General features: G+C 35.0%; 1 protein-coding gene and 1 long non-coding RNA gene across 3 annotated transcripts in view; both read right to left on the reverse strand.

The window, feature by feature from the left end:
* LOC148210209 (uncharacterized) overlaps positions 1-824 on the reverse strand; it is a 4,577-nt gene extending 3,753 nt beyond the window's left edge. Inside the window, exons 1-2 of the long non-coding RNA XR_015792393.1 lie at positions 161-824; positions 34-73 (exon numbers count right to left, since the gene is read on the reverse strand). This is a non-coding gene — a long non-coding RNA (uncharacterized LOC148210209). The remainder of the gene's footprint in view (positions 1-33; positions 74-160) is intronic.
* A 26,620-nt stretch (positions 825-27,444) lies between these two features.
* Positions 27,445-47,305, reverse strand: CRK3 (CDPK-related kinase 3). 2 transcript variants are annotated; one of them, XM_022302024.2, is made up of 11 exons: positions 46,313-47,302; positions 43,352-43,482; positions 40,307-40,348; positions 40,118-40,226; positions 39,494-39,572; positions 30,066-30,362; positions 29,328-29,437; positions 28,574-28,681; positions 28,422-28,484; positions 27,896-28,063; positions 27,445-27,806 (listed from the first exon to the last, which is right to left on the reverse strand). In XM_022302024.2, the coding sequence occupies exons 1-11, from the start codon at positions 46,898-46,900 to the stop codon at positions 27,672-27,674; spliced, it is 1,830 nt and encodes a 609-aa protein (XP_022157716.1). In that variant the 5' UTR covers positions 46,901-47,302; the 3' UTR covers positions 27,445-27,671. The 2 variants fall into 2 exon arrangements, with proteins under 2 accessions (XP_022157716.1, XP_087982563.1); XM_088126437.1 differs by lacking the exon at positions 28,574-28,681 and having other exon boundaries at positions 46,313-47,305.
* Between the last annotated feature and the right edge of the window lie 24,784 nt (positions 47,306-72,089).

Here is a 72,089-nt window from a genome sequence, read left to right on the forward strand (position 1 = left end):
ATCACTCACACACCTGCCTCTAGTACTACTTACCCACGCCTACAAGCTCCTAGCCTTTGCGTTGGCTCGAAACCTAGACACATAAAGAAAATTTAGCAAGTTACAACTTAGTTTCGGCTAATCAAATTGAATCTAAAAGGGTGTTCAAATAGGCTGTTACCCATTGAACCTCGGTGAAAGATAGCGAACATGTTGGGTAAGCGCCGAATAGATGTTGGAGGAGGTGGACACCATGAAATCAACTTCGTTCAAGCGTGGGTCACCGCTAAAAGTCGTCGAAACGAAGAAATCTTCGCAAATCCACTTCGTTCACGAGGGGGGGTTGTTGCGGGGTTCCGAGTGCCACTGCTCGTCGAAATGAGTTCTGGCCGCCGTGGGTTCGACAGATCTGTCGAAGACGCCGCTGGTAGGACGCGGTTGAGGCTGCAGCACCGTCGAATCTGTGGTCGCCGTCTCGGACTTCTACAATCGACGCTAAAAATCACGCCTGAACAAGGTTGCGCCACCGCCGAAGATCGACACTGCTGCTGTTCGAGGAACGCCGGCGTGGTCTGCTTCATTTCCGGTGGGTATTGGGCGTTGGTGCTATAGATTTCGTCGGAGGAATCCATCGCAACTGCTGTAGACGCTCAAGCTGGTGAGTTGTTGTGGATCGAAGAATCCTGTCGTAGATCTGCAGCTTCGTGTTGTCGTTCGGTTGCTGTTAGAGGAGCGCCGGCTGCAGGAAAAACTGGGTTGGGTGGGGGGCGGCTGGGAGTGTTAGGGAAGAAGGAGGAGAAGAATAAGATGGAAGCTGGGGTTTTTTTATTTGTTTTCCTTTCTTTTCTTTTCTTTTTTTTTTCCTACAAACAAAATAATCCAAAAATAAACCAACAAAATAGGCTAAAGTAAAGGGGGATTTTCCTAATTCTTTTCCAAAAAGAAAACTCATTTAAAATGTTTTGGAAAATTTATTTAAAAGATTAACTTAATTTTTAAAACCCGAGAATAAAAATCTAAAATGGAAAAATTAAATTTCCAAAACTTTGAATTCAGATTTAAATAACATTTTCTCTCAAAAATTCGAAAACTTAATTTATCTTAATCCAATGAAAATAAACTTAATTCTAATTTACCCAAAATTAGGACTCCAAAATAGGAAATCCAAGAATTTAAATGATCAGCTTCGGGGAAAAATCTAAAGACCCAATTGACATCTTAAAATAAACAAGCCAGAGAACGTGGGGCGTTACATATACAGTGTGCATATGTTACTTAAGTGATTATCATTTGGCAATAGTGAATTCTATACTAATCGCATTTCTATATGATGGTAGTTGAGACCAAAACAAATCACTCAGACCACGACTTTTAAGGTGTTTGAGATCAATGATGTGAAAGCATGAAAATTTGTTTTATTATCTGTAATTTCCTACACATTAGGTCTTGTCATGATTGCAAAAGCTCTTTGGTATCTACTACCTTTGGCTTGGGCGTGAACTGGGGTTAGTCTTATTCAATTTTCTTCTTGTTTGCTTTTCTCTTAGTCTTATTCAATTTTCTTTCTGTTTGCTTCTCTCTCTCCCCTTCTCATTCTTGTTGGAGTTTGCAACTTAGCCCCTGAATTTACATTCCCCCTCTTTTCCCCTTAAGTTCATTATTATAGGTCACGATTGTGCTCAAAAATCATAGGAACAAGTTAGTTGTGGAAGACATTATAGGTATTTCCTTTGTAGCTACCAACATTTATCCCAAAATGAAAATGCAACACTAGTACAGATCACTGTAGATATTGACATTGACCTCAAAATGGAAGTGCGACACCCAATGCAAACCACTATAGATGCCGACATTGACCCCATATTCAGAGCATGTCCGACACGCGTCTGACATGGATACTTTGCCTAATATAAAGTGTCTGTGCTTTATAGCAAGTAAGTATTTGGGAAGGATTAAGCCATGACTTGACCAAAATCATTCCAAAATAAGCCTTTGAATGAAAGGACACTTTGCTGTCATAAATGGAAGATATTTTGCTATGATTTGCGATGACATTTGCTGAGAATGAGGCTCATAAATGTTAATATTTATTGAGACTGAGGCTCATAAATGTTCAGATATTTGACTGAGATGGAGGTTAACAACAGACACTTCTTTGTTTAATAACAAACCACGGTGGCAATGTTACTGTGACAGTGGAATGAGATAAGCATCAACTAAACGGGCCCTCACCAATGACAAGGACTTTTTGGTCTTTTCAGTTTCTTCAATCTACCCCTACCCTTGATGTATATCCACAAACTATTTGAATTCTATAAATTACTGCGACCATGGGCTTAATTCAACGATAATTGACACCTACTCATTAGTTGAGAGGTTAAACCCCCATACTCCCAATTTATTGTACTAAAAAAAATTGTAAAATCTTAGTCTTTCCTAAAAGTATATCTTGCAGTGCCCCAACGAGTCCACAAGTATAAGAATTTATCCCTAGTACTTCCTTTATCCACTCTCACACTTTTAAATAAACATCTTTCGACCAAAACTTTACATGTTCTTCTTTTCTTTTAATTATATGTTTCTAGTTTAACTAAAACTATCTGGAAATTTAACAAAAACATAGGAGTTGTGATATTAAGCCTTAGTTGTGCTGAAATGAACATGCAATGAGTTATGAATTGTTTATGAAATAATTAAGGGTAGTATGCAATAGACAATTTGAGATAAAGGTTTTGTTGAGAACCACAAAAATTAAATGGGAGGAAACATATTGATATGTATATGTGTTGGATTTTTAAAGAGTGAAACAAAGTGAAATTTTAAATATTCATAAACAATTTAATATCCGGAAATTAAATTTGTAACTTTTAATTTACATATACGTTGTGAATTTTGTTTCATTTTGTTTATCAATTGTTTATTTATTTCTTTAGTTGTTATGTTTCTTCATTTTACTAAAGATGAAGTTATCTTTTAAATAAGAAGTTTTTTCCTTTATTTGGTTAAAGTTACAAAGTTGCACAATCGTAACTTTATATGTGTTTAAGTTTATTGGGAGAGATGTTACACATTTAGATCACAACTATATATAGTTGTTGTTTTCAATCATTTTGAGATATCCAAGCATTTCTCATTTTGAGTTCTTCCTCCTTTCTCAAGAGTTCTCTCTTCTTTTGAGTTGTTCTTCTGCTTTATGTTGAGAGTAACTGTCTAAGAGTTCTGCCAGATCCATGTAGTTCGAGGTTGCAGTTCTACCGGAGTTAGTCGTTGTATCCTACTGAGACGATCGCGGTAGTCTGCTAGGAACTTGTGCAGAGCGAATAATTGTCTTCAGGTCAGCGCTATTGAAGCGTGCCTCGACTATTTTTATCAAGTTTTGGTGTTCATAAAGTTGTTCACTTTTGTATCGTTTGTAGCCAGTTACGTTGTACATTGTTGCTAGTATTATTCAGTTTACATATACAGAGTATATTTACCCAACAATCTGAAGACAATTATCTGATGCCTACAAACACTTCCACCAAAGCTTCTTCGATGATGGGATCGACCATTGTCAAATCTCATGCTGAAAAACCAGAGAAGTTCAAGGGAGAAAACTTCAAAAGATGGCAAGAGAAGATGATCTTCTACCTCACCACCTTGAATCTTGCTCACATCTTAAAAGAGGTATGCCCAACTACTCCCCTAGAAGCAATCACTCCTGAAACTGAAGTTGTCAAGCAAGCATGGTTGCATTCAGACTTTATATGTCGCAACTACATCCTAAGTTGCTTGGATGATACCTTGTATAATGTCTACTACAATGTCTTTGATACTTCAAGGCAATTGTGAGAGGCATTAGATAAGAAGTATAAGCTGGAAGATGCTGGTACAAAGAAATTCCTTGTTGAAAAATTCTTAGATTATAAAATGGTGGATACCAAGTTGGTAGTCAACCAGTTGGAAGAATTGCAAATTATCATCAGTGATGTGCAAAGTGAATGATTGGTTATTAATGAACCATTCCAAGTTGCTGCTGTGATTGAGAAATTGCCTCCTGCTTGGAGAGAATTCGAATGTTATCTCAAACACAAGCGAAAGGAGTTGTCCATGGAGAATCTTACTGTGAAACTCTGCATTGAAGAAGACAACAAAAAAGGAGACAAGGAGCCACGTAAAGTTGAAGCTAATGACCATATTCCTGAAGCTTCAAGGCATCGTCCCAAGAAGAATCAATCCAAGACAAAGAATGTGAATCTGGGGCTAAGGAATGACGCTATCAAACGCATTCATTCAACTTGCTGGGTTTGTGGCATAGTGGCCATATAGCTACAAACTATAGACACAAGAAGGAAAAAAGCTCCAACAACCAGGCCAACACTATGGAAGATGACAATTTAATTGCTGTCATCTTTGAGGTAAATATGGCCTCTGACACAAAAGGCTGGTGGATTGATACTGGTACTACTAGGCACGTTTGTGGGGACAAATCATTGTTCACCACTTATGAGAAGCTAGATGGTAGTGATAAACTGTACATGGGAAATGCTTCAACAGCCTCACTGGAAGGCAGAGGAAAAGTCTTGTTGAAATGGACTTCTGGAAAAATACTTACTCTCCCTGATGTGTGGCATGTGCCAAAGATTCGAAAGAATCTTGTGTCAGGAACCCTACTAAACAAAAATGGGTTCAAATTTGTATTTGAGTCAGATAAGTTTATACCGACTAAAAGGGGTATGTATGTGGGAAAGGGCTATCTGAATGATGGCATGTTCAAATTGAATGTACTGGCACAAGTGCCCAAGAACAATAATAATAATAACAACTCTTCTGCTTATATTGTTGGGTTGTGTGATGTATGGTATTCTAGGTTGGGGCATGTCAATTATCATTCTTTACAAAGAATGGTAAGTTTAGGACTATTGCCTAATTTTAGCATTTATAATAGACACAAATGTGAAGTTTGTGTTGAATCAAAGTTTTCTGGAAAGTCATTTTCATCTGTGGAAAGAAGTAATGAGTTACTTGATTTAATCTACAGTGATGTATGTGACTTGAGAAGTACTCCCACAATGGGTGGTAAGAGATACTTTGTCACATTCATTGATGATTATAAGTAAATATTGTTATGTATATTTATTACATAGTAAAGATGAGATCTTAGATGTTTTCAAAACATATAAGGCAGAAGTTGAAAATCAACTTGAGAAGAAAATAAAAGTGCTTAGATCAGATAGAGGTGGTGAATATGAATCGTCATCACTTTCTAAATTTTGTGAAGTTAATGGTATAATCCATCAAACTACGACACCTTATACACCACAACAAAATGATGTAGCTAAAAGAAAGAACCAAACTTTGAATGACATGGTCAATTGCATGTTAAATAGTTCAAGTTTACCCCATAATTTGTGGGGGGAGGCTTTGCTTACAGTAAATTTTATCTTAAATAAAATTCTACATAAGAAGACTAATAAGTCGCCTTATAAAGTGTGGAAAAAGAAGTTACCCTCATATAAAATATTGAAAGTGTGGGGCTGTTTGGCAGACAAGTTCCTTTACCAAAAAGGACAAAACTTGGACCTAAGACAATTGATTGTGTCTTTATAGGCTATGCTATGCATAGTGCTGCTTATAGATTCTTGGTGATTAAATCAGAAATACATGATATTAATCATAATACTGTCATGGAATCTATTGAAGCTGAATTCTTTGAGGATATATTTCCTTTTAAAGAAGAAAGACCGAAAGGTAATGGTACCAAAAAGAATCATGAGGCTGGATATTCGAAAGGTCAAAACGATCAGGAAACTGAGATAGAACCTAGAAGAAGCAAAAGAGCTCAGAAAGTTACTTCCTTTGGACCTGATTTCATAACTTATATGATAGATGGGGAGCCTAAAAATTTTCAAGAAGCTGGGTCTCCTCCGGATGCACCTTATTGGAGAGAAGCTATCAATCGTGAGATAGAATCCATTTTGCATAACAATACCTGGGTATTGGTTGATTTACCTCCTGGAAGTAAACCAATTAGAAGTAAATGGATTTTCAAAAGAAAGCTAAAAGCTTATGGCAATATTGATAAATATAAAGCCCGTTTAGTAGCTAAAGGCTATCGTCAGAAAGAAAGACTAGATTTCTTTGATACCTATTCTCTAGTGATGAGGATTACATCTATGAGGATTTTAATTGTTATAGCAGCTTTACAAAATTTGGAAATACACCAAATGGATGTAAAAACTGCATTTTTAAATGGAGATTTATATGAAGAAATCTATATAGAATAACCTGAAGGGTTTGTTGTAAAAGGACTTAAAAATAAAGTTTGTAAACTTGTCAAGTCTCTTTATGGGTTGAAACAAGCACCCAAACAATGGCATGAGAAGTTTGATCACACTATGTTATCTAATCGATTTAAGATAAATGAGTGTGACAAATGTGTCTATGTTAAAACCATAGATAAAGATTGCGTCATTGTTTGTTTATATGTGGATGATATATTGATAATGAGCACAACTAGAAGTGTTATTGATTCAACTAAAAGGATGTTGAATTTCAACTTTGATATGAAAGATCTTGGTCTTGCTAATGTTATCCTTTGAATCAAAATAACAAGAAATTCAAGTGGATATATACTTTCTCAATCTCATTACATAGAGAAAGTCTTGAGAAAATTTGATCATTTTGAGAATAAGCCAGTAGTTACTCCGTTTGATCCAAATTATAAGTTGAAGAAGAATAATGGTGAAGGTGTATCTTCTCTAGAATACTGTAACGACCCAGAATTTCCCACACAATTCTAGGTCACGTTAACTACCCAACTAATTCAACTTAACCCCTAAATACGTCATGCCAACTCCGTATACAAACAAATATATAAAATCAAGTTCCAGCTCTCATCAATTTAACGATAAATCAATCTCATAGTATATCATTCAACAACATTCGTGGACCATCTCACGAGGCAAGTTTATTATTATTCAAACTAGGCAAAACTCAATGCATGGAATCAAACTAACATAGGCACCTATCCCGAAATGAAACTAACAACAAGGGGGAATATCCCAATTATTCAAACACGAACAAATAGTTTATTGACTCTAACATAAGGTCTTAACTAATCACTTAAGCTAAGCAAGAGTGCCTAAGCAGCCTACGGTCCTCGCTCGTCATGTCTCCTTCGTCCCATCACCATGGTCGCCCACGAGTCCTTCACCTGAAACAATCATTGTAGAGGGGGGGGGTGAGTATATAAAATATACTCCGTAAGTAGCCCTCACCAACACACACACACATCATGCTCAACAATATCAAGAAACATTCGTAGTCATGCTTTTCAATACATTAGGCATTCAAACATAAACACATTCCATAAAATTTTAGTGACAACCACAACTAGGAAGCACGTTAACAACCAACCTCTAGTCTCCCTAACATCACAAGTACCTCTATGCTTATCACAGATATCCTACTCTTCCATAGTTATCTCATTCAAGTAGAGTCGGCCCCTGACCATTTATACCCAGAGCCCCGACACTGCTGCATCGGCCCTCGACCATTTATACCCGAGGCCCCGATGACTTCACCATCTATTGGCCCTTGATCATTTATACCCAAGGCCCCAACAGACTTCCTTCCAAAGGACTCCTCGTATCGACCCTCGACCATTTATACCCGAGGCCTCGATACTCCATTAGTGACGTATCAGCCCCCGACCCTTTATACCCGAGGCCCTGACACCCACTTCTTCATTCCCTTCAAGAATCCAACACTTACCAGAGTCTCACCATAAACTTTCTGATACCACCAACCCTGCATCTTTCAACTCACAAGTACAATTCAACATGTTTCACAACTCAGACGACTTTTAAAAACGAGATAATAACCTAATCACGCTCGATATCCAACATCATTATTTAACAAGTATTACTACGGATAATAGCTCACAAAACACGCTGAACTAAACATGCATATCCAGGCAACCAACATTTCCACAACAATACTCAACAGTTTAACAAGCAGAAATCTCACTATTTTCATCGACAAACAGCCAATACAACTCCAAGTATATCGACTAACACAACAAGAATTAATTAGCACAAAGACGTGAAAGAATTTGCATAAATCGCTTCAAAATCAGCACGTTAGAGAACATTTCGCATACATTAACACAAGCACACGCCTCTTGTCTACTTACACACAATCGCGCCCTTAAGTTTTGCGTCGACCTCACACCTAAGCACACCAAAACAGAAAATACAGCACGTTACATACGCTATTTAGCCTTCGAAATCAACTCTAAAAGGGTCGAATGACGCATTACCACCAAAACCGACTTCGTATAGATGTGGGTCACCTAGATCTAGCTCGCCAAGGTGTGGGTAGCCTAAATCGAGCTTCGAACGAATGTAGGTCACCGCCAACGTCCTAAACACTGCTGTAATGTACAAATCCCGCCGCTGGAGTTGTTGTTCGTCGGATCGTAGCAGCAAGTCGCCGTCGTTTCGCCTCTGTACCACCCGTTCGCCGTGCGCCGCCGCGACGAGGAGGCCGCGCTGGTTCGTTGCAGACCGCCAGGACGCGCCGCCGCTGCTGCAGACCGTTGGAACGTCGGGGAGTCGCGCCGCCGGTCCGCCGCTGTAACAGTCCGCCGTGTGCCGCTGCGAGGAGGAGGTCGCGCCGCCTCTGGATCGGGACGTCGCTGCTACTGTTCGAAGGAGCGCCGCTGCTCGATCCGAAGGGCGCCACCGCCGCTGCTGTTTGATCTGGAGAAGCGCCGCCGGAACGCCGCTGCACCTCGCCGGAAAATGAGAGAGGGGGGCGGCGGGGTTGGAAGATGAAGAAGAAATCGGGGGGGGGGGGGCGGCTAGGGTAGAAAGAAGAAGAAGAAAGAAAAAGGGGTTGGCTAGGGTTTTCTTTTTCTTTTGTTTTGTTTTAAAACCAAATTACCTCAATGGAGGCCCAACCATCCAAGCCCAAGAGAAAAGAAGTCCATTCCCCTTAAAACAAGACTCAACATACGGAGTCCGGTAATTATTAATTTAAATTGGAGTTTAGAGCCCGATAATAAAGATAAATTTAATTAACAATCAATTTAAAATTAAATGAAAAAATCTCCTGATCCGAGACTAACTAACTTGGGGGACTCGGGACGTTACAAATACTATAGAGTTGTGGATAGTTTAATGTACATAATTAATTGTACAAGAAAGTGAAATTTGAAATATTGATAAACAATTTAATATTCATAAATTAAATTTGTAACTTTTAATTCACATATACGTTGTGAATTTTGTTTCATTTTGTTTATCAATTGTTTATTTATTTCTTTAGTTGTTATGTTTCTTCATTTTACTAAAGATGAAGTTATCATTTAAATAAGAAGTTTTTTCCTTTATTTGGTTAAAGTTACAAAGTTGCACAATTGTAACTTTATATGTGTTTAAGTTTCTTGGGAGATATTACACATTTAGACAACTATATATAGTCGTTGTTTTCCTTCATTTTGAGATATCCAAACATTTCTCATTTTGAGTTCTTCCTCCTCTCCCAAGATTTCTCTCTTCTTTTGAGTTGTTCTTCTACTTTATGTTGAGAGTAACTGTCTAAGAGTTCTTCCAGATCCGAGTAGTTTGAAGTTGCAGTTTTACTGGAGTTAGTCATTGTATCCTATTGAGACGATCGTTGTAGTCTGCTAGCAACTTGTGTAGAGCGAATAATTGTCTTCAAGTCAGCGCTATTGAAGTGTGCCTCGACTATTTTTATAAAATTTTGGTGTTCATCAAGTTGTTCGATTTTGTATCTTTTGTAGCCAGTTACGTTGTAAATTGTTACTAGTATTATTCAGTTTACATATACAGCATATATTTACCCAACAATATGGACATGTTCATGATATGCTATTTGGACATGTTCATGATATGCTATTGGCTGTCCCCCAAATTGGCCTTCACAACTTTAGGTTGTCCCAACTATTTATTCTAATTAACTTTCAATTTTTGTTGCATTTTCATCTGTTTTTTGTATTCAATTTTAAATTCATAATGGACTGATTTTTGGCAGTTGAATTATCTGTATGAACATTAAAATTCTTCTAGTTGGGAAGGGTATAACTATTTTGTGAATTTAAAATAATTCAAAATTTAAAATATGGATAAACTAGAAACATTGAAGATCAAATAGGAACTAAATTTAAACTTTAAGGACTAAAAGGATATTTTACTCTTAAAATATAAATGGTTCAGAAATTGTAAACCTCACACGCTCGTATATATTTATATAGATAGATTCGTGATATGTTTAAAATTTTTGGCTACTTGAAACTTAAAAGACTAAATATAAATATTTCGTGCCAAAATGAGTATAGTTAGTTGTAATTGATATTTACTTCTTCTTTTGGAGTCGGAGGTTCAAATCCACGTACCTCCAATTTGTTATACTAAAAAAATTATAGAAATAGAGATTTCAAATATATTTTATGTAATTATTTTTGTTACTTTGAAACTTAAAAGACCAAATAGAATTAAAATTTAAACTTCAAGCACTAAGAGTAATGATTTTCTAAGTTCAAAGACTAAATAGAATCAAAATTCCAACGTCCTAAAAAATGATTATTAGGAAATTTATATAATTATAAACTTCCTAAATTTACGTGATTATTATCTAAAACTGCTGATCACATCTAAAATTTGAGACATCTCACTAATATTAACTTTCATAATGAAAAATAAACTAACATTATTTTTTCAAGGGTAGAAAACTCAACGTTAATTAAATATTCAAGCTAGAAGAAGGAAAATCTCAATTTAACCCTGGCCCATGGCAGACATGATCTATTTTCCAAATATGGAGAAAATTAAGATGGTACAATTTAGTTTTTTCTTAAATTCTGGTTTTTTGAAATAAAATTCGAAATTTAAAAAATGGGGATATTAGTGGGAAGGGAATTCAAAATTAAAAAAAAAAACAAAACAAAAGAAACAAAGGGATATTAGGGGGAAGTCGCAACCACATTTCAGATATGCTCAAATAGATGTGTTGTATCTAGGTGGCACCACGTCAAGGAGAAGTCGCAGCCAACGATAGCAACTTTAGTGAAATCGCGGTCACCACCTCTTAATCAGAAACATGTGTTAGTTTTCGTTGAGCTAAGCTCATGTTGCAAATGGTCTATTGTATAATATTACTATTAAATGGGACAATTGTCTAATTATAATATATCATCATTTCAACTAGATTAATTAAACATCCAACATGTGCTTAGTTTAATGGTAATTGGTACTTGTCCCTGACCAAAAGAGGTTATATGTTTGAATTCACCCTCCCAACTTATTGTCGTTCAAAAAAAAAAATTAGATCAATTAAACCAACCTGAATTTAACACCACCTAAACAATAAGGAAAACATAGAGATGTAAATATTTTATATCACAGGAATAAATATTTGATCTCTCATGCCACTTGATGGGAAAAATCTCCTACTCTACCCGCATGAATAATTATAAAAAATAATAAAATAAAGAAACACAATAATTAACATGGAAAACTCCAAACCGAGGAAAAAGTACGGCTCACAAGAGAAAATAATGCGAAAATTATTACAATCACATAGATTTCTCTCTCCGATCTCAATTACACAAAACACTCCCTCAAAGCAAATACGACTCAGTTAACTAAGTATTTTAATTGAAATGATTAAAACTCAATGTCATGATTTCATTGTATGTTTCCGATATGGAACCAATTTCTATTCTAATATCTTGGCAAAACCCAACAAAGATAACTACTCTCTCCCTATCCCTGTATATAAGGGTGTTCTTTGTGGATAGTTTAGGAATTAATTATAGCAATAGAGGCATGGGAAACGCAGGAACTTCTCCACACATACATACAATCCTGATGCCCTGTAAGTGTAAACCCTTGAGTGTGCTAGTTCTGTAATTTGCAATAATCGTGTGGGGGGATTTTGTAATTTTGCAAAACAAAATGGGTAACTTGCAGTTGCAGGACGTGCCGAAGGGGTGTTTGGCAATCACGGTGGGATGAATATGTTTATATTAATTATTAATAATAAATTAGAATTGATAGAAAACGAAGGAAAAAGCAAAAACGCAACATAGAATAAATAAATTAGTTTCAGAATATTATTCATCTTGTTTTTATAGTGCAAGATTTAGGATGAATATTCAAACTCACAACCTCTTAATCAGATATAAGTATCTTAACTCATTGAGCTATACTTATACTCGTTGAGCTATATTCAAGTTGAAATAACATTATTAAGCTTCCTAAAGAAATGTTCGCTATTAAAAAAGAAAAAAACATCACAGGTAAAATATTCTCTCTCCAATAATCCCTACTTATCTGTTTTTTAGCAAGAGAAAGGATTTGGATCAATTTAAAAAATAATTCATAAAGAGTTTAAACTTAAAACTAAATTCCTATGGAGCATATTTGGATAGGAGGTTTTGTTTCATATTTGACATATGAGGCTCTGTTTGATAATTATTTTGTTCGTGTAGGGAAATATACATCTAAGCAATCAAGTTTATCCATTCTACAAGTGAGATGACATGCAAGACAAAAGTAAGCTCTCTGATACCTAAGTTAGTATTGGTCGAAGAATATGTATAGTATATTTAGAATGGATTCGAACATACCCAGATAATGAATTATCAACTTCTCTTATAGGTGAGCAAAATGTGAAACAGTTAATATTCAGATATAAGTATCATTAACTCGTTGAGTTATGTTCTTGAAATAACATTATTAAGCTTCCTAAAGAAATGTTCGATATTAAAAAAAATACAAACATCATAGGTAAAATATTTTCTCTCCAATAATCCCTACTTATCTCTTTTTCTTTTTCTAGTAAGAAAAAAGATTTGGATCAATTTAAAAAATAATTCATAAAGAGCTTGAACTTAAAACTAAATTCCTAATGAGCAAATTTGGATATGGAGGTTTTATTTCATATTTGACATATGAGGCTCTGTTTGATAATTAGTTTGTTCGTAGGGAAATATTCATCCAAGCAATCAAGTTTATCCATTCTACAAGTCAGATGACCTGCAAGACAAAAGTGAGTACTCTGATGCCTAAGCTAGTATTGGTCGACGAATATGTGTAGTATATTATAATGGATTCGAACATACCCAGGAAATGAATTATCAATTTCTCTCATCGGTGAGCAAAAGGTGAATCTTTTAATAAGTAAGACTAAGATTCTCTACACAAATCTCGCTGGCCACACTCAGTAAAGTGCGTCCTTCCCACGCGCTAATGAAGGTAACGGCTGGACAAGGTCGACCTGGTTCATGTTTCCTGACGTCACTAGGTCTACCTACCTTGCTTGGCTGCTCGACCTAGCTCATGCTTCCTGACGTCACTAGGTCGACGTACCTTGCTTGGCTGCTTAACATGTTGCAGTCCACTTTTTCACCCTCATATTGTATTAGCCCTACCATCCTCCATAGCCCTCGTGGTTTGAGATTCTTTGCTAGTGTGATCTCTATCTTGCGACCATTAAATGCGAGTGCCAATTTAGATCCTCTGCCGACTAATCTTTTGTCATAATTGATGGAAGTCATCATCGAGAGATCCTTCCTTAATGGGGATGTCGATTTGTGATTTGCCATGATTATCATCTTTAATTGTTGCTTGGCTTGGAAGACACGCGTTGATGTCTTGTGTACCATTCTTCGGTTTCTGAGACGAGTTGCCGATTCGTCTCCCCACCTTAGCCTATTTGTAGGCACTATAGTCTCCTACCTTTCCTCATTTTCGCCTGGAGAAATATGCCTAAGAGAAGTCGATGCCCTTCGCACCCTGCCCTTAACTTATCTTCCGTTTCCAAGAACTAGGTGGAGTTTGCACCGGCTTTTTGGCTCCTGGGTCGGAGGCCTCTAACCCTAGCTCGATGGAGTCGAGTGAACTACTGCTCCCCTCGAGTCCTCTAGACTAGAGTCGTCATAGATGGGACTGTTTAATCCCCTACTGCTTACTTGCAAGTCGATGCGCCAAATGATCTGCAAGGCGCATTGTTACCTGGGAAAATTCTTCAACGCTACTCTGAGGGGGATAAATAGAGGAGGTTAGAGAGATGAAGAGGGAGAATGTTGTTATTAGGTATATAGTATACCCTAGTTCATTATAATACCTGTACATTTCACTCGCTTTAAGACAAGTGGGAGATTGTTGGGTTTTTCCTTAGCTCGTGAGTTTGTAAATAATAAACAATTTATTTATTCAATAAAGAGTTATTTTATTATTTCTTTGCATTACTCGTATTCCAATAAACTAAGATCCAAGGTTATTTAATGTAACTGGAACAGTATATATTTGATACAAAGTATATATTTTTAATATACAATGTATATATTTGATATACAATATATATACAGTATATATTCGATATAAAACTGGATAATGTTTCAGTAATAACCTAAATGATCTATAATACATGGATAAGGTTGGGTACCTTATCCTAGTAACAGTATGGATACGACCCGCTTTGTAATAGTTACAAACGAATCTATCCAAGTCGTTCATGTGGAGACATGTAAGTGGGAGTATCCTATACAATGGGTTTGTATAAGACAGGACCGCAAAATAATTAATATTTAGTTATAACCCCATAAACTAACTAGATTTATATTTCATCGGATGACCAGGTAACTCGATCTTAATCCTAAGCGAGTTATGGAATCCTGACTATAAGGGATTGTCCTTTGATTTGTATGGGTGATAGTGACCCGGATTACCGACTCAATAATCCTACCATTTTGTGGACGAGACGGAGTAAAGAGTTGGAAACTTCGGACTTGAACAAGGGGCCACACCCTCTCATTTATTCGAAAGGGACTTCTGTTTAATGGTCGAACCATAAACAGGTTGTTCATTAGAGGAGCAGTGATATTTAAGGTGCAAAATGGAACTCAGGAGTAAAACGGTAATTTGACCCAGTTGACGTTACAAACACTTATGAAGGATTGACTTGCTGTCAATGATCAATTTGGGTGGATACGAAATATTCTGCAGTGAGAAGAGTGCAGTTGTGGATCTTTAGTGGAATGATCTGTAGTTAACGAATGTTGGTTGATGAGTTTAATCAATTACCCTTGTATCGTTGGAGCTTCTGATCTGTAGGTCCATTAGGTCGCCTTGCTAACTCACAACGGGTAAAACGATGATCAAAGTTTTGAAAGATTTTGTTCAAAATAGGAAATGTATATAATGTATTATTGATATATTATATAAATATATATTAATTTTGGATAAAAGTTCGAAATTAATACTATATATTATGAAAAAAATATTTGAATAAGATTCAAAGAATGATAATTATGAATTGGATTCATATTAAAACTATGGGTTAAAATTAATGTGCATATGATATATATTAAATCTATAGGTTATACAAGAGAGGTTCATTTGAATATTATTCAAATATATATGTTTTAATTAAATATGTAATATTTGCCAAAGCGAGCATAGCTCAATGGTAATTGGCATATACCTACAATCAAGAGGTTGTAAGTTCGAATCCCCTCCCAACATGTTACAAAGAACAAAATGAATGTTTTAAAGTACATACACGATCAAAATAGACATTTTAAAAATACAAGACTAAAATAAACAAGAAATTATAGGAACTAAGATATAGTATTTTAACCAATTTTGTAAACTCTATCCCAAAAAGAAATAACAATAATAATAATGAAATAAGTGTTAAAACTTCAAAGATATATCTTTAATTGAACTTGCAGTACACATATACAGCATTCAAATCTCACATCGAGAAAGTTGGAAAACAGTACAACTTGTTTTATTTTTCACTTGAGAAAAGTAAATGAAGGGAAAAAAATTGCTGAAAATATTTTATTTTATCTTAAGTGTTTTTTTTCCTTTAATGCCCTTTAAAATATTCTTTTTTTTCCCTTGAATCGGAGTTTGAACATTCGATTTTTTTTCCCCTGAAGGACGACTATCTTTCTATTCATTGAATTATGCTCACATTTGATAAAAAGATAATATCAAAACGCATTAATAATTCCAATGTATTTTTCCAAATGTGTGGTTTCAAACAAAATATATATCTATATAATATATATACATGTGTATATATATATATATATTTTTTTTTTTCTAAACTATTAAATAGCTAGGACTTTTGTTTTCCGATAACATTAACAAATTTTTATTCTTCTAAAGGTAATTAGAAATATAGTATTTAAACTTTAAAAACCTATAATCAATATATACTTATTTTATGTGATAGTTTATTAAAAAAAAAACATTGATAATTACTCTCGATATCAATTAATTATAATCATAATATATATATTTAGTACAACATGTGGGGTGCAGGTCGAATTCACAGCCTCTTGGACATAACAATATTGATTAACTAATGAAATATACACAATAATTCATAATAGTTGATGGGTCATTTAAATTAGGGATAGTTGCAAATATATAAAATATTGAGCAAATTAGCAACCACATTTAGTTTTTTCAAATATAGCACTTTAAAAAAATGGAGATCCAATTTTAAAATGACAACTTTACCCAAATGATATACATCTATAATATATCTGTAATATATCTGTAATATATGACTATCGATATATGTATGTGATATATATATTATATACTACTGAATGTCTGATATACTTGTAATACGTATGTTATATACATATGATATACTACAAAAATGAGTGTATGTGCAATATATATGTGATATACATATAATATATTATTGATATGAGTGTCTAATATACTACTGATATACTGCTTATATAAGTCAAAATTATTGCTATATTTGAAAATTTAAAAAACAAGTGACATTATTTTGAAATACAAAAAAAAAAATTGCTATCCAATGCAATTTCCCTTTAAATTAATCCTTTATTAGCATATTTGAATACACGAACAGATATCACTCAACAAGTATTTCGATACATGAAATCCAACCTATCCATCTCAAAATTTTATCTAGCCATCAATAAAATCTATATATATATATATATATATTTTACAAGTGAAACATCAATGTAGCAAAATATGTCAATAAAACAGTATGTTAACCCTGGTCCAATTTAAAATTTTCAATTCAATTTTAAAAGATTATGGTCCGTTTAGGAACATTTTTTGTTTCTTGTTTCTGTTTCTTTATTTTTAATGAAGAAAAATGTATTGCACGGTTCTAACCTCCAAAGAGTTCAAGTATGATAAAACAATATTTTTCTATTTATTTATGTTTTGGAACCAATTAGAAACTAGAACAAGTTAAGAAAGGAGAAACTTGTTTTGGTTGTTTCTGAAAATTGTCTACAAATTGTGAACATGTAAAAAAAAAAGTAGAAACCAGAAACCAAGTTAGTTGTAAAATATTTTAAGAAAATCGGAAAGAAAGAAACAAAAAATAATGGAAGAGCGGAGTGGTTGAGACAGCAAAGCAAAGAAAGGGGTAAAGAAAAAGGAAAATGGATGTTGATTTATTGTATGAGCACCACGTTTTAAGTTTGTTTTGTTGGATTGGCATTCATGGTCATGCTTACAGCGCACTAGTAATTTCAGGCCATGGCGGTTTCAAGTGAGTATTTTACATGCAATGTTTCTTCGCTGGCACCACTCCCTTCTCTTCTGCCACCATTATGGGCGTTTGTTTTCCAAGCGGCCGGTACGTAACATGTAACTTTATCTCATTTTTCATGTTTTTTCTTTTAATTTTCCGAATGGATGGGTGTTGGGTGTGGTTCCTTGTAATCAGGTTCGTTGTTTGAACTGAACAACTCAGTGACTAGTACAAGATTTGATCTCAGTGCAGGATTCAGAATTTTTGTTTCAGCGACTCCATTTAAAAATAATTTACAAGCAAGTAATCCAAAAATCATAAAAGTTTTATATTATTGTCCAAATTTTTATATATTTAAAACAACTTCAAATACTCTAATTAATGGTATAGAGGATATAAAATTAATAAAAATGTATATTAAATAATTGATCCCCAAATTATTTAAATTATGGTTTAAATGTCACTCCAATTAATATATTTTCTTATTTTTCTTTTTTCTTAAAAGTTGACACATTTGCATAGAAAATTTGTACTTTTTATTTGTTTAAAAAAACTGACCTAATTTTATGATTGTTTTCCAACTTTAAATAATCATGAAAATATTTTATTTTTTCCTCCATACAACTTACATAACAACTAAATAGGAAAAAAAAAAAGTAAAATATACTTTTAGTCCCCGAGTGTGTGAATAGTGTCTATTTGGTTCCTAAATTTCAAAAAGTTATAGTTTATTCCTGATGTTTAGAAAATGGTTCTAAATAGTCTGAGTTTATTTGACCCTTAATTGACTAACGGAAAAATGACCTGCCAGATGTGGCAATATTAAATACTTTTATATTATTTTGATATTTACATTCGCATTTTTTTTCTCTTTCCCTCTCTTCCCTTCTCTTCCCTTCTCTTTCTCTCTCTTCCTCAACTTCTTCTTCCTCAATTTAACTCTTCCATCTTCCTTTCATTTTCGCCCATCACCAGGAACAATGTATAACTTTCAAGATAGAAACAAATTTTGTAAAGTGAGAAATTGAAAAACTAAACAAAACAGAAAATGACTAGAATTGTTAGTGTTGACGGCGACTTTTGGTAGAGGGCTACGTGGTACATGGACGAGCAGTCCGACCTTGGCTCCATTGGACCTGAAACCAAAGAACTCGACGCCGATGTGGTATCCCGTCTAATACACTCCAACGACCAAGTTAGTAATCGGAATATCAGTAGGAAAAGATACATCTTAGTGACAGGTTTTTCACTTACTTAGTGAGGATTGTGGTCCTTCCTTTTATAGCCTCGGAGGGCTAACCAGGAAAGATGACGATTGGAGGTGACAGGAACGTCACACACTGTACAACTGGATAAAAGGGAACGCGGTCCCGATAGCAGTAGGGTGGCTCCGCCATCTGTGCCTTCTAGGCATGCTGCCCAGGGCCCCAAGATACGCCGATCGTATCGACAACGTGCGTTGCCAGCTGTGGTCGTGTACGGGGCGTAACCGTTTACAGTCTTTCGTCCCCTCCCACGCGAATGCATTTCCTGCTCGACGACACCCTCTTTGAGAAGGTGATTTTCAGTGGGCCCGTGTTCATGGAGGGATAGACACGTGTCTTGTTTGAATGCTTCCCATAACAATTAGCCCTCTTTTGGGGCTGGATCACTTTGTCAATTAGTGGGTTGGGCCTAAAAGCGTTTGTATTCGGACAGGGCGCGTCGGCATTCTGTTCGAATCTCTACGGATCGGTTAACGGGACCATGAGTTTTGTGACTACGTCGGGTAGTCGTCAGCTCATACGGCCACTTCGATGGGGGACACATGCTTGTAGGTGTTTCGTAGGTGATCACATCCCTCGCGTGATACTCGAAGTGACGGAGTCAGCGGTTGCAATTTTCTATACCGTTGGGATCTAAAGTGGCGCCTAGATATCTTTTTAAATCAGTGTACAAGGGGGATGGTGATTACTCTTTCTTTGCACCTTTACTCCTTTGCTTCCTTTCTGGGTTGACTACATCCATGACTCGCCACCCGTTCGTCAATCACGTTCTATCACTGGCCACTAAACAAGACCTTTCGGAGCTTCACACCATTTACCTCATCCTCGACTATGTCCTCGTGCACCTCCCATCTGCGGACGAAAGGATAGATACCCCTCTGTTTGGCCAGGTAAGTTTCTACCTGCAGATGTTCTAGAATGGGGTCAAGCTTCCTCTCTCCCTTTTCACCCAAGTGCTCCTGGTTTTTGTCGGCGTAGCTCCAGCACAACCAGCTCCCAACGCGTGGGGAGCTTTGATAGCACTGGCTATCCTTTGGCCGAAATTGAGAGGAGGTGAAGAGATGACTCCCTCATTGCTGTTTACCATAACCTTGATGAAGTCTATCAAAGGCTTTCCCAGATTTTATAGCTTGAATTCACGTTGAAGGACGTTTTTCAACGCTTCGATCTCAAATAAAGAATAGAAGGATTACTAGTTCCTCGTCTGAGGGTAGTGGTTAGTTGGCGACAGCTTGATGGTCGAATGTGAGTTCAGTTGCTTCAGGGAGCACGATATGTTTTTAACGATTTTTTTCTTCGGTCGGTACGGCCTTTTGAACTTCTGGTTTTCCTTGGCAGTACTCCTGGGTGGAGCCCCTCCCGTCGCCTCTCAGACGAACAACGTTTTGAAGAAGATCCTCGCCATCCCTGGGCACAAACAGTCCCTACGCTTATTACGACGGACGAGAGGTTGGCCGAACATCGTTTGACCGGGAATCAAAATGAGCCGACCAGAGGCAATGATGAATGTCCGGCCCCTCGTGTGGCTTCGATAGGTAAGGGCACCAGTTTCCTTCTTCTTTTTGTTGTTTTGTGGTTCAGCTATGGTTACACGTCGGTTTTTTGGTACAGGTCTCGCGAGGCCACTGTCCGTTTCACCCACAATATGCAAACTCGTGATTCAGCCCCTCCTTCAGATTGGTTAAGCTTCTCCAGGTGGTATAGTCAGCAGTAGGAGTGTTGCTTCGACTAATGTCGTGGCTCTTATTTCTCCAAGCATATCTACCATGGTTGATAGAAGGAGCCTTTAGTAGAGATACTTCTTCGACCCGAGGACTCGGTTCCCCCACTCAAACGCTATCGTTTGGTGAGGTTGGGCGATGTTTCGCCTTCATTTGACCCTCCACTAGTGGAGGAACCAGTCTTTCGGATTTCAGAGATTATTGAACTCAGTTCGAGTGATGTGACTTCTCTAGAGCCCTCTGCCGACCATGAGTTAACGCTGACGGTGAGGGACGTCTTAAGTCTGAGCAAAAGAACGGTGGGCTGTGAGGACACGGTGCCGGATGGAGATGAGACCTTCGACAGTCCCTCCTTTGAGAACCACGGATTAGTGGTTCCTTCTCCTCTACCGACCAGGAGTTAACCCTCCACTCGTGGAGGAACCAGTCTTTCAGATTTCGGAGATTATTGAACCCAATTCGAGTGATGTGGCTTCTCTGAAGCCTTCTGCCGACCAGGAGTTAACGCTGATGGTGAGGGACGTCCTAGGTCTGAGCAGAAAAGCAACAGGCTCTGTGGATGCGGTGCTGGATGGAGATGAGGCCTTCGACGGTCCCTCCTTTGAGAACCACTGATCAGTGGTTCCTTCTCCTCTGCGTGAGGAGGAGGTCTTATGGGCCCGCTTCAACACCCCGAATGAAGTCATCCCTTTGAACCCCTATCGACTCGTGGGTGATATCCGAGTCTCCATTCAAGAGATGGCTCATCGCCTTCAACCACGGGTTCATTCCTCGGCCTTTCCATGTCGTGCGGGAGTGTTGGGATAGGGCTTTTGATGGAGTCGAAGTGAGATAGTTTTTTCTTCCTTTTTTTCCTAAATTATTCATGTTTCCCACCTGACGTCCTTTCTAGGTTATTTCTACAAGCTAGCTGGTCGCTTTCATACCCTATCCCTGGCCCTACGAGATGAGCTGGCAGCCACGGGGCTTCGGGAGCAGGAGCATCAAGCGGAGGTACAGCGCCTTCAATCGTTGCTGAGTGCCGCTAACTTATCCACCCTTACTCATGCTGAGGCTGAGCAAATTCAGTTGGAGAAGCGCATTGCCAGGGAGGATGCGTCGCGGGCAGAGGAAAAGGCTACTCGCCTGTGTATTCTTCATAGAATTGGAGGAACTTGTTTTTGGCTTCACTTCTTGCTCTTGGTTTGGTCACGAAAGACCAGGTCGGGAATTTTCCTTTTCCTAAAATTGATTCACATTTTGTTGTGCTTGATTCCCCTAAATTCCTCCCCAACTGATATTAGCATGTTGCCTCCACCCTAGATTATAAGTAGGGGTTTTTTCTATTTTCATTAGGATTCCCTAAATAGAAAACTGAGGTCGGTTTTCCTGGATAAGAATTAAAATGATGCTCACCCACACAGTAAGAGCATGAAATAGCCTGTACAGTGTTAGCAGGTAATGCTCCAGCAACAACCATGTTTTTCACCATGTTGGTCAAATATGAAATCTGGCAATAATTGATGTTAGTGTGTCATTCTCATATATTCCTTTCAAGTTCTTTCCTGCTAAACCTCTTGAATCTAACCATTGATGATTGTTGGAAGAAATTCTCTCAAGAATATCAAATGCCTCATTGTATGATTTAGCTAATAAAGCCTCATTTATCGATGCATCTACTACCAATCTTGTAGCTTCATTTAGCCTATTGTAAAAGGTCTCAATCTGGATACACCTAAGCAGACCATGGTGTGGCCACTTTTTTAGCAGCTCTTTGAACCTCTCCCAAGATTCACTCACACATTCTCCTGGCCTCTGTTGGAAGTTATTGATTTCACCGCTATAATTTGCATACTTGGGGGAAAATACTTCATCGAGAATTTTTCAGTAAGATCATTTCAAGAAGTTAATTGATTCAGCTGGTATAGATTTGAACCAGTTTCTAGCCCTATCTCTCAGCGAGTAAGGAAACAACTTCAACCTCAGTGCTTCTTTAGATACTCCTAGCATTTTAAATGAATCACCTACTTCTAAAAAGTACCTCAAGTGTAAGCAGGGGTCCTCAGACGCATGCTCATGAAATTGTCCAACAGTTTGGAGCATTTGGAACATGACAAGTTTCAACTCAAGCCTTTCAGCCTCTATTTCTGGTTATGTTATAACCAGATGAAAACCATGAAATGCAGGAGCAACATCGGCTTCTAACTGCCTTTTCTCCATCATTAGCCAACAAAAATGGCATTAAGAGGAGGAATAGCTGGTACAACCACCTCTCCTCTATCAATTCCTTCAACTTTTGGATAAGGAACCACAGGGTTAGGAGTTCTCGGTAGTTGATCCTGAAAGGGATGTAAATCCCGTAGTGGAAACGATGAACGTGTTCTTAAATTTTTGAAGAACAAAAACCCACAACATAAAAAATGAAATATAAGGGAAAATAACTTACTTTTTGAAGAACATTTCTTCAAATATTCTCCAATGAATCTGTTAGTACCACCGATCTTCCTTGCTATGTCTTCGGTGATGATGTGCTTGTGGGAGCAACAATTTGGAAGCAAAAGGAATTGATTGAGAGAGAGATTTTTTTTTTCAAGAGAAATGTTGGGAGAGATGTTTCCTTGGACCACAGTTCTGTTTTTGCACAACATTTCTGCCCAAAACAAAACTGCCCTACGTCATGTAGCTTCTGTTTTTGCACAGTTCTGTTCTGTTCTTGCAATTTTGCAGCGGAGTTTTTATTTTAATTATCTAATTAAATTAATATTAATAATTAATAATATATAAATAATTAATTTTAATTATTAATCTAATTAACAATTAGTTAATTAAATATATATATTAATAAACAATTAACATTTAATTATTTATTACCAAAATAAAATCATACCCTAAAGCATTTCTCTTGTATAACTTATAGTTGTAATGTACGTCTTATGCACATTATTTTTAACCTATAGTTTTAATATGAATCCTATTCATATTAATTTTTATTTGAATCTCATTCAAATAATTTCTCTCATAATTAATTTTGAATCATTATCCAAAATTAATATATATTTACATATAACGTATCAATATACATTATATACATTCCCTTATGTAATTTGAACATTTCAAATTATTTCATAATTCTTTATACTCGTTTTACTTGTTGTGAGCTAGCAAGGGGACCTATAAATCAGAAGCTCCAGCGATACGAGATTAATCAGTCAAACTCATTAATCGAGTTAATCAATATTCGTTAACTATGGGAAACTCCACTAAAGACCCGCAACTGCACTCTTCTCACTGCAGAATATTTTCGTGTCCATGGATATATAACCATTAATGACAAGTTAATCCTTCACGAGTGCTCATACGGGGTCAAATCACCATTTTACCCCTGAGTTACATCTTACTACTTAAATACAACTACTCCTCTAATGAACAACCCGATTATGGTTTGACCAATAACTAGAAGTCTCTCTTGGGCTAATGAGAGGGTGGGGCCCCTTGTTCAAGTCCCTGAGTCAGCATTTAAGATAACACTCATCTACTCCCCTAAGGTCGGTGAAGAGTGAATTCTATCTTGTGAAGTTACGTTCCCAGCTCCCCACTCGGCCTCGTCCCTAAAATGGTAGGAATATTGAGTCGGCATCTTGGGCACTCTCACCCATACGGGCAAGAGTCCATAACTCACTCAGAATTGAGAATGAGTTTCTTGATCATCCTATGAAATTCACTATTTCGTGGTTCGGTCTTATACAAACTCATTGTATAGGATACCCCCATTCGTATGTCTCCACACGAACTACCTGGATCGGGTTGTCTGTAACATTTACAAAGTGGGCCGTATCCATAATGTTGTCAGGATAAAGTACCCAGCATTATCCATATAATATAGAGCCTTCAAGTTATTCTGGGGACATTGTCCACTTGTATATCGAGGATATATCAAATATATACCTAGTATATATATTGTCCTGGTTACATGATAATAACCTTGGATGTTTAGTTTATTGGATTTGGGCAATGCATTGCTATGAATTCAACAACAAATTGATTGAATAAAACTTTATTGAATATAAATTTGTTTTTTCATAAATACAAACTATGAGTTTAAGGCAGCACACCCAACAGATCCATATAGCCAACTTCTACTTGTTGTGCTCTTCTTCTGCAATGAAAAGTACGATCTATCTTGTTGTCAAGTAGATATTCCAATCCTTGTAGATCATGTGTTCACCTTCCAGATTCACCAAACTGTAGTTAAAAGAAACTTTTGTAGCACAGTTTTTCTTAAGCAAAAATATAAAGTGTAAAGTAAAATCAATCCTCGGCAACGGTGCCAAAAACTTATTGTACGATTTAGAACCCTTATGTGCAAGTGTACACAACTGTTGTAGTAAGTGATAAAAAGGTCATATCCACAGGGATTGAACTAAACACTTCAATATTTTACTTAAAAAAACAAACAACTTAACTAAAATATGTTTAATAAGGTGGCCTATGAAACTAAAACGAAATAGTGCAAAAAACATTCACTAAGTAAGAAAACAAGTCAATAGAACAAGTAAAATCGCTCTGGTTATAGAGCAAAATGAGCTTAATGGGGGTTAACTACTAATGTAACAAGTGTAAGGGGGAAGAGTTTATGTGACTTCTTCTGGGCTCACGTAAACAATACTGACATTAACAATGTAATATACTAGCCAAACAAACATGGAATCTTCCCAGATTTCCCAGATTTTCTGCTATTACATTTTAAGGTAAACATGATAGCATATCAGCACAGTTTATAACCTTACTAGGTGAGCCTTATTCCTAAGTACCACGTTGTAAACTCAAGTAGATCTAGCATGAGTTAAAGTCAAACACTCCTTATTACAATTTTCCAAGAGCAAATAAAGAGGTATTTCAATATGTTGGCCAAGCACATTGAAAATCAAACGTTAAAAATAACTTCAACTCAGTATATATATCATCATCAAAGCCAAAGCAGCCCAAAATAAGTTCACAACATCCTCCCCTTACAGTAGGAACTTAGCTATGCAATGTCATACAAAAAAGGGAAGGAGAAAATACAAAACTCGTGCACTAAAGAGTACAAAAGAATAAGGAAATGAAGAAAAACCAACAGTCCTTCACTGTATCAGCTCCCTTTGTTGTCTTCTTCGGGTTCCTCTCCAAGTGTCTTTCCTCCTCTCTTGTCTTGTTATCTCTAAGGTTTGATGAAGAATTAATGGATGCAACTTTGAATGCAAGCGTTTATACCCCTCCTCAATTTTAGGGCAACCAAAATGAATAAAACGGGCCCCTACTCAATTTAAGATGAATCTGCGTTTTATTGCAGTACATTCTCGAGTAAAAAATTTGTCACTGTCAGCTCTGTCTTTTCTGCATTTTTTATTTTAATGCTACAGCATCAACTGAACAATGCTGCATCAAAACATTCAAAATTAGGTTATTCTTCATATCTCTCAGCATTATCAGCAAAAAATAAGGAGGATAGTGAATTTATAACATTCTTTGCACAAAATCAGTGTAGATTGGGTGTTAGTGACGCTATCCTTAGCTGATTTATATGAAATTCTTACGCAACTAACTTTCTGTTGGAGAGTTATCATTACACAATCCATAATTACATTTGTTAGATTAGTCGGTATGCCTATCATAGCAAGAGTTTCCTCCAAAAAAAATTCAAAGAAATCCTATCATAGGCTTTCTCTAGATCTACTTTAGCCAGCATAAATTTCTTTGCCCTTTTTAAGTCTGTCCATAGTATGGATTAGTTTTTGTCCAATGATAATATTATCTTCAATATGACGGACAGGGACAAAGCTGGCTTGATTGGGGGAGACTATCTTCCCTATGAACTCACGTAATCTAAGTAAGATAACCTTTGTGATGATTTTATAAGATACATTGCATAGGCTAATGGGACTAAACTGTAATATAGATTTGGGATTTTCAACCTTAATAGATTCGCCTTTGTCAATGATATTCTTTACACAAGCCAAAATCGATGGGGCAACAGTGGTCCAGTTATGTTGATAAAAAACAGCCTGAAACTCATCTGGTCCCGACCATTTGAAGGCTCCCATCAAGAATATAGCCTTTCGGACCTCCTCTAATGACACCTCACTAGTTTAACTTAGAAATTGCTTCTGCTGGTAAAAGAGAAAATGTAACCTTGGTACTTAAATTCTTACCCACATCTAAACTTCCATACAAATTCTGGAAGTGATTCAAAGCCAAAGCTTTCAAAGAATCCTCATCAGTTATCCACTGATCAGCTTAATTTCTCCTTTCGGATGCCAAATAGCAATTAACCTTCGAAGGAGGAATTGGTACCCAAATTGCTTACCAAGAACCTTGATTATTAAGGTCGATCTTCTATAACCATATCCCGATAAGAAAAATTTCCATTTACCTCCTTCTGAAATGCCCCCAGAACTTCCTATGAGTGAGTCTCCCTGAGCTTCATCACCTCTACGAGGGCGGATACGCACTTTTCTAACTTTCTTCATACTGAGATTTCTCATCCATCTTTTTAGAGTTACGTACTTGACTGTAGTTATTGCATTTAAAATAATATTTTTAATGTCAATATTCTAGTTTCAAAATTTTATAGAGTCAAAAAGAATTAGTTAAACGATAATAATTCTAAATTTCAAAACATATAACTTCTTGTAGTTTAAGAGTGGTCTGTGCACTTTGCAGTCCATCACTAACCATGTTGAATTTAATTCAAAAATTTTACAAGTTTGAGGAGATGATTGATCAACTTGAAAATTCATGAGTTCGACGGTCCTTATAGATTACGACTGGTTTATATAATTCTTCAAAAAATAAAATAAAATAAAAAATACTGAATATCAAATTTATTACAAAAGAATGACAATTATATCAGAGGCCTTCATTACTCATAAAATGTGCTCACGAAAGAGAATAGAGCTAAGGAATTGTGGAGCAACGGTAGCTTTTGATGATATATTATATGTGGACTCAACAATCCCTTCCAAACTGCCTTCACTAAAACATTCAATTTTATACACATTTCCACCCCCACAAAGGAGGCAAAAAAGAAAAAAAGAAAAAAAAAATCTGCAGTGCCCCTAAAATGTATAAGAACTCACCAATTTTCAACTGAATATATAATGAAGACTGCAAAAAAAGGGGGAAAAAAAGACTAATGGTGTCTCGTATTTGAGCTACGAAGTGTGACACCATGTAAGAACTTTGTATACCCAAGAAAACTAAGCTTTCCATCTCCTCGAATCCAATCTTTAAGGATAGAATATGCTGAAGAACCAAGGTTCAATTCCTGTAATCACACACACAGACATTTCAGTAAGAGAACCATTTGAGTTTGAGAAAATATTGTTCAGATCAAATTTATTCATGTATACGAACCCTCGCTAATTCTTCTACGGATATCACACGGTTGCCCTCGTGCTCGAAATGCTCAAAGGCCACGCAGGCTATCTGCTCCCACCGGTCAAGAGCTTCCAATTGATGAGTGCTGATTGCAGCAGCACAGAACTCCTCAAAGTCCATTCTTCTGAAGGCAAGAGGCTCCAGCTGAAAAAAAGTTTACAAATTTTTTTGGTAGATATTAACAAATTTCAAATTTAAGTTTTAATCCTACCTTATTACATGAACTTTCATACTTATTCCATCCTTAACCCACATATTTCAAAAGGTTCGGTTTTGATCCTTGGATTAGTTTTTGCAATGGTCTCAAATGTTTGTTAAATGCAAAATAATAACTTGAGAGAAATTGAAATAGATCAATCAAAACAAAAAGTATGGAAAGAATTTAAACTAATGGGATATGCATGCACTTCTGACTCAAAATCATAAGTTATTTATCTACTAAAGAGAAGTAATTAGTGGCGTATCTAGCATGAAGAGAAGTAGCCAGTGAAAAGAACCGTACCAGATTTACGATTTCATGAACCCTCGACTCCCTCATAGCATCTGTTGCGTTCCGCATTAGAGCCTATAGTAAAGAGTTTAGAAATCATACCAAATATAGCAAGGAAGGGATGACTCTACAAAAACAAAAGCAAGGTCAGGAGAAACACTGACAATTTTGAAGTTATCAAGACCAACACGCCCATCTTTATTTGGTTCCAATAACGCAAACTGAGCTCTAAGATAAAAGAGTTCGTTCTCTGTCAAAGCTTTTGAGAGAGCCTGAAATGGAAGGATGTCATGTTCATGATTGAAGGATTTTAAATTATCGCTCAAGAGTATCACTTCCAACTCATTAACTTACTGAAAATAAATCTTTCAAAACCCATACAATAAGATTGCAAATACGACTTACTACATAGACAAGCCAGGATGAAATTCAATTAAGGAAATAAGATTATTATTTAGAAGTTGAATTGGAAATTTGATCCCTATGGTTTTAAAATTTTCAATTTAGTCCTTATGGTTTAACTTAGTTTCAATTTGATCCTTATATTTTTAAATGTTTCAATTTTATGGTTTATTCAAATCTCACAAAGCATTTACGTCATCTAAAATATTGACACATCTTTATTACGTGGCTATGAGCTGATGTTTTCAATTTGACTATATTAGAGTTTAGGCTGAGTAAAAAATAAAAGGACATTGGTGGATTTTCTAGGTGAATAAAAGATAGTTTAGGGACTAATTGTAAGGCTTAAACAAACCATAGAGACCAAATCAAAGCTATGAAAACCAAATTGAAACCAAGCGCTAATTATAAAGACTAAGTTGAAACTTAATTTAACCTAATTTTTGTGCATAGGAACCAAATTTGTCGAAAGAGAGACTGAGAGAGAGAACGAAATAAGGAAGAAGAATCTTTTACCTTCAATGCTGCACGTTTGAAAGGAGTAGCATGTAGGTATGACTTCACCAACTTATAGATCAATATATCTAAAGGAATAGGACGACTATCGTCCCGCAACCATGGATGCACTGCAAAGAGAGTATATTCAACGCTTCCAAAGCTTGAAAGAGTAAACTATAAAAATATATCTAATTACATCATCTTGGCCAAAATAAAAAGAGTTTGAAACAATAAATGACGTTTGTTTAAGTACTTTTTTTTCATTTTGATAGATACAAGGATGAAACAATTGAAGTAAAATGACTCCTTTGAATATGTTCCTCAAACAAAAGGAAGGTAAAAACAATAATAGAAAATTCAAGGTTATAAATCACAATTTTAGTCCGAACATTAAAAGTATTTAATAAGTTCATGCACTTTCAATCTGGTATCTACTAGGTATCTAACCTATTCAACATATTTCGAAATTCCTAGACATAAGACACAAATTTAATTTTTTGTCAAACAGGACCTTGACCTTTCAATTTCATGTCAAATAGGTTAAAACAATTGAAAGTCCAACAACCTATTAGATATTATTTTTAGTTCCAAAACCTATTAAGACATAAGCCAAGCTAAACATGTAATCTTAGCTAAAATTTAAAAATAAAAATAAATAATTAAAAAAAAACAGATAATAAGCAAATTCCAGACCCGTTAGTTTATAATGTAATGGCTTCAGAGAGAAAGCAAGGACATAAAAAGGAAAAAACGTACTGAGAGCCTGGACTGCAGTCATTCTCTTTCTGTAATCTTTGTTGAGGAGCCTTTTCACAAAGTCTTTCGCCTCGGGAGACACCGAAGGCCATGGTATATCATCAAAATTAGGATCTGCTCTTAGAACTGCACGGAAAATTCCTGATTCCGTTCTTGCCCAGAATGGCCGACTTCCACATAATAAAATATAGGTGATGACCCCAATGCTCCATATGTCTGCTTCCAGAGTGTAAGATCTATGAAGCACTTCAGGAGCAACATAATAAGCACTTCCGACGATATCATTAAGTCTCTCATCTGCATTCAGATAAATAATGGAAAGAAGTGAGCTATTCAGTAGACAATGATAAGTAACAGTAACATAATATCAGTCTAATGATGTAATGACTGGAGTGGTATGTGCCTGTGTAACACATTTTTTCTATATAAAAATTCTTATTTTTCATATGCATTCATTGCTGGTGCAGGGCAAAGATTAGGAACCAATCACAATAATGTATTGATTTCTAACATGCACTATTCTATTTATTGAACTTACGGTATAAAATTTGTTTAAATATCTGGAGTTTCAGTGTGTATCGATAAAAAGTACAAACATGTGAATAGTAAAATTATAAGTATGTCGGTCTTCTAATAATTTATAGCGACAGTTGAAAATCTTGGTGCAGTGCATGTTAAAAATTGAGATAGAAATTCAGTTTTACAAATATATTAATGTCCCACAAAATAAATTAGAACAGCTATTCAACAAAAGATTTTGTCCAGATTTGAGCATATACAAGTTAATTGAAGCTGGATGTACTCTAAGATAATTCAGAAGAATTTTTGGTTTAATCTTGCTAATGAGTTCAAGGATGTGAATCGAGGGTGGTAGCCTGCTTGATTTGGAACACATCATTTCTGCGTTTCATTTTGCATCAAGCACCAATTAGAATAATTACAAACATCATGTTCAAGTAAATCTAATCTAACACCAGCTAATTACATGCCTTCTCAAGACGTGGAGCTGATGGGAACCTGAACTCGCCAGCCTACAATTAATTTATATCCAGAAGAAGAAAAGCAAAAAAGAGAATGAGGGACGTGATAGTTTTTCTGTGAGAGTGCATGCATAGAGTTGGCCCCGAATTTTGTAATAATAGGTGGTCGTGACACTAGCTCGTGAGGAAGGGATATTTAAGAGGGTGAGTAACCACTAGGGAAATTTTATCGGATTAGTCTTGTGTTAAGGCCGCCTTAGAGAGACTTCTTTGAGGAAGGAGAGTGCTCATCTCGAAGAGCTAAGAAATATTGTTCATTTTGAGTTCTTCCTGCGTTTTTAATTAAATTGTGAACAAGTAGGCCAACTGGGGCCTATCAGGAGCATATTTGGAAAAAACATTTACAGGTAAAGTTCAAGCTTGTTCTCCTCGATTTGTTCCCGTTATTGCAGGAGGGGAGATCTTACAAGTGTCTATTTGCCTTCCGATAAGCGGAGACATGTGATCTTACAAGTGTTTATTTGCCTTCCGATAGGATAGAGACATGAAAATATTGAAATACGTTTGTGACAATGGCTGTGCCAGTGTCATTGGTTGGACGCACTGGCAGGAAACTTCAAGAATGGGTTGAATACAGATATAGGATGAGCTGAGAATATATAAGCCAATGGATTTGGAGGTAACAGATAACAATGGAGGTGGGTGTAGCTAGTAGAAGACCAAAAGTAATTATTGAAATAGGAAAAGGGCCGACCAAGCAAAACATGGGCCAATTCACTGAATATTCACCAACCCAAACATCTATCACACGAATCACACGATAGACTGAGTATGTGGCTACACATCAGGCAAGAGATTGATGGATGCAAAGCTACAAAGTCGAGAGGAAAAGGAAAAGGGGCTCTATTTTCATTGTGAGAAGTATTCAATGGGGCACAGGTGTAAGAATAAGAAGCTTAAGATCATTCTACTTCAAGAGGAAGGTGAAGATGGGACTTGTACACAAAGGGTAACTGAGAAGCTATCTACCAATTTGGTGGTGGGTATGCCAGATTAGTTTCTTGATAGCTTATGGATTAATAAGAGCCTTCATATTCACAGTGTCTTTGACTAGATTGTCACCATCGACACTTGCTGAGCTCACCTACTGCTACTGATGACCCAACCTAATCAATGCAGGCACCAGATAGGCATAACAAATTATGTTACGTTACATGATCACCACTTGTAGTAGTGAAAAATTGATTTTGCGCACATTTTCTTCACCCTTCTTCGACAAAATTTTCGAGAGTCAGTGAGGAATTTCTGGAGACTTTGGGGGTGTGTGAATTGTATCAAAGTGAAAAGGTGAGAGCCAAGGGTGAGTGCTCTAGTTTAATCTTTATTGTTCAGATCGATTGAGAGATAGTTTATTCTCTGTATTGTTGTAACTTGCTGGTCAATTCATTTTACTAATAGTGACTGAAACTGGAGGTAGATCCTTTAAGGATTGTACCACTATAATCCTACCCCCAGATGTTACTCATCTTCCTTGTCTATTTTATCTTTGATTTATAGTTCATAATTCTTTCTTACTGAGCTTGTTATTTTGCTTATCACATTTCTTCTTTTGTCTATCGATTTAAGTGTGTTGATTACATTGATTTTGCGTACATATCATATCTTCTCTACGCATGATTAAGCTTAAGAAACTAGGGGCACACAATAGAACCGATGAAATGACAAAACCGAACCAAACTGATTTCTTCAGTTTAGTCAATTAGTGGTTCGATTCAGTTTGGTTCAATAACTTTCTGACATTGAAATATTCAGTTCGCTTTGATTTGGTGTTAGAATATATATTACTTGTTTTTTGAATGGTTATATTTTACTTTACCTTCTTATCTTCCTCGTGTAAGCCTCAATGTGCGTGCCAGCATGATTCACGTGAATTTATTTAATATATTTTATAATAACATTATCAACCACCCTTTTTCATCCGTTTTTCTTTTCTTTCATGATGTTAGTTTTAGTTTATAGTTTCAGTAAGCTATTGTAGCACTCCCAACTACACCGCGGTCGCCCAGCCGCAGTCATTTCCACTTTGCAGTCTGCCAGTACGGTCGATGCAAGTCCATACTTTTATTTCCATGGCTTCCCTCTCCTTCCCTCTCTACCCTCTCTCTCCATAAAACCCCCAAATGGCCTCCCTCTCTTTTCTCTCTTTTTTCCTATCCCTCTCCTTAAGTACATGCCAACACCACTCAATGCGTTTTGCCAAGCCACCCCCAACAACAACAACGCCCCTGCCACAGATCCCTCACTCTACGATGGTGATCTTCCAACCTGCCCGCCCTCTAACCAAATTGAACTGATCGAAAGTTAAATTTGGCACAATTTTCATCCTTGTTCCAATTTGTTTCAGTTAAATCTGTATTTTAAAGAATGTGGTTTGTTTTGGTTCAACTCCAATGTCTGGCGACTCAACTCCAAATCAAGCTTAAACGAACTGTGAACAACCCTAAAAGGAACAATGAGTTACAAGAGTGTGGTAGTGATGGTTGGCTAGAGCTACCCCCAAACTCAACATCTACTGCCCTACCATGACTAAAGTCATACCTCAAAAACTCAAACTATTGGCAACTGGTAAGACCAAGTCTTGGCCACTATGGATTCCATGGACAAAATATTGGTATAATACCTCCCTATCACGTTCCCAACCAACACGATAGACTTTCTTGTTTTATGGCCACCCACCCCTCCTGTTTTGGTTTTTCAATTTCGACCAAGCTGTAGTTGATAGTCAAGGTTGTGTAATTAATACCTGGGCTGATATTATTAACCATACTAATCTTGGTATGGAAGTTATGCATGAACGAGCTGCTGTGGAAGTTCTATCTATCCATGAATAAGACTTATACAAGTTCTTGAAAGTAAAGGAGCTCTAATATGGTCAATCATCTTCTACTATTTCTACAATTAACCAAATATGCAGAAGCCAAAACGAGCACTGTTACATACTCACTTCCCCAGCTCTACTAGTGGAGATTGCCAATAATTTAAGTGAGGCATCAGATATTATAACCTAAATCTGTTTAGGAGGTACGCTTGGCAAACGAATCCCCCAGTCCAAAATGCTACCCAAAGTATACCTCCCTTGCTTCAACAGAGCATTAAAGATTCTGATCCTAACTGTTAGAGTATAGATATTAGTATATTTTATATTCTTGTATTAATATTAATTTGTCCTTTACCTTCTCCTTATAGGATTAGGTCAACCTTGTATATTTGTCTATATATATAGACTTTAATAATGAGAATACAAAACATTGGATTCTCTCCAACCTTAGTCTCTTAGTCTCTACATGGTATCAGAGCTCTAGGTTTCTTCTAAAATTTTTGTGCCCATTAGGGTTTTGTGCCTTAGGGTTTTGTTCATTGCTATCCAACACAACTCACCGCTGACCGCCGCCGCCGACCATTGCTGCCGCCGCTGACCGCTGACGTTTGCTGATTCACCAGCACTGCTGTTTTCTGATTGCTGTTCATGGATTTCGTCTCACCGCCAATCGCCATCGCCACACGTCACCTTCGCCCCTCTGGTTCTCGTGGGGTAGCGCTTAGGGTTTCTGGGTTCAGAAAACACCTAATTCGGTTTGGTTCCAGGAATTTGATTCATCTGTTTTGTTTGGTTCGGGTGGTTTGGTCTGGTTTTGTCGTTTTGTTCAAATAAGTTCGTTTGTTTGTTATGGCTGAGAAGAAATAAATCTAAACTTCTGAGGTCATCCCAATGATATCAAAAATCATAGAACACAAGTTGAATGGAGCACGAATAGATTATTTGTCTAACAATTTGGGCATGATTAACACATATGCACCAACTTGAGGGGGAGTGTTAGAGTATAGATATTAGTATATTTTATATTCTTGTATTAATATTAATTTGTCCTTTACCTTCTCCTTATAGGATTAGGTCAACCTTGTATATTTGTCTATATATATAGACTTTAATAATGAGAATACAGAACATTAGATTCTCTCCAACCTTAGTCTCTACACTAACCAAGTGGACACTTCCATTATGTCTACAAGGCAACACACGAGCTCTACCTTCGCCTCAGTCTTTAGACTGTTGACAAGGTTCCCTTCTAGAGCAAAGTCAAGAGTATGTAGCAGAGGTGTAGCGCAAGACTTCAAACAATCAGATATGTTCTCATACACTTCCTTCTTGCTGAAGTGCTAAATGCTCTTACATCAATCCCTCATTAATCAACTCAAATCAAAATATTAAAGCCCGCTTGGTCTCATCTCAATTATATACAGATCATTGTCCCTCCATCCAAAGAAAGCATGCCAATGCCTCACCTGTCATGCACAGCACAATTGCTTACATCTTAGCATCTTAGCCTGGATAAGTGATTCACCTATAACAGTTGTTCCACTTGGAAAATCCATTCATGGGGATTGCTCATTGAAAAAATGGCATCTCAAGCCTCACATATACTTTGAAGTCTTTTTTTTTAGGTACCGAGCTTTTATTGAGATAACAATGAAAGAAAATAAAGGGCATACAAAAAGACAGCCCTAGCAAGAGGAGCCAAGCTAAACAATAAATGGGCTCCAATCTAACAAAACAGGACCTAATGGGTAATTACACAAGTAGTCAACCACCAAGACCCAAAAAGAAACATAAAATCTACCAAACAAACCTCCTCCCAAGATCTCGCCACCCCTCTCAAAATTATATTGTTTTTCTCCATCCACAAACCCCACAAAATAACACAAACCCCAGCAAGCCAAAGAAAACGTCCTTTCTCACAAAAGGGCAAAAATGAGAGCAACTCCTCCACTAGCACACTACCATCTCTAAGATGAGCAAGGCTAAAACCAAACAACATAAAAAAAACTATTCCATACCAAGCACGCAAAATGGCATCTCTAAAGGAGAAGATCAAGATCCTCCAGTCCCCTGACAAAGGATACTACACTGCAGTCCTAATCAACAAAGACAACTTTCTCATAACCCAATCCAAAGTATTAACTCTACAATGAAGGACGTGCCACACAAAAAATTTAACCTTTGTAGAAGCAACAAGGAGAAGACAAAGAATCATTTTTGGGAGCATCTAAAAAGGTAAATGCTCTATTTTGCTCTTCCCTTTCCTCTCAAGTTCATCAGATCCAACAACCCTTTTGAAGACGGTTCGTGCTTAAAGTTTTGTTCGTGTTTAAAGTTTGCTCCGTCAAGATTATTGGTGTGGTGAAAGTTCAATCTTTTTGTTTATTCATCATGGAAATTAATAGTTGTTGCATAGGAAATAGCTATTGTTGTTTACGGTCTGAAAACAACTCGTTTTTTGTGGAAGATATGAACTGCAAGGTTAAATTGCCAATGAAACTTTCTTAGGTGACTTGGTTTGAAGGCCGAATGGTTAAGCTACCTACGCAAGTTCCTTTTTCTAATCAGACAAGAGGGGTTTGTGGTACATCATACGTGTAGAGTACGAAAGCTTTTTTTATGGCTCAAGAATTCAAGTCGAACTCGTAGTATGACCCCTCTCTGAATAAATAAGGATTCGTTGTCGATGTTGGTAAAGAGGCTGTGAGTTCGATCCCCCACCCCCACATATTGTACTAAAAAAAAAGAAAAAGGAAGGTGGATTTTTTAGGGGTAGAGGAAGTTTCATTTCCTAAGAAGTCTCATGCTGAAGCAATCAAAGAGGATCAAATCATGAGAGAAAGTTCAAAAGACAGTGTTATCCTTTGAAGGGCAATGGCTTCTTCACCAAAGATAGAGTATCTGAAATAAGGAAAAGATCTTTTTGGATCAAAAAAGAAACAGAGGTTTTGGAGGTAGATTGGAGCAGCTGTTATCTCTAAATGTTGTGCTCACGATGCCTTGAAGTCAATTTCGAAAGCTTTGAAAAGAGAACTCTCTCAACATTGCTTGATTAACCCTTTTATGAATGCCATTACTAAAATTTGAAAGATAACAGGTTGTTTGGTAAGAAGATAGCTTTTAAAAAGTGGAGAAGGATAGGCAAGTTCGATGTGAAAATCTAAAAATGGGATTTTGACAAGCATAGCAGAAAAGAACAGGTACATGGTTATGGAGTATGGATCGAAATTCATGACTTATCATTGCATTTCTCGAAAAAGAAATTAGTTTCAAAGCTCTAGGATCTCACTTTGGAGGTTTAGTGGACATTTTTTTTGAAAACTTTGTATCGGATTAATTGCTTGGAGGCTCTTATTTGGGTAGAAGAAAATTCATGTGATTTCTTACCAGCTTCAGGAGAAATCTCAGATCCAGGCCTTGGTTCATATGAAATCCGAGTGTCTGCTTGTGGCAATTTAGTGGTCAATAGGTTGTTCAGAAGAAATTCAAGCCTTAAAGAACTTGATCTGAAAAAATTCTCCAATTTCCTTGATCTCAAGAGGATTCAGGCAATTGTGGAAGATGAAAGGTCTTATGGAAGGAGAATGACAACAAATAAGACCGTTGATGTGCAAGCAGACTCCTCTAATAAAGTAGAATTGATTTCCACAATAAATTCGGAGATGATTATTACCGAGGGAGATGGACTACAGGAGAAAGATTTTGAAAAAGCAGCTTTGGAAATTCCGTTGGATGGAAAGGAAAACCCTAATTTCATGGTTATTCAGCGTGCTATTATTAGGTCAACCAATGAAGTTTCAAGGAAAAACCAAATGGACAATTTCGATTCGGATGGTTTCAATATTATAAGCAGATTCAACACCTTTTTTGGAAGATCAAACAAATTTTCTTGAAGACCTTTCGAACCATTCTTTTGAAGAAGATTTTAAGATTCTATTTGGTTTGGTCAAAGAGCTCGCTGACCTCCCTTCTGTTCAAGAGCAAGGAAAGTTTGTTGGTCTGCCTTCTGATGATAGAATTTCAAGTAAGGAAGTTGCTGAACACTCAATTCCTCCATATGTATTATGTTGAAGCAGTAGGAATATCTTTTATCCCCATTCATTTTTTTTCATGAAAATTTTTCTTACAGGTTATCAAGAAACTTCTTAAGATGAAGAATCCAGGTAAGGGATGAAGGCGAGTTGTTGCACCTTGTGAGCTAGGTTTCTTTTAATGTAATGGTCGAAGTTTAAGGGAAAAAGGAAAACCTTTGAGAAGGGCTAGGACCCCACAAAAAAATGTCCCCTCTCCCTGGAAAATAGAGAAGACCTCAACCAAAGATGAGAGAGCCAAAATACCTGTCATTTCCCTATCAGATAAAGGACGACCAAAATCAAAAGTAGGGGAAGAAGAAGTCCAAAAATAGGGTTAGACAGAAGACATTGATTAATTCGTCATCGGGGATAAATGATACACATGAGGAAACAAAGAGCAAGGGCTTGCCCTCCCTCCTTACCTCATAGGATTCTTCACTCTTCCTTCAATCTCCCTTTCGTATGATCTACTTCCCTTTATCATTACCTTTTGATGCAGAGGTTCTAATAACACCTGTTCTATTAGCTCATGACCCTTCAGCAGCTGATGGTTAACACCTCAAGCAACAGGCTATACACTTTCTCTATCGTCAGAATATTTTGAACCTCATCTGCCGCAACTTTCAGCTTAGCTACAGGTTACCATTCTATAATCCATTTACTCCCTTTGACATACCCAAGATAGAGATCTACCAATTGACATAAGAGTGTGTACGGCCAAAATAAGGAAGAAAATGCGAAACTTTGACAAATTGAAAGGTCTGAGAGCTCTCCTATTTACTTTTCTTAATTCACTTCTCTAAGGCCTGCTCATGATTACATCACTAACAACATATTAACATAACTAACTTTACCTACAAGGCCCACCTAACCTACCCCTTGCAGAAGTTACACAATTCCAGCTTAACAAACCAGTCATGCATGTTAAACACCCTTTACCTTCCTTTCAGCATATGTAATTTAAACGGCTTTTCTCCAAGAAGCTCAAAATAGATAACTATATATATATATATATATATATATATATTGGATAAGAAACCATGCTTTCATTGAGAATAATGAAAATAGATACAAAAACAAGAGGGGCATACAAAAAAACAGTTCTGCAAGAGGGAACCCCCTAAAGAAAAGGGTTTAACCACCCCCTAGGACTCATAAACTCAGCCACTGAGAGAAGCTTCTTTTGTGAAAGATAGTAAATCCGAGGGAACGCAAGGCATGGAGGTTTGAAATAGTGCCTCTAAATAGTAAATAGATAACTATTTATTTAGAGTAGCAAATGCAGATAAGCTGGAAAACTTTGTTCCAATAAGAATATTCTAGTCTCGCTACTTTCTTTCACTTTCTTCAATCAAAATTATTCAAATATTCCTTACTTTTATTTTTGTTAACATAACAGAGAGTTCACAGGAGCCTACTACAGCCATCCAAACTTCAAAATTCATTTAGGTAACAACTAAACGGTTACATTATTAAACAATAAGATAGATCTGTTACCTGGTCTAACAAAGTCCGAGAGACCAAAGTCGATGAGCTTCATATCAGCATCTTCGCTTCTAGAGGTAAATAGGAAATTCTGCCAAACATATGAGAGACAAGTTAATAACATAAGATACAAATGGAAGGCAAAAATCAGAAAGAAAAAGACAGAATGAACCACAAGAAACAACCATTCTATTTTTTTTTTCTTTTTCCTTTTTTTTTTGGTGGAGGGTGGTTATTATCAAGAAGCCCTTTGATTGGCATGAATTAAAGAATTGAGTACAATGCAATCATACTTCACAAGTATCACAAACACACATATCTGATTACTTTCTAACCAAATCACCCAATTAGCTATGGTAATGGCATGAAACTGTAGAAGTTTAGCTTGTTCTTTGTTGTAAGATAAAATCCTAGATCTTGCAAGGAAAAATAGCAACTCATGCATACTGCACGGAACGAAACAGTAAGAGGGAAGGGTAGTATGATAGAAGCTTCTAGAATTTAGTTGCAAAAATTTTTTGCTGAAAGCTAAAGACCAGTTGAAGAACTTAAACTTCAATTCAAGAAACAACTAATTTTATTTTCCCTTAAAAAAAAAAAAAGGAGACAAGTCAATGGAACACAAAAGGAAAAGACCTCAGGCTTTAAGTCACGATGCACAACGCCTTGAAGATGACAAAACGCAACTACACTTAAAATCTGAACAACTATATTTTTGGCATCTTCCTCTGCATATCTTCCTCCTCTACAATGACGGAAATTATACTTCAGTATAAATTTATTCAGTCAAAGATAACGCAATATATCATTGAAAAGAAAGAGTACCTTGACAAAATTCTGTCTAGAAGTTCCCCACCTTCACATAACCTAAAATGGAATTAAAAACAATATACTTCAAATCGAAATAAAAAGTGTCTCCTTTACTGAACTGCATAAGAAAGATTAAAATGGTTTATCATTTTGTTGCTCATCCACAATATCAGATTATCCAAAGATTCCAAACTCATTCATCTCAGAAATAAGAAAGAGAATGCTACACGATTCCTCATCTATTGCACAAGATTATCAGGGTCAATGTTAGAGGAGATTTTGTAGCATCCTCCTTTTTGAGAGAAGGGCAGATTCCTTTGACAGGCTTGTCAAGCCTCCTTACAGCACATTTGGATTGAGAGAAGTAACAGAATTTTAGGGGAATTGAAAGATCTTGAGTGAAGGTGTCGGATATTGGTTCATTTTAACACCTCTTTATGGGCTTCCGTTTCTAGAGATTTTTATCATTATTAGTTAGGTGTTATTTTTTGGATGGGAGGCCCCTCCTTTAGGTTCAGACTCCTTTTGTTGAACTGATCTTTATATTCCTTTGTATTCTTTCATGTTTCTCAATGAAATCTCGATTACTCATTAAAAAGAGAGAGAAGATTATCCAAATTTGTTTATTTCAAAATCCATCGTGACCTACTACATCGCAGGAAATGCATGCTATAATGGATAGATCCAAAAGGAAAGAATGACTCACCGAGGTTAGCAAAGGAAAGAGGAGGGTTCAAAGGCGTTTCACCTCTCAACCATGGTATCATGAATTCAACAAGTGAGCAGTCAAATTTACATATCAAGGATAACGTTTTGTCTGACGATGAAGAAGATTTCAATGTTAGTGTCAATAGTGAAGATTCAGCACAATTTTTGGAAGAGCAAGAGGTTGTTAATGAAGATTTATCAGAGGTTTCCCTAACAAAGGAATTTAATTTACTTTTTGTAGAGGATAATTAATTACACTTGTCTGCAAAAATGGATTTCATTCCTTCTCCTCCTTTTGATAGTCGAAAAAGCTTCTTTCGCAGATAATCAAAGTTTTTTTTGTCCCCAAGAGATAGCTTGGGTGGCTTGGGGTCTCAAGGAATATCCTTGAGGTCTTAGGTTCAAGTCACATTGGAACGCAACTCCAGCAAGAAATGACCCCTTGCGTATGTACGAGTATAGGGACAGTGCGCATACCCCAGGTATAGGGGCATGAAGGCTAAAGGGTGGTCGTCGACTCCTGGGTAATCAAAAAAAAAGATAATCAAAGTTTTTTTTTTGAAGCTCAATGGGGAGAACAAAGGCCTTTGTCTTGTCAAAAGAGCCATTACACAACAACGAATTCAAGGAGGCCTTGGGATTATTAATATGAAACTAAAAAACAGAATCCTCTTTGCAAAATGGAATTGGAGATATATCAAGGAGGAAACAGCCCTTTGGAAGAATGTGATCGAGGCAAAATATGGCAAAGCCTCTTGGAACCATAGACCCATCTGTACATCACTCCCCTATGCTAAAAGTCCTTGGAAAGCTATTTTAAATACACAAATCTGATTTTCGACTAGGGCTTATAAAGTCGAAGATGGCAAGAGTATTTCTTTTTGGAAGCACCCTTGGTTGAACGGCCAGCCCTTGGAACAAACATTCCCCCTGCTTTCTGCATTGTCATCGAAAAAGGAGGCTCCCATTTGTGGTTTCTAGATGGAATCTTCATCATGCTGGAATTTGAGTATTCGATGGAACCTAAAGGATGCAGAAATTATAGAATGGGCAGCTCTCAGTTTCCAACTCACACAAGTGCATCTCTCTGCTGAAAGGGAATTTGGAGGCCAATGGTTCTTTCTCCACATGCTCCCTCATTAAGGATCTCACTCACCAAAACCAACCTTCTCGTTCTAGTTATACAAAGCAATTTGGAAGGACCTTTGCCGTAAAAAAGTGAGTTTTTTCTATGGGAACTCAGCCACTGTGCCATCAACACTAATGACAAGCTCCAAAGGAGGCTCCCCTACGTGGCTTTATCTCCCCATTGGTGCACTATTTGCAAGGCCAGCTCGGAAACACAACAACACCTCTTTACCGCCTGCACCATTGCTTCTGATTTTTGGAGGTCCATTCTCAACACCTTTGGATGGACCACAGTTCTTCATAATGATCCCCATTTGCTCCTTGAGGCCACCCTAGTTGGTCACCCTTTCAAAAACGAAAATGAAAAGCTTTGGTTGAACTTTGTGCAAGTTTTTCTTTGGACTAAGTGGGGAGAAAGAAATCAGAGGACATTCAACGATAAATCGCAACCTTTCAAGAAGTTTTTTGATGCTATAGTTTACAAAGTAGTCATTTGGTGTAAAAAAATCGCCTATTTTTCACTACTATAGCTATACTTCCCTTTTGACTAATTGAAAGTGCTTTATGTAATCCCATCATGGGCACTTGTAATTTCACATATCAATGAAATTGTTTCTTCACCCAAAAAAAAAATTTTTTTGAAGCTATAGGCCTTACCCTAGTTCCAATCACTAAATAGGTAGGCTTTATTTATGCACGACAGGTTTTTTGGTTGGTTCCGCTTCGCAACAATTTTGAGGGTTGAGATATTATCATTTTCGTGTCTTCTCTTCGTGGAGGGAGGTTTCAGTTTCTTTACTTCTGGCGATCAACTTGTGTTAAGTGATTGTTTTGGTTTCCTCCTCAGCAAGCAGTCCTTTTGAATTGGCAAGCTTTATTGATAACAGTTTTTCAACATCTGTTCTTGAGCTTCAGATCTCATCTTTTTCATGGATTTTTGGTTTCAATGTTCTGTTTGTTTTTCTTATTCTTTTTTTACTTCCTTTTGGAGCTCGTATCCTTGAACTTTTTTCTCCCTTTTCATATAATCGATGAAAAGTTTGTTTCTTGTTCAAAAAAAATGGATAGATCCAAAAACTTCAAACAACAAAAATTGAGACATTATTCATGTATGTACATGATGAGTTGCAATTGTATAATAGAGAAATGAAATAAAAGGAAACAAGAATCAAGAACATTTCGAAATCCAGAATGATAAGAAAAGGAAAATGAGAAAAGACATACTCCATGACTATGTAAACGTTATTGGCATCCTCACATGCATCATGAAATTTTACAAGGTGCTTATGCCCAGATAAAGACTTCAATATTTTCACCTCTCTCCGAACATCTTCAATTGATATTGCTGTTGTCATCTGCCAAATGGATCTTTTTAAGAAACACAATTATAGGAAGTGCAATCAATGAAACATAAGAAAAAGATACATGCAATGAATATATTTGACCGGATGAAGTAATACCCCCAACTTTGTAATGTTTAGAGAACTTTAGAGCTCAAGGAAACACTTGTACAACCTATAGAATAGATCTTGTTCAACTAAGGTCGTGTAATGTTTAGAGAACTATAACTTCACTTCTAGTCAGAGAAAAAGTAATGGACCAGCTAATGGTTTGACTGGCTAGAAGAGATAAATATTTAAGGATGGACTTCTCCACTTAAGGAAGATTCAATAGAGACAATAATAAAAGGCAGTCAGTCCAATGCACCCACTAGTGAGAACTTGTTCAAAATAGCCAATCATACACGTGGAAACTTTAGCACAAGCGAACTTGAATATTACTTTACAATGGACCAGCAAACTGAAGAGACCCAAAGACATTGGAGGAGCTTATAAACAGTGTAGTCAAGGCAAAGTCAGACACTCATCTCTTACAATGGACAATATGGCCTGCCCATGAAGTGCAATATCTAATGCACTAAGCATCCTACATAGGAGTACATTCACAAGAATGAAACTCGGTCACAAGAAATGACGTGGGGGGCGAGGGAGGCAACCTCCCCCCAGCACTGAGCCTGAGCATGGCAAGCACAAGTACTTGCCGTAATTGCCATTTTGTCACCAAAAAAATATTTTCATGGAGACAGAAAATTTTCTTTTTCTGGGATACTAGTCACAATATTTTATCCTATCACAATTTGCACATCAAACCCGTTTAGCAAAGCCATAGTTTTGTGTCTCCTCTTTGAAAGTTTATAAACACCAAAAACAAGCAGCATTTTCTGCATTTCCCATCAATTTCAACAAGAAGCAATATCTTCTACCAAATTCTGACCTACAAGCAAAAGTCTTCAAAGAAAACGTCTTTCAATTTAACCCTCGTCTACTTCTACAATCATCAGGGAACCATTTTTGTCACTAAATTAAGAAAGCCAGGGTGAAATTTCTTCAATTGGAAACTTCTGTCACACAAACAAAAGCCAACCTCTAAACAAACTTTTTAATCCATCATGTAATGTTTAACAGCACATTGTTTTTCTTACAGTTCCTAAGTACAAAAACGGGGGGGGGGGGGGGGGGGGGGGGGGGGGGGGGATCTTGACTTCTGATGTTTTGCAACCTTTGGTCTTTTTTCTTAACGATTGGTATACTATTTACTATGAATATTTCAATAGCTAATGCTTAGATACTCAATATTGTCATTCCAGAAATATATACTTAGAACTTTAAACCAATAAAACTTTTCGTGTATGTTACACTACATTTTTATTACTGAACTTTGTGATAAACCATGATTTTAATTTTTTGCAGCTCTCATCTCTGGGTAGTCAAAGAAGTTTATTTCCTTAAGAGTCTTTTGATTTGATGTAAGTCTTTTGATTATACATTAAAAAAGGTCTCAAACAAGTTACTTCGGGAGTTGCATTATTAAGGATAACAACAAAATGGTGGTTACAAAAGCAATACGTTCTGACAAACCAATACAACGCGGCTCTAGTCTAATAGGTTATCTTATTCGGCAGAACAGCTACAGTCAAAGGGGAAGAATGAAAAAGATCAAGCTGTATGTAAACGTCTTTGCTCCTGTAAGAAAATGCAAACTAACTGCAAATAAAGGAATTTTCCCCTTCTAAACAAATTGGAACCAACTTTAGTAGCAACTGAAACATTCAAACTTTTAAACACATTGGTTAAAAGTTTTTTTATAGCCTAACACAATTCAATAACTTCTATGTTTAAAAAAAAGTTTGCATATTGAATTATGATATTTGCATTTAAAGAACAACATGAAGAGGAGAAGTATTAAGAAAGCCAGTTACGTATTTATGATGATGCAACATTGTATTATAAATGTGTATAGAGGAAAAAACTTATAAACAAAATGTATACAAATCATTAACTTTTCACTTTTCACTTTTCAGAAGACAAAACTCTATATCAGATATGAAAATAGAACTATATGCCAGAAAATAAGTCAAATGTTCTCAGTCAAAATTCATAACCTTTCCTATGCCAAAACTAAAGTGACTGACTGTACGAACACTATCTACATGAAAGTTTCATCATGTCTGGAAACTATGCCAAAATCCTCACAACGCCACACTGATAACTAAATTACCATTTGTATCTTTCTAGACTAACAGAGTAAGAGGTAAATTATACTCTCAATAGACAACAGAATTCATCAATGTCTTAGAGTTTGGCTGTAACTTGATTTGCTTGAAGTTTGGGAACAAAAAAAGTGGATTTTTCGCCAACTGAAAGGTCCAACGAAGTACCTCCATAGAGCAATGGAGTAGATGGTCCAGAAAAAAACAGAAAATCAAGTATTCGTAAAACTTTGTAATCGACATGTATGACATCTCCAAACCCCAGCATTGTCGGTTCTGCTATCACCTCATTTTTAAATCTAACCTGCCTCACGAGTGCCAAGATCTCGGATCATTAACCATCGTTTTTTCTGTAAACTGCATGCAGCAATCATAAGCCTAAGGTGTTTTAATTGGCAATTCTCCCCAAACCGAAAGAGAGAGTGGGAGAGAAAAGCATTCAAAGTATCAAATCACAAGTACATTTGGAACCAACACAACAAACTAAACAACGTGAATGACGGAACCCAATTCAGAAATGGAAAGACAGTAACATAGAAGCAGCTTGAAATTATTTCGAAATTAATTCTATAATTTAGAAAACAGCTAATCGAAGTGATTGAGAGGGCGAATTTGAAAATAGTTGACTGTAGTACCTTGGATTTAGAGATGATCTTGACGGCGACGGGTTGATCTCTGAGCTCACCTTTCTTCCCTTTAGCAGAGCAAGTATGACCAAAATGCCCTCTTCCAACCTCCTTCCCCAACTCGTACTTAGCTCCAAAGTTCTTAGCGTAGCCGAAGCTTTTGTCGAGCAGCTGCTCCGGCTCCGCCCCGCGCTCCTCCGGGATCGGGCCCTCCTTGGGCTTCGTATACCCAAAACGCTTTGCCAGCGACGCCTTGATGTGCTTGGCCGGCGACGGCGGAGCAAACCTCCGCTTGAAAAACCTCCCCGGCGTGGAAGCCCTCGCCGGCGACGGCGAAACGCCCACCGGCAGAGGACTGGCCCCGACTCCATGAGGGTAGGGACTAGGCCAGGGGCTAGGGTAGGAGGTCCGGGCCGGCGTATTCTTCACGGAGACGGCGCCGTTACCACCGCCACTAGCGGAGGGGTAATGCGACGGCGTCCGCGACGGATCGCCTCCGTAACCAGCGGAGGAGGGCTGAACGACGGTGGTGGTGATGGTAGTTGCAGTGGCGTCAGTGTCAGTGGTCGGAATGGTCTTGCCGTAACACTGCCCCATACCTCCAAATTGACTTCAGGTTCGGCCGCCGGCGCTGTATCGGATCACGGCAGAGTCAAAGTCCGCACATCACACGGCCTCTAACCCTCCGCAGTCCGCACCGATCTGATCCCACTCCCCCAAATTTATGCACAATTCCACAGAGACAGAGATCTAGCCTCTTGCAAAACGTTAAAATGGAGGGAATGAAAATGAAAGAGAATTTCAGTCAGAGAAACAGAGACTGAGCCACTACGAGCGACACAGAAGAGAGAGAATGCGAAAGAGCAGGGATTTGGATTTGGGATTGTGTAAAATCCTCCTCCTTAATCTGAACACCAAAGAACCGGCCTTGATTCATGCCTTTCTTACGGTCTTCGCATGACCACTGTAACTCCCCTGCGCTCCGCCCCACGCAATCCCACCTCTCCTTCCGCTTTTATCCGCTCTCTCTCTCTGGACAGTTTCTTTTCGTTTTGTCTTTTGCCAGTTTTCTTGCCTTTTATATTTCTTTTTTCTTAATTTGGTTACTCTGTAAACTCCCTGGTTTTTCTCCTCTGCGGTACCGTGCACTTGAATGCCCGTGCGCTTCCACTGTATTCCAGCTTCTGTAATTTGCACGTGCGGGGTATCGGGACTGAAATTACGGAAATGTCCTTGGTATGCCACGTGGTTTGCCATTGGAACGAGCTCACGCTCTGCACGATTGCACTGTAAACACACGGAAAATCAAAGTGGATTTGACGGACAGCCAAGTCCAAATAATTTTTTTTATGTTCCAGGAAAAAGAAAAGTCCAAGAATTTTTTAACTTTTTTTATAATGTTTTTAATATTGTTATTTCAAAAATTTATTATTACAAAAAAAACATGAAAACAATATATAAAATCAAGGGGTGATTATACTCTACAAGTCCAATGTTTTCTTGTTTAAGCACAAATCTGCGTGTCAAATTTGATGTTTGAAAATCAAAATAGTCGTGTACTTGCAAATTAGAAATCACTTATGAACACTCAGACACTTAAAATTAGAAAAGATTCAAAGTAATGTATTTAGAGATTTCCATGTATTCGAAGATAAAGTTATCTTAGATATTTATCGATGTTGATCGATTAAGGCCATAGTCGGCCATGATTCATATTTTGTAAAGTGCAACACATCATTCGAGTTAGTTCGACCATCCAACCTTCAACAGATTGTTTAGTAAGAATAGTTTAGTGATCATTTTTGTATTCTGAAGTAGATGCGTTCGAATACCGAATCGAACTTCTAGTGACACATGACGGGCTACAAACCCAAATGGTATTTATAACTAACCAGCATGGGAATGATGGCAGAATACAGCAAAAAAAAAAGTTATATATAGAATATAAATAAATTAGTTATTATTATAAATTTATTATTATAGTGGGTCATTGTTTAGATGAATTATTGATTAAGTAAATTAATAAGATTTAAATACTATTTGCTCGTCTCATTTAAATTTTGATTTATTTTAGTCTTGTTTTAAAATTTTTTTGTCTTTTGTACTTTTTCACTTTTGTTCATTTTAATTACAAAATTTTCATTTTTATATTTGTACTTTAAAAAAGTAATTATTTTTTTATAAAATTTAAGACAAAATTTTATACACAATTGAAACCCTTTAAAATTTGTGGTTGTATTTTAAGAAGTTTTTCAATGTAGTGTTGTGTTAAAAATTCTTTTATATCCGTGAGTGTTCGAGTCAACTTACGCGCACGTCGACTAATCTCACAGAACCACCGTCTAATCCTACAACATTTTGTATCGAAAAACACATCAGAATTACTAATTGATGGCCATCACGAGGTGTAATGTTGTACTAAAATTGTGATAAAATTATATAAAAAATAAAAATAAAATGAATGTACCAACATGATCACATTTTAAAAGTAGTAGGATCAAAACGGACACTACTTCAAAAATACAAAGACTAAAAATGGACAAAATTTTACCGAGATCAAAATAAATTAAAGCAAACCCTTTTATCTGTTAAACTACAAAAATAAGGATCGGCAAATAAAACAAAAAATATATACTAATTTTTTTCCCTATAACTAAAGTCACTCAATAATTAAAAAAAATAATATATATATATATATATATATATATATTATATAAAATATTCTAACTAAAGTCAATCAATAAGTAAATGTAATGTTCACTTTTCAAAAAAATAAAAAAAGTAAATGTAATGTTCACATTTAGAAATATTGTGCTAAAACTTTCTATATTTCATAAATATATCTAGATTGAAATTATCTATTAATTTCTTAGGTTGCGTGTCGATCATTTGAATATATTGAATTTATTCTATCACCTTCAGCATAGTTCCAATCTAAATGCTTTAACATATTTCTACTTCTTTTCAAGAATATATATCTAAATCTCTATTTCATTTGGAGCAGTGGTAAATCTGGTAAAAAAAACTAATAAAATAAAATAAATTAAGAAATGACAAATTTAGCCTCTACTAATTTTTTTCGGATGAAAAAATGGTACAAATAAATGAAATAAAATATAAAATTATTGCTTAAAAATTGATATTGACTATGGGGTAAAAAGAACAAGTTAAAAAAATATTATACTGTTATAGCTGATATTTTTATATTTAGTATCTAATTAATATTGATATAGATTAAATAGTAGTGTAACAATCAATTTTGTTGATAATATTACTATATCAAGCAACAAATCGCACTAATAAACTACAAATTAAACAATTGATATACCACTGAGAATTTAGCATTTGATATACCTTATATTTAGTATATCAGTTACAAATATATTTAATATATCATAAATTAGAGGTACCTCAAATGTATATTAGAGGTATAATATATACATCTGATGTATTAGATGTTTATCAGAGATACATTGGAGGTATATCAGATATACATAGATATATCATATCTACATAGATAATATTCAGTAGATCACAAATTAGAGGTACATCATATGTATATTAGATGTATAATACGTATATCTGATGTATATCAAGGGTACATTATATATATACATATATAATAAGTTGTAGATTGGAAGTATATCATAGATACATAGGGTGTACATCAAATATATGCGTATATCAAATATAAATCGTGCAGATATTCATTGAGTGTATATTAGATATACATAGGACGTATATCAAATATATATTGTGCTTATATCTGATATACATCGAGCGTAAATCAGATATTCATCAGGCATATATCTAATATAAATCGTACGTATATCAGATATACATCGGGTGTATATCAGATAGATATACGTTGAATATATTTCAGATGTCAGAATGATAAAATTGGAATAATAAAAATTTCAAAAATAAAAATTCAAATATTTTACCATATTTGTAAAATACAAAAAAGGTTGATATTTTTGTAAATATGTTAAAAAAATCTAGCTAACCAATGTAATTTTCCTATTTATAATGTAATACTTTTTAAAAAGTTCATTAAATTGAATATTAAATATTTTAATATATAAAAATGACCATAAAAATATTTGATTGAAATTTGATTAATATATGCTACAACGTTCCATTTAAGGGGTTTTTTCCTTTTTTTTTTCCTCTCACTCAGGAGCTAATTTTTCGTGATTCGAACTATTTCCTATATAGTAACAAATCTTTTAAAATTGATTCCAATTTAGAGTCGCCGAAAGTCATATTATATAATCAAATTGATAGTTTTAAGTTTTCTATATATGGATTTACTTTCACAAAATTATGGATTTTCTGTAAAGGATAATTATGGGATAAGGGCACTTGTAAATATGGTAAAAAATTAATAGTCCATTGCAAATATATAACAATCGATTTTCTAATTTGCAAATATAGTAGAAAATGAAAGCCCAATCCAAAATAAATAAATAAAAATGGAAAAGTCAGTTTACTCTTAAAATGTGTGGTTTTCTAGAAAGGATAAAAGCTCTCTCCTTATATATCTAATATCTACATACATATATATATTAGTGTGACTAATATACGTCAAATTAGGTATATGAATTATTATTTCATATTAGATATATTAATTATTATTTAATATACAAGTATATTACTTGTATACTTATATATCAATAAGAAATCTCCCATATTAGTTTAATTAAAATCTTTCACTCGAACAAGATTTATTATTGATAAAATGATAAGAGAGGAGTGTCCCGTGTAAATAGTGGTTATAAACTATAAGGAAATTGGGATTTTTGACCCCTTTCAATAACCACCTTGGACTTTTGACCCCTTTTTATTTTTACCACCCCTCCACCTCAAATTTCTGACCTCTCCCCTTATTTTGCTTTGTAAAATTACCAAGTTACCCTCAATTTAAAAAAAGAAATCAAACCCAGCCCTCCCTGTCTCGGTCCTTCCCCTCCCTCATTCACTATCTCGTTGTCCATCCCAATCTTCATCCCGGTCTCTCCCTCACAACCAGAAAGTTCATCTCCGTCGTTTCTTCTTCGTCTCCCTCACTTCGTCTCTATCAGAGCTTTCCCCCTTCCCTAATTGAGGTAATTTTTCTTTCGAACTCGCGATCTTATTGTGAATGATTTTCTACCTTTTTTTTCTTCGTTCTTTGCGTGGGTGTGAATGATTTCAACCTTCGGCTCTATCTGAAGTAGCCAAGGTTATTATGAAGTTTGATTTATTGTTGCTTCCATTGTTTTGTTTTAATTTTTGACTTTCAGGGTTCCATCTCGGCTTTAAGCCCGGTGGATTTAGGACCGGGATGAAACCCTGAAAGTCCATTCCAGAAGGATGGACTTTCTGGATTCCATCTCGGGCCTCATCCCGGTTCGAAATAGACCGGGATGAAGACCGAGATGGTATCCAGAAAGACCATCCTTCTGGATTCCATCTTGGGACTCATCCCGGTTCGAAATGGACCTGGACGAGGCCCGAGATAGAATCCAGAAAGAAGGATGGTCTTTCTGGATACCATCTCGATCTTCATCCCGGTCTATTTCGAACCGGGATGAGGCCCGAGATGGAATCCAGAAAGTCCATCCTTCTGGAATGGACTTTCAGGGTTTCATCTCGGTCCTAAATCCACCGGGCTTAAAGCCGAGATGGAACCCTGAAAGTCAAAAATTAAAACAAAACAATGGAAGCAACAATAAATCAAACTTCATAATAACCTTGGCTACTTCAGATAGAGCCGAAGGTTGAAATCATTCACACCCACGCAAAGAACGAAGAAAAAAAAGATAGAAAATCATTCACAATAAGATCGCGAGTTCGAAAGAAAAATTACCTCAATTAGGGAAGGGGGAAAGCTCTGATAGAGACGAAGTGAGGGAGACGAAGAAGAAACGACGGAGATGAACTTTCTGGTTGTGAGGGAAAGACCGGGATGAAGACTGGGATGGACAACGAGATAGTGAATGAGGGAGGGGAAGGACCGAGACAGGGAGGGAAAGGAGGGGAGGGCTGGGTTTGATTTCTTTTTTTTAAATTGAGGGTAACTTGGTAATTTTACAAAGCAAAATAAGGGGAGGGGTCAGAAATCTGAGGTGGAGGGGTCATAAATAGGTAAAAATAAAAAGGGAGTCAAAAGTCCAAAGTGGTTATTGAAAGGGGTCAAAAATCCCAATTTCCCTAAACTATACATAAACATCAAATATAAGAAGAAAGTTCATTTCATATTATAGAGAGTTATTTAGAATATTGTGGCTCCCTCTATGCTTAGCTTGGTGGCTCATCGTCTAGTTTGTTGACTTTTGGACTTCGATTGTTTTTTTTAGTACAACTAGTATTTTAACACGTGCGTTATGTTTTAAAATTTTCAATCCAAACATAATTATTACACAATGAACGATTGTTAAACAATGCCGCTCTACAAAATATTAAAAATAATAGTAAAAATATTAGTATTATGTCACTAAATCGAGAAATCACAATGAACTAAAGGGAGAAAAATATGTATAGAAAAAAATAAAACAAAATAGCGTGAAAATTAGTGGGAAGAGAACCACTTTTATAGTTGTAGGAGGTAGGAAAAGTTACAAAACCTTTTAGATTCTAGCACCTTTCATATTTAACCATGGAACCTAATTAAATGAAAAAATAATCAATTTTAAAAATAATTTATATAAATAGAGGCAAAACTTTTCATATTCTTAACCTTTTATGTTTCATTCATTCGGTTGAATCAGAAAGTTGTCCAACTCAGCGAACTTCGGCTCAAGCAGAGTGAGCTGAACCGTGACCTCCTAAAACCGAACCTGCAAGACAGAGTGAGTACTCTGATGCCAAAGTCAATAGAAGTCCGAGCTTATCAAGAGAGAATTAGAAAGTTCGCACGTACCTTTAAATGAGGGAAATGATCTTATTTATAGGCAGGACCTCCAACAGCGTTCTCGACACAGTCTCAATGGCTCTTTCAGGTTACCATGAAACGTGGCGTACTGTCGTGGAGTTTGTCGGAGACGTGACCGAGCTGAGGAAAGCCAACTGAATCGCACATTCTTGTAAGAGCGTAAGTCAAAGTGAACTCGTTCGGCTCGGCCACTTAACGGGCTTGGCTCGACTGATTGGGTGAGCCGAGGTATGAATACTTGGTCGTTATTTTTCGACTCACATAAGCCACGTGTAACAGTTTGCGCATCCACTCAATGCTTGTCACGTGTATGCTTAAATTAACCCCCAACACATTTAATCCATTTTGTGGTGCATTTAAATTTTGTTCCCCTGAACAAAATTTTGAATATTCATAATTTATTTATGATAAATCTTAAGAAATTTTTAATATCTCAATTTAAAAATACAAATATTATCATATTTTACTTCTTAACAATATATTTTGTTAACTTTCATATATATAATTTTTATTTGTTAATTATTGGTTTAATTTTTTTCATTATTATTGAAAAATATTTTATTAACTAATTATTGGTTTAATTTTATCATTATTGTTTTAAAGATAAATTATTACATAATAGAATAATATTTAAATTTTCTCTTATTCTTAAAAAAAAAAACTATTGCAATTTAAACTAATAAATAATAAAAGACAAAACTGAATTTAACTTTGATATATATAATTTTTATTTGCTAATTATTGATTTAATATTTTCATTATTATTGTAAAATAATATTTCAAACACAAATTATTACATAATAAAATAATATTTAAATTTTCTCTTATTTTTTCCAAAAAAAATTCTTACCCTTTAAACTAATAAAAGACAAAACTAAATTTAGAATGTTATTTTGTTAGAAAATAATATTTTAAATTTATTATATTAATTATTAATACATTGTTAAGTACTTGTAGAGATATAATAATGTTTCAAAAATTTTGATGATTTGTATTTTAAAAAGAAAAAAAAAAGTTAGATGGTTAAAAAAGTCAATCAAAAGTTAATGAGAGAGAAAAAATTATAATTAAATAAGGGGAGAGGAATGAGAAAGGGAGGGGAGTCCCAAGGTTTGTATTGAGAGAGAAAGGGAGGAATGAGAGAGAAAAAAACATGGGGTGGTGGGACCCATTATATAAATAATCAGGTTAAAATCGTCCAATAAAAGTTTCTTCTACTACTTTTTAATATATTATAGATATAAATATAAATATGTGGGAGTGGAGGATCGAACTCACAACCTTTTGGTTGGAGATATATGTCAATTACCACTAAACTATGTTCGCTTTGGTTAATTCGTATTATTACCAATACTTTGATTTAGTTTAGGGGTGTTCATTTTCTCGGTGGAGAGTTGCCCTAAATGAGTCGGAGAATTTGCCTTTTAGGTTGCGGGGGTGATGTTGGGGAAAATTTTATCTTCCTCCTCGCCCTACTAAGATGAAATATATATTATTTTGATTAGATGGTCTAATTATTTTTCTTTTAACTTTATTAAAAAAATTCAGGATTCTCCATAGGGATTCAACCAAGTAAGTGAGAAATCATCATTCATATAATAATAACAACTCGGGAATAATTCTCCCCATAGAATTTCTTAAAATGTAGTGAGGAATTTAATAAAAATGGAGATTTAAATGAGCTGGACAGACCTGTTCCTGCCGGGTGAACCTTCGTAATTTAGAGAATCTCAATGATTTATCGAATTGGATCATTGTTGAAATTCCTTAGTAATATATATATATATATATATATATATGGTAATTCTTTTACAATTACAATAAGTCTCGAACATAAATAATTTTGTTTCCTCGAGAATGGTCGTTCAAGTACATACTAAGCTTTAGTTTTTCGTTATTTTATTATAGTCTCAAAGAAATTTTATAAGTTACCTCTTCCTTACGCTCCTTTACTCGTCGAGCTTTTAGCCATTCGCGAAGGTCTCCTCTTTGCAATTTCACTGGGATTTTCACAACTTACAATCGAGTCGGATTGTCTCACAGCCATATCCCTTCTTCGTGGTGGTTTGGAAACTCTCGGTCCTGAAAGTGTTTGGATTCACCACATCGATGCTCTTGCTCTCGGTATGAACCTCTATGGCTTCGTGCATGTTCACCGGGATAGCAATCGATCGGCAGATATCTTAGCTAAACACAGTCTCCATGAAGCAATTTCCTCTTCGTAGACTTGCAATTTTCCATTTTGGCTTTTGTGTATCACTAAAAAGGAAATATCCTTCCCTTATGTAGCCTCGTGGCACTTGTTGATCAATAAAAGCACTATTTCTTCAAAAAAAAAAAAAAAACAATTAACCTAAGTGGTTAAGGGACCCAAAATGGGTTTTCTCTCTAAAATTTTCTTTATGATGTAATATTTTTTAATTAGTGTAAGAATTAATAAACTTCTTTAAGATCGTAGGTTAAAATCACATTTTGTATTTATCATTATTATTTTTTCCTTTTTAAATAAGCACTTCATTTAAGGAAACTAAATTACCTTTTAGACTACAAAAGTTGAAAAGTCATTGTTCACCCTTTGGACAAGCCCAGAGGAGAAATCAGCCACAAGAATGGAATTTCAAACCTAATAGACTCTCTTGTCATCTAATAGGTAACCTCATTCGATGTTAGAATCAGTGAAGCCAAATCAATGTCAGAATGAATCGAGATCGAGTCGGGACACGTCGGGAAAAAGTGGAGATGAAAAATAGTTGAATCAGGGTGCTGTAGTTTTTTGGCCGCGGGCACGCATCACCACTACGCTAGGGACAGCGCCGCTGCACTACATCGGAAACACAGAAAAAAAAGGTCGCACGTGGTTGTTTCATGATTCAGATTTCGAACGTCTCAACGCTATAGCGAAAAACACTTTATAAACATAATTTTGTTAGGTTTTTTGAGTGGAGTGTGAGCCAAAATTGAAGAGCAGTGGGTACTATTCTTTATCAACAATATTTGGGGAGATTTTTGACAACATATTTGTGGCGACAGCTTGGGATTGTTGGCAGTAGATTGGAGAGATCAAGATCGTCTTATTCGAGGTAAATTCTATCTCGAGGTAAATTCTATCTTGATTCTTTGTGAGTTCTTTTATTCCTATACCTAAGTACAGTGTTAAATACTTAACAACTAGGAGACTTTTGTTGGAACCTTAGAGAATGAAAATTGGGGTGAAATATTTGAGTGCTTGTATCAAATCTCATATTATAGTGAAATCTGCATCTGAGCGGAAGAGTGGATGTAACCCTAAACTGTTGGGTAAACCAATATAAATCTGTTGTGTCGTTTATTGCTTAAAATATCTTTCTCTTGTATTGTGTGATTGACTTAGTTAACTAGATATAACTACCAATATAAATCTGTTGTGTCGTTTATTGCTTAAAATATCTTTCTCTTGTATTGTGTGATTGACTTAGTTAACTAGATATAACTATGGAAGGAGAAATTGTTTGGAGCATCTAATTTCCCAACATTTGACTTTTTGCATTCGAAGTTGCTAATTCATTTTGACACTTTAATTCTCCATTTATCAGCTCGATTACGTCCAAAGAATCCGATTCAATTTGAATACGTTCCAACCCAAGTCTCTCCACTAGTCTGGTTCCTTCTCGAATCACCAAGATTTCAACAAGCAGGGAACTATAAGCATCATACGAGGAGATCATCGCCGCTTGAATTTCAAATCTTCATCTCTTTATTTAAATTGACTTAATTTATAAAAATAATAAGAATAATTTTAATTGAGAAGTAAAACTATTCCTCAGTTAGAAAAATAGCTCTATTTCATGAATTTCATTATTTTATGTGATTGATGTCTTAATCTAATTATATAAAGTTTATTGTCTATTATTAAATTTACTTATTTTCCATTATACATAAATAATATGCCCCCTCTTTTATAATACTAGTTTGATACCACGTGCAAATACACGAATATTTTCTATTTAACTTAATTTTATAATAACATAAATAAATGAGAAAAACAATACCACAAATAGTAAAATAATTACAATAATAAATAAAAATAGAAAACTAAGATGTATATATACCAACTTCATTAAGATATATATACTTTACTATTTACAATAAATTAAAACTTTTGTATGTCGTTACACAATTTTTTTTTTCAACAAAATCAATATGAGCTTGTAATAGATTAATATATTATTATTATTTTCTAAAAAAACATTCTAAATACATGAAACACTAATTATAAAATAACAATACAAAATAATAGTAACAAAAAAATAAAAATAAATAAAAAAATCAAACTTTAGCTATACACTATAAAATATGTTGATGCTTAACAATCACTATTATTTTACCTCATAAATTATGGAACGATAATCTCGCAAGCCTTGGATTCAAGATATAAATTCGACACATGTATTCTCTGCAACTTGATGAATATGTCACCAACATGATTTTGAGATGTTTTTTAGATTAAATAATATTTGAGAGTAATGTTTGGAAAGAATTAAGTGTTGTGAAAAAATAGTGAAAGAAAGTATGTTTTTATTGTAGTGGAGATACAACGTTACAAAACTTTTGTAATTCTATTATGAATTGTAATTAAAGAAAATAATTTAATTTTGTGGTGTAAAAAACCTTTTGTATTCTAACTTTTTGCATTTTAACCTTGTTTAGATCATGTACATTTATTACTATTGATAATTAATAATCAATAATTAATATAATATTTATAATAAATTATTAATGGCATAATTTGTAAATTAATAAATTAAGCAAGGGACAAAAACGTCCAAAAATATTTTTCCGAGATCCTCCTGTTTTAAAATAGCATAGATATAGATAAAAGAACAATACAAAACAATAGTAACAAAAAAAATAATAATAATAAAAAATAAAACTTTAGGTAAACTAATGATTAATAATCACTATTATTTTACCTCATAACTTATGGAACGATAATCTCACAAGCCTTCGATTCAAGATATAGATTCGACACAGGATTCTCTACAACTTGATGAACATGTCACCAACATGATTTTGATATGTTTTTTAGATTGAATAATATTTGAGAGCAATATTTGGAGAGAATTAAGTGTTGTGAAAAAATAGTGAAAGAAAGTATATTTTTATAGTAGTAGGAGATAAAACGTTACGAAACTTTTGTGATTCTATTATGAATTGTAATTAAAGAAAATAATTTAATTTCATGATGTAGAAAACTTTTTGTATTCTAACCTTGTTTAGATCATGTACATTTATTATTATGGATAATTAATAATCAGTAATTAATTTAATATTTATAATAAATTATTAATGACATAATTTGTAAATTAATAAATTAAGGAAGGACAAAAACGTCTACAAATGTTTTTTGGAAATCCTCCCATTTTAATATAGTATAGATAATGAAATTGTTTTTTAATGAAATAATAGTATAAAAAATGACTAAAATTCTTTTGGCTAAAAAAATTTGATAAAGATAAATAGAGTAAGTGAGTAGATAAAATACTTATTACTAGTATTATGGGCCAAAATACCTAAGAAACTATCATCCAATTTGACATTTCCTTGAAAAACTGAAGTTTTCTTATTGGCATATACTTAAATGTTATGAATTCAAATCGGTTTAAAAATCACAAAACCAAAACTGAGTTATATATGCATCATATCATATTGGGAGTGCTAAGAAAGAAAAAATCATGTCATATTAAGAGACATTAATACTTCCATAACGGTTAGATGATTAAATAAGTTGTGAGTTCGATCTTACACTCCCACATATTGTACTGAAAAAAAAAACCGTTGGATGATTAAATTATTCCCAATTTATGAAAATATCAACTAAACGTTGACCCTCATGAATATTTATAATAAAAATTATAGAGACAAAAAATTCATTAAAAAATAAATTAATAATTAAGTCTTTTATACTTTTTGAATAAGTATAAAAAAATTATTTATCAATATTTTGGTAATATTCAAAATATTTTGTTGACATCTCTTCTCTATATTTCATTGATGGTTTTTACAATGTAATGAATATGTTAATTTATCTCTTAGGATCGTTCGTTTCGTGGCAATCCAAGATTGTGAGACGAGTATTTGGATTTCCACATTTGTTATGTGGTAATGTAAGATATCTAGTTATTTCAAGATGCCTGAGTATCCTAGGATGCCCGTTTGAAAGGCATCCGAGTCGATTTGGATGCCCTTTTGAAACATGGATTTCCATGATTCCAATTTTGAGGGCATCCTATGTTGACATTTTTACTCCTTCATGATTTTTTATATATTTTCTTTTATAAAATTTATTTGGTTTTATTTGTAATTTTATAGTTTAAATAAATTAATATACTCATTGACTAATAAACAATTAAGTATATTTATGTGTACTAAAAAAAGTATATTTATGCATTACATGTATATATAAAATAACTTCAATTAAATTATATAATATCTCCACTTATTTTTAATATTTTGAATGAATTATTATGAATAATATCTATTATCTTAAATACATAATTTTAAAACAAATTTTTTTTTTTTCACGATCAGCTTACTTTTGATATTTTTCTTCTTAAAATAATATAATTTGATAATATAATAAATGAATTTTACCCTATATAACATTAATTATATAATTGTATTTCTTAAAAAATATTAAAGTTGGAAATGAAATTTATATTCAATATTAATTACTTTTAAAAAAATCTTATATTAATATGAATTCTACGTACTAACCTACTAAAATTAATACATATTGGCAATTAATATAAAAGACCTAAAATATTAAATAAAATTTAAGAAAATCTATTATATAAATGCAAATTATATTAGATTAATGTATAAATTATATGAATATTCATAAATGTGTTTTTGGAACATTATATAAATTTAGAACATTCCCATGAAAAAATCCTGCAAAACAAACGTGGCTATCTAGATATTCCTGGATGTTGATGTAAAAATTTCGCCTTCTGGGATTCTCTCAAATTCGCACCAATCTTCTAAAATAAAGGGATCGACGAGACCTGGAAAACAAAATAGCACTAAAGGCCAGACCTACAAAACTGAATAGCATTAAAGACCGATATGACTCTTGCCACACAAACTCTGATGCTTAAGTCAGAATTAGAGTAGTTGAGTATAAAATATAGAGTGTTGTGAGCATCCCTTTAGGGTCGGGCTTACTTCCCTATTTATAGGAGTTCAATCCTGATCCCAATTGTGAAATTCAAATCCTGATACATCTAGGAAATATGGTTACCTGAATTTGGAGACAATCTTGAGACAATCAGGATATCTTCTCCTTTTGAATATAAGATATCTTCCCTGAATCATAAGAACATCAATATATCTTCCATTTTGAATTCCTTAAATAAAGAGAATTTGAATTGTAGAAAATTGAAATTTTCTCATCCATAACAATAGTCCCCACTCTCAAAGTTGAAGATTGTCAGACTTCTACTTTGAGAGTATTTTGTCGTTGTGAGTTGTCGCTTTTTATGGGTTGACTATCATAGCCCCCATTTTCTTTTGTTGTAGTTGGCTGCAATCGAGTCCCTTAGTATTGAGAGTATTTGTCGTTATCAATTGTCGTTTTTATGGGCTGGTTTGTTATAGCCCCTATACCTTTGTGTGGTAGTTGGCTGTGGTCAAGTCTCTTGGGTTTCCAACCTACTTGGCTTTTGCCAATAGTTTTATACTTTGAGTCTAGTCGATACTCTTTTGTTGTTGTCGGTTGTCATTTTATGGGCTGGCTATCATAGCTCCCATTCTCTTTTGTTGTAGTTGGCTGCAATCAAGTCTCTTAGACACTGCTAAACGGTTAGTTTTAACCGTTAGATTTTGGCCTTGGGATCTAACTTTTAGCAGGGCCAGTGGTACTTCCTTTGGGTTTCTCACCTATTTGCCTTTTGCCCATGTTTTATACCTCAGGGTTTATTCTCGGGTTTCTAACCCACTTGGCTTTTACCAATGACTTTTATACCATGAGTTTAGTCGACACCCTTAGGTTTCTAATATATTTGGCTTCTGCCGGTTTTTTACCCCAAGTTAAATCAACACCCTCGGGTTTTTAACCTATTTTGGCTTTTGCATATGGTTTTCTACCCGTGGGTTTCATTGATTGGTTAGGCCTGCCTGTTTTCTGTTTTAACCTTGTTGGGCCTGTACGCATGCCTTCTTTAGCACCTTGGAATTCTTTTCCCTGGTTTCACTGATTAGCTTTTAGCTTATCGGCCTACTTCTAGGTCTGTCCCTGTTCGAGTTCCTTGATCAGTTGTTGATTTACTTACCCATGCCACCACTTGGGGGTTTTCAGAGGGTGTCGATTCGAGGTTTGTCGTTTCATCCTATCTTCAGCTTGCTCCGTGCATGGCTGGTTGTCTCCTCAACACCTTCAATCATTGGAACTTTACCCTTTCGTGGATCACGAACAAGCGTTGGTTGTTCCGCCTCATGTTGCTCGAGTTTCTGTAGAAGCAGTGACATACTTCGGTGCATTCCCTCTACCTTCTCTTCTAAGGCGACCATCTTGTCACCCTGTTGATCCGGACCTTCGATCGGTTTGCCTTTCTGTCCTAGAACTGGTCGGCAGTATCCTTCTGTCCATCATCTGGTCGGTCGGTATCCATCGGTCCGTGGACTGGTCGGTCGGTATCTCAAAGAACTGGTCGGTCAATCTCTCTTTCGACTGCCTCGGGCGGAGGTGTGCCTATCAACTTTCCTTATGTGGCGGCACTCTTCATCAGAATGTTGTGGACTTCTTCTCGAACTCATGTTGACAAATCTACAATCTCTAGTCGTTCCCACAAACAACTTGTTGATGCAGAAATTTGGCCTTCTGGGATTCCGCCAAATTCGCACCAATATTCTAGAATAAAGGGATGACGAGACCTGCAAAACAGAATAGAACTAAAGGCCAGACCTGCAAAATAGAATAGCGTTAAAGACTGGTGTGGCTCTTGCCACACATGCTCCGATGCTTAAGTCAGAATCGGAGTAGTTGAGTATAAAATGTAGAGTGTTGTGAGCAGCATTTCGTGATTCATTGGTAAATAAACTTTGATTCTCTATCAACCAATAATGTGGGACCATTAACATGGTTAAAGCTAAACCGTTTGAAGTCCGGACGCAGCATGGTACTCTTTCTACTACTATGTTAATACATAAATCTTTTCAAATAGTTGAGATTTTTTTTTTCGATATAGAACACTCATGTCGATAAAATGATTTGAACCCCTTTTTTTTATTATTTTATTAGAATTTTTTTGTAAAATACTGGAAAAATGAGGATTTCGCCCTCATTTTTTTTATTTTTTATCCAATGCTGAATCGATGACCTATGTTATGTATAAAGTAAGAAAAATTCTTTGGATTTGAAGAAAAAAAAAAGAAACAACTTTGCTGTCCCTATTTATAGAGTGTTGTGAGCATCCCTTTAGAGTTTGACTTACTTCCCTATTTATAGGGGTTGAACCCTGATCCCGATTGTGAAATTCAAATCCTGATACATCTAGGAAATATGGTTACCTGAATTTGGAGACAATCTTGAGGCAATCAGGATATCTTCTCCTTTTGAATATAAGATATCTTCCCTGAATCATAAGAACATCAATATATCTTCCATTTTGAATTCCTTAAATAAAAGGAATTTCAGTTGTAGAAAATTGAGATGTTCTCATCCATAACACCAGACATCCTTATATATTATCCTATGAAACAAACATGACCATTTGAAAATGCAAGTTGACATTTAAAATTTCAGACATCTGAGATATCGGACATCTGCATTCTCAAAAAACAAACTGTCATATAGAAATTGAAAGAGAAATGTCAGTTGAAAATTTAACATCCCTACTAGTAGTATATACCACATTCTCCTTGAGATAAATCTTTTTCTTTTGATTTGATAATATAAAAATATAAATCAACAAAAATATCATCAATTATATAATTTTTTTAATTACAACAAATATTCTAATAATTAATATTAAATATTTTATAAAAATATAAAATTTATATAAATCAACATGTCTAACGTAATAACGTTTAAATTTAATATAAATTTTTTTTTTAAACTGGTCATGATGCTACTCTCGCGACAAATCCATTAGCCTATAAATTTGATGTTTTGTTAGTGTTATTTCTGTAATATACATTAATGGTGTGTACAATATATAAAGGTGGGGATCGAACTCACAACCTCTTGATTGAAGATATATGCCAATTACCGCTGAGCTATGCTGTGAGATTCATATATAAATAGAGTTAACTTTGTATTTTGTATTGTCTTTTGGTTGATACATGTTGTTGGAGGGTAAAAATCAATTTGTTACATGAAGAGCGAGAAAATATCGGCGTGTTAAGATTTTTCTCTGAAATTTCAGAGACAAGACGTGGCCAATCTTAAAGCTCGACGAAAGGTGATAGTAAACTTGGTCAAACTCCACTTGATCGAAGGTAGTGCCATATTTCAACCTTAGAAACTAGATAGTCTGTCCTTGTGCAACTAATTTTTCGAAAGTACAATTGAACGATTAGATGTCGCTATCACATGACTTTCTATAAATAGAAGCATCATTTTGACCCTAAGTACGCAATTCAAAATCAGCTTGAGACCATAGATCGGTCATTTACTAACTTGAGCGTCGAAGTGTTTGCTTCGTTTGAGCAGGTCTTTCCTCACCAAGCTCGCTCTATAAGCTCAGCCATACTTGATCCTATTAGACTTAGCCAAGTAAGAATCCAACATAAATATTTGGAGCCGTTTGTAGGGAGAATTCCTACATGAGCTATGACTTGCACAAATTCTCAGGGGTCTACATCGAGCCATTAGGACGACCTTCCACCTCTTGAAGATCTTCTAGCATTGCAAGATCCTTTTGCTCCTAACATTTATGCAATGGCTGGAGTTCAGCTAAACCTCGATCTCCAGGAGTAATCCCCCACCTCGAGGACGACCATTTGTGGTACATGAGGTCGACCAGGTGGAGGTGGACGAAATACCCAACTACCCAGTGATCCCGACATACTTGCAATAATGCAAGCTGCGAAATGGACGAGATGCAAGTGCAAATGGAGGCCACAGAGCATACCTACTATAAAATTGGGTAAATTGTAGTATTGTACCCTTAGATCTCCACGATCAACAAAAGAGAAAAGATCCTGTTGACTCAACATTTCCTGAAGAAGAGGTCAATGATGGTCAAGGTGATGACCAAACCAACCTCACACCAGGCAGGACGACCTTAACCCTCAAGGGATCAACATCATATGGAGTACATCGAGATTAACCCTCCACTTAAGGATGACCAAACTATTGGAACGAGCGAATTCATTGTGTGGAGGAATTTTGATTTCTAAACAATTTAGAAATCTTGGATAAGACCTTTCTTGCTATGACTCGAATGATGAGCCAAAGTTGGTGTGAACTTCCTCAAAAGAAAATGAAGGAAAATATTTTCTCTCAGTCTTAGGAGGAATAAATTAGAGAGAATCCTCTCATAGAATGTGTATAATTTGGTTTATCCCTTATTCATATAAATATTTTATTAGTATATCTTAAATATTAATAAAATATAATATTTCCTTTTAATGTATAAAATACATTAACTCATTATTCCTTTATTATTTAATGTATCAAAATGCAATAAATATGTTGAAACATTTCAAATTAAATTTTCTTTCAACATAATTGATCTATTAATGTTCTTATTAGCTAGTAAGGGGACCTTATAAACCTACTTGATACAAAATTAATTAATTAAATAATTTTCATTCATTAACCAAAGATACTCCGCCATAAACTCAGAGTGACACTCTTATTTACGGTAGGATAGGCTATGTCTATGGATATTAACACTACATGCAAGTCGACCCTTCAAGAGTTGTTTGAAATTACAACTGGGTTAAAATTATATTTTCCCCTGTAATTACATCTTATACCTTAAGTACAACCAATCTTATCATAAAAAAAAAAGTACCAATGATCCTCTAATGAACAATCCGTTTTATGATCCAACTATAAACTCATCTACTTACACTACTCAACTCCCTTTTTGGCAACTTCCCAAAATATTAGGCTTCACTTTTAACAATGTAAATCAAAGGACATGCCCTCACAAGCAGGAGTTCACATATCACTTAGGATTAAAATCGAATCAGATATGATCATCCTATGAAATAATTATCTCCGAACAGATTTAGAAAGAAAGATTAAATATTTCATAGTCCAATCTTATACGAAGTCATTGTATTTAATACCCCCACTCACATGTATTCACATGAACGATTTGGATCAAATCATCTGTAACATTTAGAAAGTGAGCCGTATCAATAGTATTACCAAGATATGACCCTAATTTATTCATATACTATAGACTCTTTATGTTATAACTTGCATACAATTATCTTGTATGTCAACTACATACTATTAAAGATTACATTATTTATAACCTTAGATTTTCACAAAAGAAACTTGATAAGTATGGCGTATAATCAAAATAACCAAATACTATTTTTCTAAATAGATAATAAAATATTTACTATGTTTGTATGTTACCCTAAACTCGTAGTTTGTATTTATGTAAAAATATATTTATATTCAATCAATTTGTTGTTAAATTCATAGCATTGCATTGTCCAAATCCAACAAACTAAATATCCAAGGTTATTATCATGTAACCGAGACAGTATATATACTGGGTATATATTTGATAGACCCTCGATATACAAGTAGATAATGTCCCGGGAATAACCTAAAGGGTCTATAGTATATGGATAAGACTGGGTACCTTATCCTGGCAACACTATGGATACGACATGCTTTGTAAATGTTACAAACGACCCGATTCAGGTCGTTTGTGTGGAGACATGCGAGTGGGAGTATCCTATCCAATGAGTTTGTATAAGACTGGACCGCGAAATAGCCAATCTTTAGATGTAACAGTGTTGACTAGCAGATTGCTATTTCATAGGATGAACCAGACAACTCATTTTCAATCCTGAATGAGTTATGGACTCCTGCTTGTGAGAGCTTGTCCTTTGATTAGTATGGGTGAAAGTGGTCTGAGTTGCCGACTCAACATTCCTACCATTTTGGAGACGAGACCAAGTGGGGAGTTGGGAACATAACTTCACAAGATAGAATTCAATCCTCCCCGACTCTAAGGGAGCCGTTCCGGTACGTAGACCAAATGATACAATGCGAGCCAAAGTTCCCAGATTCATGGAGATATAGAACAACATATAAGTTATCATGCTTGCATATCCACCATTTGAGTCTCCAACAATTATTCCAATACATATCCGATTTGACCTATGGACGAAGACGTAAGCATACGTTTCATGGTTGTTTAAGTAATAGCAATGAGATTACCCAATATCATTCTAAGAATAGCTAAGATTTCCATTAGAAGATGTCATTCCTTTGATGAGAAAGAAAAAGGAACAAAGGTACGCTCGCTTCCTGTCTTGTTCTCTACTGCGAACTGGGATCGCTCGCCAGCTAGGTAAAATTGGAGCAACCTTTTATGAGAACGTATTACCCTTATTCGGGGATAAGGGGCGGAACGACCTGTCGATCTACTTACAGTTGTCCAGGAAGAAAAACGTCGTCTAGGCGTTCCCTATTGCTCCGATCTCCCCTACGCAGATGAGTGTTCTATTAAATGCTGACTCCGGGACTTGAACAAGGGGCCCCACCCTCTCGCTGGCATGAGAGGGACTTCTGGTTATTAGTCGACCATAACCGGGTTGCTCAGTAGAGGAGCAGTGGTATTTAAGAAATAAGATGCAACTTAGAGGTAAAACGGTAATTTGATCCAGGTTGAGTTATGAGCACTCGTGGAGGATTGACTTTCCATTAATGGTCGTATATCCGAGGACATGTAAATATTCTGCAGTGAGAAGAGTGTAGCTACAAATCTTTAGTGGAGTGACCCGTAGTTAACAAATGTTGATTAACTCGGTTAATGAGTTTGACCGATTGATCTCGTATTGTTGGAGCTTCTGATTTGTAGGTCCATTAGGTTCCCTTGCTAGCTCACAACGGGTAAAACGAGGATAAGTTTATTGGAAAATTTTGAAATGTTCAAATTGCTCAAGGGATTATACGTATATTGATACATTATAATATATGGTTAATTCCAAATTGAAACTATATATTATGAGAGAAATTATTTGAAGGAGATTCAAATAAAAATCAATATGAATAGGATTCATACTAAAACTATAGGTTTAAAAATAACGTGCATAAGATGTACATTACAACTATAGGTTGTATGAGAGAAATGCTTTAGAATATGATTCATTTTGGAAATAAATAATTAAATGTTAATTATTTAATTAATTAAAAAAATATGTAATTATTAATTAATTGTTAATTAGATTAATAGTTATTTAATTAATAAGATTAATTTATTTTATATATGAATTATGAATTATTAATAATAATATAAATAATATTAATTTAATTAATATTAACACTCCCGTGTGGGAGTGAGAAGGTGGTTATGACATGGGGTATGGTAGAAGGGTTCTGCAAAAACCGGTCCCCTCTACATTTCTTTTTTGGAAAAACTCTCTCAATATTCCCTTTTGATATCCAAATCGAAGCTCCCACAAGCAGTTCTTCGTTCCTAGAGGATAGTCGGGAAGATCAGTGGTGGTGTTCGTTGGAATTACCAGAAGTTTTTGAAGAAGGTCTTCAAAAGTAAGTTTCCCTTTCCTTTTATTTTCTATTTTGCTGCTGTGTTTTTTGTTCCTTAAAAATCAAGAACAAGATCGTTGTTCTCGCTGCGAGATTAACGTCCTTTCATACTAACTATGAGGCTTTAGGGCATAAATCCCAACAACCTTCCACTTGTACTAAATGTAGACACCGTATTTGGTCCAGTTTATTTTTAATTTTAATTATTGTATTTTACTTTATTAATTTTTATTTAAATTAAAAAATAACATAAGTTTACTTTATTATAAGTTTTAATTAAATTAAATTTAACAAAGAAGTAAATAAATTTGTTTTAAAAGGATTTGATTTGATTTGATTTACTTTTATTAAATTAGGTTTTTTATTTAAATGATTGTTTTTAATAACAGTTTTTTTTCCTCTTTGATTTTTTCCCGGTCAAAACCACGTATGTGGCCTCTTCTCCTTTTACTCCCTTTCTTTTTCTCTAACGTGGCCTCCTCTCCCTTACCTTCCCTTCTTTTTCTCTAACTCTCGCTTCTTTTTCTCTAACTCTCCCTTCTTTTCCTCTAACTCTCTTTTACCCTCTCCATATTACCGTTGTCATTTGTATGTATTTAAGAAGTCGGGAGAAACACAAGGAAGGCACGCATGGATACAGAGAGTACACAAGAAAAAAGTACTAGCCCCCTTAGAAACTCAGCTTTATTCATCTCTCTTAAAAAGGGCAAGCTTCTTCTTCATCTTCTACCTCTCACCACTCCCTCAACTCTGCAAAGACCGACGAGCACACACGACCAACCCACGTGCCTTGGTGACCTCCACAACCAAGCAAAACCTCGACAAACCAAGATTCCCAGATCGCTAACTTAACTGGTGGTAGACGGTACACTCTGATACCCTTTTCTTAAAAAAAAGGTTTAAAGTATCCTACGCAGGATACTTCTCTTTTTTTAAAACAAAATTGTTTTTCTTAAAATAAAAAGATTTTTTTCAATAAACAAAACTTTTCAAAATAAAACAAAATCTTTTAAAATATGTATTTTAAAAATGTTTTTGAAAAAATAAAAGATTTTGATAAATGAAATTTCTTTTTAAAACAAAAAGATTATTTTTTATTTATTTATTTATTTTTTGGTAAATCAAGGTGAGATCTGTTTTAACTTTTAAATTCAAATAAAATAAAAAGATTTTTTTTTCAAAGAATTTTGTTTCTAAATTAAAATTTTTCTAAATAAATTTTAAGAAAAAGAGTAAACGATTTTGGAAATAAATTTTGTTTTGAATTTCAAAGTGGTGAAAAGGAAAATTTTAAAATAAAAGCTTATTTTAAAGTTTTATTTTTTTTATTTTTCTTTAAATTTTTTTGGATAATGGCAAAAAATCTTGTTTTGATTTTTAAAATAAATGTCTTTAAATTAGTAAAGTTAAAGTGTTTAAAAAAAGAAAAATCTTTTTTCAGGAAAGTCTTGAAATTAAAGTATTTAGAAAATGAAAGATTTTAAAATAAAATACGACTTTGTTTTAAAATAAAGAAAATTGATTTTTTTTAAGTAAATTTTGTTTTAATCTAAAATGAATCTCAAATCATCTCATTAAAGTTTGTTATTTAATTTTTGGAGATTTTGAATAAGATTCTATTTTAAGAAAATAAGTTTAACTGGGAGATTTTCTTTTCTTTCTTTCTTTTTTTTTTTAAAAAATGAGTTTCAAATCTTTTTTTTTAATTTTCGTTTATTGTTTTTTTCTTTTCTTTTTTAAAACAAAGTTTAAAAATAACATATTTGTATTTTAAAAAGGATATGTAGTTTACATCATTTGATTTGGCATAGTGGCAAGAATTTTTGATATTGGTACCCATAATACAAGTTCGAACCTTTATGATTGTCACAAAATGTTTTTTTAATTTATTTTTTCAGAAACATTGTTTTTACTAAATAATTATTTTATATAAAAGGTTTTTTTCCCTTTTTAAATGAAAATGTTTTTTCGAGCATTTATGATTGCCACAAAATGTTTTTTTAATTTATTTTTCTGAAACATTGTTTTTACTAAATAATTATTTTATATAAAAGATTTTTTTCCCTTTTTAAATGAAAATGTTTTTTTCATTTTTTTAACAAAATTAAAAAATAATAAACGTTTGTATTTTAAAAAAAACAGTTAAGTTGTATCCTAAGGTCTTGGTAGGTTTAGAATATTAAAGTTCGAATCTTTACGTGTGCCATAATTTTGTTTTATTTCTTTTTTATTTTTTTTATTTATTTTACTAAATAATTATTTCGAAAACTCCAATGACGGAAATTGGAACCCTCCAATATTCTCGAGGTGATAAAATTTTTCTAATGGACTTCGTGCCACTCATACCTATTAATTCAAATCTTATAACAAGGTGTGAATGAATATAACGTGAGACATTTAAATAAAATTATAAAAATATTTTCTTCTGGACCAATAAAAATAATAGGATAATTTTTAACAAAATATGGTTCCGTTTTCAAATGGATGTCGTAGGGTGCTAACACCTTCCCTACGCTCAGTCGACTCCCGAGCCAAAAATTCTGTTTTCGTAGACCAAGTTTTTTTTTAAATAGGCGACTAATCACACCTCGTAAATGATTGGTGGCGACTCCAAACCCTTATCTCGAAAGAGACTCTTCAGGAGATGACGTCGGCCACTCCGCGTCGCGATGACGTTGCGACAGCTTGACGACTCCACTAGAGACATTAGAGAGTTAAGCCATTATTTTTGTAATTTACTATCTCGTTTATGAAATATTTTCGTTGATTCCTTTTTTATTGCACGTTTTGTGCTTTAATTATTTGCTTTTGTAAGTTTGCATTATCCATGCATATCACACAAATTCACAAGCCTCCTACTCGGGCATTACCCTTAGAATTAGATCGGAGACTGAGTAGTATGACCTTCGTGGAATTTCAGTTCCTGTGCAGGTGCATGAAATTCTCCACTCAAGTCGACCATATTGCCAAAGCAAATGGAAGATTTGAAGGCCATTATCCTATAAGATGCATTAGAACTTAATTTCACACTATATTCATATTGCATTTTATGTGGGTTGTTATGTCATTCATGACATATTGTTTTTTAATAAAAAATTTTAGGGTTGATTTGGAGTTTTAACCATAAGGTTTTAAATGAACCACTTTTTTTAAAAATAAAGAAAAAGAATAAAAAAATCATTTATTCCTAGCTATTTGTTTAAGTTTTGGGTAGAAGCATTGCCTTTCAAAGGGGTTATAAATGTCCTTATGTAGGCATGCAAAAACTTTCAAATTTATTCACTTCTATCCAAAACTTAGGAGTTCGGCTTTATAACCCTAGAGTTTAATTTTATGTACATATTCACGTTTCTCCCTTTTAGGGTAAGTTTAGAGTCTAACATTTCATTTACATGCGCTTGTAGTGTATTCATGATTGTATCAAGTGTATATCATATCACTTGGGGGTAATTTGTAGCATATTTGTTACACTTTCATGCCTCATTTTCCATGTGTCGATACATAAATTAAAAAAAAAATATCTATCTTTTGCGTACATCATTTTACATGTCCATAGCATAAATTAAAAAAAAAAAACTTTCTCATGCATCATTCTTCATGTCCATAGCATAAATTTAAAAAAATATCATATTATGCATGCATCATTTCACATGTTCATAATCATTTAAAATTTTCCCTAATTTGTAATCCAACTTTTGCATCACATCATCTCATGCAAATCAATTTCTATCTTAAAAAAAATCAAAATCTGTGCATTCTACATTACATCATAATTAACACGAACTCTTAGGAAAAATAGTTCAAGAACCCACATATTTACTATTCTTTATATACAAGGTACATAAAGCAGCATAAAATGGGAGAACTTGATGCTGAGCTAAAGAAAATTAGAGATGAAATCCACGAACGGGTCCTGAAAGAATTGAATGCTAAGTTAAAGAAAATAAGAGACGAGATTTAGGAACAGGTCATGGAAGTGCATAATGTAAAGTTAAGGAAGATGAGACAAGACATCGACAAGATTCAGGGACAAGTCACAGAAATTTTCAATGTCTTAAAGAGTATTGTTACAGTTGGGGACATTTCTCAACCTAACAATTTAGTTGAACCTCATAATAGTTCATCACCTAAGATGGACCCACCTA

The sequence above is a fragment of the Momordica charantia genome, assembly GCF_013281855.1.
Source record: "Momordica charantia cultivar OHB3-1 chromosome 7 unlocalized genomic scaffold, Mcharantia_2.0 BLBB01000007.1, whole genome shotgun sequence".
Lineage (NCBI taxonomy): Eukaryota > Viridiplantae > Streptophyta > Magnoliopsida > Cucurbitales > Cucurbitaceae > Momordica > Momordica charantia.

What these genes read in the sequence shown, in the direction of transcription:
- CRK3 (XM_022302024.2), bottom strand. Translation starts at nt 46,900, where the DNA reads ATGGGGCAGTGTTACGGCAAGACCATTCCGACCACTGACACTGACGCC. An exon ending in ATCGTGACTTAAAGCCTGAG is followed by an intron (nt 39,573 to 40,117) that starts GTCTTTTCCTTT and finishes TATGTTTGGCAG; the next exon opens with AATTTCCTATTTACCTCTAG. An exon ending in GTCTTGATAACTTCAAAATT is followed by an intron (nt 28,485 to 28,573) that starts GTCAGTGTTTCT and finishes TCTTTACTATAG; the next exon opens with GCTCTAATGCGGAACGCAAC.